The sequence below is a fragment of the Poeciliopsis prolifica genome, unplaced genomic scaffold (assembly GCF_027474105.1).
Source record: "Poeciliopsis prolifica strain line A6 unplaced genomic scaffold, Auburn_PproV2 SCAFFOLD004, whole genome shotgun sequence".
Lineage (NCBI taxonomy): Eukaryota > Metazoa > Chordata > Actinopteri > Cyprinodontiformes > Poeciliidae > Poeciliopsis > Poeciliopsis prolifica.
The window spans coordinates 18,317,310-18,385,480 of NW_026562379.1; the positions used below are offsets into that span (position 1 = coordinate 18,317,310).

The following is a 68,171-nucleotide window of genomic DNA, read 5'->3' on the forward strand; positions in this document are numbered from 1 at the left end:
GACCTGGCTTTTTTAAGTCCTTTTTCATTCCATTTGGTAGAAGAACTTTATTCCTCCTCTTTTTCCCACACAAACAGAAGAAAGCAGAAGAATTTGTTTTAAGTGTTGTTTAAAGTTTACAGTTAATTCCTTCTGCTTTTATTTTGTGATTTGTATTTAGCAACATTTCTATTTTACTTTGACACCTCTTGTTGGAAGTTCAATAGCAGGACAAGAATTTAACTTCAGTTTCACACCTGCACTTTGTTTTGTACTAAATCATTTAATGATTTTCAGTTTTAACTTTTTGTTTCACCCAGAAAAACTCCTAGTCAACCACAACCTGTCTGTTCCTGTTTGACAAATTCCCCTCGCCTCAGTGTTATCTCAGCTATAGTGATCTCATAATTAAAAACTCAAGATCAACCGGTCTGTCCAGGGATCCCGCTCAGAGAAATGTTACCTTTCGTATTCTGTCTCCTGGTTTAAGTTAATCCTCACAGAAATGTGAAAAGTCGTTTTCACCAGATTCAGTTTGTCATAACAGTGAAATTTGCATCAATCTGTTTTATGTCCCTGAAGTTTTGATTCCCACATTTTCTTCGACAGTCAGATCTCCAGCTGGCAAAAACCTGAACTAAAAAGCAAACCAAAACATTGAGACTTAAAGCTGATCTGGATTCTGATTGGTCTTAAAGATGTTGTATCCGATCAGTTTTAGATCAATATATGAACCAAAGTGCTGAAGACGTGACTCACCTGAATCAGTTCATCTTCCTTTCTTCTCTGCCATCCCATCAAAATGGAGTCGAAACAACAGAAGTGTTGTTTTTCTACCTGATTAGTGTCTCTGTGAGGCTCCGCCTCTTTTTTATTCACAGGAATCCAGAAGAGTAAGTAGCTCTCCTGTCCAAATAAGTATGTTGCGATAAAGAACAAGGGAGCTGATTTTAGAAGATGTAGAATTTATTTAGAGCAGAGTTGATTCATCATTTTACAGTTTATTTTTTAGCAACATCAGGTCATTTTATGTTTTTTGTAGCGATTTCTCTGTTATTGTGAAGAAAACAAAATATTTCACAGCACATTTAAACAGCAGTGATGCCATAACAGCTTTTCTCTAATTGCAACTCTGCTGAAACGTTTCATGGTTTGATGGTCACACAAAACTCATTACAATCACACGTGGTTCACATTTTAGAAACTGTACAGGCTGATAAACAGAACAAAAAAAATTACACTTGATGAATATGATCTCACAAATCTGAGAAATAAATAAATAAATAATAAAATCTGCTAAAATAATAACTGTATTAGGTTTAAATCTTTCTTTTGCTAAATTTTCCATGGATGGGGGAAGGGCAGCGCAGTGGAAGTCACTTTTTAATTGGTCACTAAATACTTTTTGGTAGCATCAATATAGTGTCACTATTAGTCTGAATGGCCCAATAGAGTCGGGAAAGTGGGATATTTATTTCCCATCTGTGATCCAACAGCTGGCTGTAAATCGTTTGGCTCTCAATCGTCAAACGATTACGAGTGATCATGACTGATTTAATTCACTAGTTTTCTGTTCCCATCTTCAGAATCTGCACATGTAAACAAGTGACAACATCTGATGTTTCATTGTAACATAAACTCACTAGTGTCACCCAGTACTGATTCCCTTCTTCATGACCTGAGCTAAGCTGGCAGTAATTGGGGGCTCGTCCGGTATTTGAACCCTGGTCCGACAAGTAGATTCCTCCAGGCAGGCTTCTTGCCAAAGTCTATTTTTTTCTTTTTGTTAGGATTCTTGTTTGCCTGTTGAAGTTAAAGTTGAGCTCATAAGTTTTCATACACTGACAGAATTTCAAAATTCTCAACACAACTTTTCCTGTCACTTGTGGTTCGTTGTTGGATGAAGCCTTTTATCTCTTCCATTGATCTGCTAATGTGTTAACATGGGATCAAATTGTTTTTTATTGCTTTGCTGCTTTTGCTAACTTTGAAAATATTAAGCACACTCAGCTTCCTCTAAATTCATTCAGTCAGATCAGAGTCAGGTTTAGACTACCAACTACACTGGGTTGTATTTCAAACAACTCAACTCCAAGAAAACCAGATTACAATCTGACACTGTCCATTAGCAATCAGCGTTAGCATCAGCTGCAATAACTCAGGACTCGGTTCATCCTGTAGCACCATTTCTGCTGACCTGCTAACCTTGCTTTCCACACCTGACTCTAAATCATGTTTTGTATTCACTGGTTAGAAACACAATCATTGTTATTTCTATGGATTAGTAATATTAATGTTCATTCTGAGACTTTCACTACAGAAAGCTGCTAAGAAGCGTCACTTTCCTGCTGTATGTATGAATTATCTGTTTCAGCTGTTGCAGAACCAGAACATCCCGGTCAGAATTATGGAAAATATTTCAATATTCTTTGATTTCAGACCATGTGACTTTTAATAAAACGGGAACCGAAATGTTTGCTGTCTCAGGCGGACTCTGCTGCGCTGCCCTGCGACTCACGATAGGAATCAGATTACTTTTTAATTATCTCACTAACATAGAAAAGTCTAAAAACAACACACTGATGTGCTCTGGGCTCACATGCTTCCACATCAGACCTGATCTGCTCCCAGCCCCTCAACAGGATCCACCGCAGCTCTTCTTCTCTAAGCTACGCATTAAAGACACGGTGAGCTATGTGTCAAACTGGGCAGAACCACGAGGATGCTGCGGAGGTTCTGGCAGTGTGTCGTTAAACCTCAGCGGTCCAGATTTGATTGTTGGATCCAGTTGATTCAGACTTGTAGGAGTAGATCAGGTCTGGGCTAAAAGTTTCCTGAATTTAAAATTAGTTTCAGTGTAAAATTGCTCCAAGTGTTTACTGAAACACTTTGACCCGGAAAGTGACCCGACCCAGATACTTGTCCCGCTCGTCGCTGTTGCGCAGGTTGGATCCCTCCACTTTACATTCCACCGTCTGTTCCACATTGTAGTCCTCCTTAGTTAGCAGCAGCTTGACGGCCACCAGCGGCTGGACGTAATCCGGCTGCAGACACAAGCGCAGTCAGAGGTCAACGTTTGGGCTCGGATCACACCGATCCGGCAGCACCAGCAACCTGATCATCAAAAATGGATCCGCACTATAGTTTAATCATTTCATTAAACTATAGCATAATGACATATCTTCACTGACTCAGATAAGCTTTCATCGTTGACAGTGGCGACATCATGTGGCCACTTCACGGTATTACAAGAAAGACTTTTGAACCCAATGAGATTTTATTTTCTGAAAAGTTTCAGAAAAACGGTGCAAAATAAATAATCTCATGAATTTAGATTTCTATGACCGTTTTAAGTTCCTCTGTGCCTGTGAGAAGCAAACAGCCTTTACTCACGTGGGCGATCTTGCCGTAGTACGGGAAAAACATCTTATCCAGACGACCTTCAGGCGGGAAGTAAATCATCTGCAGCGGGGTGTTTCTCTGCAGAAAACAGACGGATTCTGTTTCTGCGCTCAGTCACAACAGATACTACACATCTACACACGAAAACCTTCACAGGTGCATGATGGGATTGATGGTAGGCCGTTACCTTGGCTGTACAGTTGATGTATGGATCTCCTTCGGGTTTCAGTCCGATGACCTGCAGACACAAATGGACTTATTGCTTTTTTATTTATTAGAAATCTCCATGAAAAACTAAACAATGACGAGTTTTTTCTATTATTTTTTTCAGGTTATCAAAAAATCTACAATTTGTTTGATTTTTATGTCTTTCCTGGAGTTCAGTCCTTTTATCCCAACAGAAAAATGTAACGTTTTAAATTATGTGATAAAGTGGCTCAAAAAACAAGTAATTCAGTTTAATTACGAGAATAAATTCAGATAAATACACAAATAGTAGTAAAAATACAAGAATAAAGTTGAAATAAGTAAATAATATAGCGATAATAAAGTCACAATAAAGAATATTTGCATGAAAATAAATTCAAAGTTTCAAAAAGTCATAATAATACAAGAATAAAATCACAATGACAATAGTCATAATATTAAGAAAGTAAACTTGTTTATTACTATATTAAAATTGTAATGATACGAGAAAAAAGTTGTAATAATGCAAAATAAAGTTGTTACAATACCACAATAAAGTTGTTTTAATATTAAAATAAAGTCGTAATAATGCATAAATAAAGTTGTAATATGATTCCACTTTCTTATTTTGACTTTATTCTTTCAACACTATAACTTTATTCTATTAAAACTTTACTGGTGTAACTACTTTTTTTCTTTGCTTGGCTGTAATACTGAGTTTAACTGCAGCGCCCCCTGCTGAGAACAGATGGTATAGACTTTGTTTTTATCTTGATGATTCAGCAATAAAACTGATTTTTGTGTTCAAATCTGAGCTTTGAAATGATCTGAGTGAATTAAAGCTCCTCACCCAAATACAAGGTTTGAGCTACTCTGAGTCCATGCTGGTTCTGTACTGACCCGGTTCAGCTTGATGATGACGCAGGGCTGCCCCTCGGTGTAACCGAAGCTGGTGTCCGGCAAACCGGAGCACTGGCGCAGATTGCTGCGTTTGAACTGGCAGACCTTCTTCTTGGGCTGGTCGTCCTGCTCCGTGTATTCGCCCACCAGACACAAGTCGTTCCCCTCCTGGATGCTGTCGTTGTACTCTGCAAACAGGAAACGGGGCTTTTATTGTGAAAGCATCAGCACCGATAGAAAGCAACATCCTGGGGGGCCAAACTCATTTTCATCAAGATCATGAATGTTGATGAAAATTAAAATTCACTTTTTGTTTCTCACCATATCCATCGTACAATGTAACTTTAGACCCAGCAAGGCGAGGCAGAAGACATAGTGCCACCTGCAGGTAGGATTTAGCATCGCTTCAACTCAATGTTTGTGACCATTTTAGTCTAAACGATGGTTTGATTTGATTAAATATTTAATCTTTCAGTCATATTAAAATGACTGAAAGATTATAATCCATCAAAAGTGGATGCAACTCCATTTTTGATGGCGGTACATCATAAATGTACCTCCAGTCTTGTTTTAATTTTTTCATGAATGTTTGAGAAATTCTTCAATCTCCATGACAATCACGCAGCTGTCCAAAACGCCTGGGTGGGCCTAGCCCCGCCTTCGAGGTGCTGCTCCTCCTCCCTTAGCTCCTTCAGACTAGCCAGGAGCAATCAGCAAACACCGGGTGGAACAGCTGAGCTCTTTATGGGAGCTGCTGCTCAGAGCAGCACTGGTAGAAACGGATTAGTGGAGGAGCCATGTTGGGACAACTTCCTGAAGGCAGAGCTTCAGAAAGAGGGGAGTTTTTAAAGAGACAGGGGCCAATTTCAAGGTGTTTAATGAAGAAGCAAAATGTCTCTGAGTCGTAAAAAGCAACATTGTTACCTGGTCAATGCTGTAAAATGGTCCAATGTGCCTGGAAAATACTTAGTACTGAACTATTAGGCACACAAGTTATCTTGAATATTCTCTTTATGTGTCCCTCTGGAGGCTGAAGGGCCACGAAAAAAGGCTCTGGCGGGTCAGATTTGGCTCCCGTGCCTGGAGTTTGACACACGTGCTCTAAAACATGGAGTATCTGGGTTTGACTCACGCTGCAGAAGGTCGTGCAGCTGCTGGACGTACGGGTTGTACTTAGTTGGATCCGAGCGGTTGTAGGAAATCTCAACAGCATGAGGACGAACAACCAGACCTGAAACGAAGCAACGCATGAAGTCATGAGGCAGCGAGAACACAGCTGCAGCATCCTGCAGCATCCTGCAGCATCCTGCAGCATCCTGCAGCATCCTGCAGCATCTGACAGGGGCAGAGGGGTCACCTGGAGAGGCCAGGCGGTCCCGGTGCCGGGGAACGGCGTCATCCAGCGTCTGCAGCATCACCCATATGGTGAGGATGAACATTCCCGTCAGGACGCCATAAAAGATGAGGTAGAAGAGGAAAATGAGACCTAGAGGGGAAAAAATCAAACATTTCTTTGTTTACATCTGCAGAAACAAACAGGAAGTGAAAGTGTTAGCAGCCCCAATTTCATTGCTCCTGTATTCACTGTACAATAAAGATTTTATTTTACTTACTGAGTATTAAAGGAGCTCAAGCTTCCAGTTGATTGAGAAAAGAATCGACTCCTCAAAAAATCCCTCCCAAAAGATCAACTCTCCTGTTTCATGTTGTGATAATTAACAGGATAAATTCAAATTTTTCATCCGTCCTTTTATTTCATCCTTTTGCCTCAAATCAATACAAACCCAACGAGGTTCTTCTATGCCCCCAATGCCTGTTTATGCATTTTTAACACATTCCAAAAATCCCCTTTTGTTTCTGCTCCCATCTAGTGGCTGCAATGACACTGGATTATGGATAAATTAAATAAAATTTGGTAACTAAGTCTACACACGCAGCAGGTCTTGATGCTCAGTTTATAGTTTTTGCTGATATTTCATTCGTATCACTAATTAAATGCAATAGCAATAGACTTCAGCATTTGACAACAAGGTGCAGAAGAACATCAACGTCACTCAGCAGATTTCTGTTTACAGCAGGAACGACGAACCAGATCAGAGCAAAACGACGGAGGCTGATGAAAAGAAAGTCCAGCGAACAGCAAAGGCCTTTGCAGCTTCTGACCCGGTTCTGTCTGGATGTGGACTTGGACCAGGAGGTTGGTATGTGATGCATTCACTGACTTCTTTTATCACTTTATTATTATCATTTTCAGACATTGTTCATGTGCAAATTTACTGTTTTCTGCTGCAGAATTGTGATGCGTGTTTCATGTCAGTCATGCAAAAGATAAAATGCGACACAACGGTACAGACATTTGAAAACTATCGGCTACAAACTCATTTAATAACAAATGGAAATGGTGCAAATCGAATGTTTTCAGACTACAATAAAAAAAATCACATATGGGTATCAATAGCTCCCACTGGCACCACTTTAATCCAACTCCAGTCCACCTGCCTGGAAAGTCCGGTTCGGTTGGTGAGGTGTGAATGCTAATCGAACTCGGGCTTTTCTACAGACCTCAGTCTGGGTTCGATCGAACTTAACCCTCAACCTAACCCCTAACCCCTAACGATAACCCCTACAGCGCAGGGCATTCTGGGTAAATACAATCAAAACAAACGTGCTAGCCGAGTGGAACAAACGGTTCTCGGTCTTCAGCTAAAAACAAAAGAGAATCTGATGCAACTTCTTGTTTGTTTTCCTTTCATGAAGAACAGAGTTCATTTCAAAAGTTTGAAATAAAAAGAAAAATAACTGAATGTTTTTATATGATGTTAAATGTGTTCAGTTATGATCTGATTCAGCTTCAGTGTCTTGTTGCTTTCAGTCGTCGTCCGCTAACATTTAACTCTGGTTTACTGACAGTCGATTTGAATGATGGTGGATTTAACTGCTGACACATTAGTTAAATATCTCAGCATTAATGTCTGTTTGAATAATGCATGAAGCAGCTTAATAATGCATCTGCAGGGAGCAGTTATGCAGTAAATGTTCAGGCCACTATGAGCCTTCAAATGTGGTGTCAGTTGGTTTGATTTGAGCAAACTGGCCGTCAGACAAACAGAGGCAGCGGAAAATAATGATCTGAGGCCAATTTTAAACATTTCCGCAGAAGCAGACCATCCTCAAATCTGGTGGTGTCCAGCAGAGAGCAGATGATGAGGACCAAACACTGAAGTCTGATGGAACAAACTGATAATGATAGAGGAAGGATTTCTGTTGGCTTGAACCCAGATTCCTGATTGGAAGCAGGAACAAACTCCGTCCAGGTGAGAGTTAGGACTGTGCAGTTAATCAAATTTATCATTCAGTTTCAAGTTTGGCTCTAAATGATGAAGGTTTGGTCTTCAAAGTGATTGAACACCAATCAGTTATTGGTCTTGAACAGGCTGATGATGCTGGAAAACCTTCCAATGTGGCTGAACCAGAACCGATGGGGCCCAAACTCCAAAGGCCTCTTGTTAACGACCAGATCATCGCATATTAAACGGATCATTTTGATCATCTGTGAACTTCTTTTCACGTTAAACTTGTTTAATTGCTGCGTTTATCATTTGAATCAATTTTCCGCCAGATTGGATTCTGAACTGGATCCGGTGTGTTTTGACCTTTTACTCACTGCTGCCCCCTGGCGGTTCTTCTCACCATGTCAGCCAAATGCTGAACTCTCGGTGACCCTAAAAATGTTCCGGATCGTTCATTTATGGGGAAATTATTCTTAGGACCAAAACCTGCATAAAGAGGGTATTTGTGTTATTATTGTGATTTAGTTGCATTAATGGAGGACGGTGACAGGAAGTAGCTGCAACAAAATGAAACACGGCAGGAAAATAAATTTACTTTTTATTTCCTCTGGTAAAACGTCACAATTTTCATTGAAACAGAAAAATGTTAGTAAATTAAAGGTTATGAGGAATGAAAGCAGAGAAAAAAACTGAAAAACTTTTATTTTAGTTTATTTTGATCAAAGTTTAAAACGGTGAAACTCAGAGCTGAACTTGTTTAATAATCTGATCTGGTTTGATAATCTGATCTGGTTTGATAATCTGATCTGGTTTAATAATCTGATCTGGTTTAATATTCTGATCTGGTTTAATAATCTGATCTGGTTTAATATTCTGATCTGGTTTAATAATCTGATCTGGTTTAATAATCTGATCTGGTTTAATATTCTGATCTGGTTTAATAATCTGAACTGGTTTAATAATCTTATCTGGTTTGATAATCTGGACTGGTTTAATAATCTGATCTGATCCATTAATCTGGACTGGTCCAATAATCTGGTACCGTGAATATAATCTGCACATATTTGACATCATTAAACATTAACTCTTTATTGTCCGGATTTTGGCTCGGTTCGGTTCGGGCCGCAGCAGCAGAACCGTTGATAAATGAGGACACCATGCTGAGGTTCGGTTCGGTTGAATCGATCAGAACCGAGCCTGGTCTTACCCCAGCTGCTGGCGGTTCGGCCCAGGAACTCTCCGGTCCGCGGGTTGTAGATGAAATCCTTCCATGATTCTTTCTTCTCCTCCTTTTTATGCTCCTTCTTCTTCTTTTTCTTGTCCTTCTCCTCTTCCTCCTCTTTCTTCTTCTCCTCCGTTTTCTCCTCCTTCTCCTCCACCTTCACCTCCTCCTTCGCCGCATCCTTCTCCTCCCCCTGCGCCTCTTTCTCCTCCGGTTTCTGCTCCGCGTTCGTCTCTTTCTGCGGCTCCTGGTTCGGTTCTTGGTTCTGGGCTTCTGGGGCGGACGACATGCTGGTGCGGCGCCGGGCTGATCCGAACCGGGCTGATCCGAACCGGGCTAATTAATCTGCGCTTGCAGCGATCCGTTGGGTCTGTCAGCGATGCTCGCTCTGGAGCCCAGCACACACACACACACACACACACACACACACACACACACACACACACACTCGCGCGCGCGCACGTAGAAGAATGCGCGCTGACTCACCCACACACGGCAGCGCACGGACTGCTGCAGAACGCGGCGCATGCGCAGTACGGAGTCCTGAGTGTCTCCAGTGATGGAGTCAGAGAGAAGCTGAGAGGAGAACGTTCAGTTTGATTAATTAACTAAATTAATTACTTAGTTAATTCATTAATTAAACTCCAATAAAATCACGTGACCTTTTATGTGAGGAGGCGTTTTTACAGTCTGGTTCTCAGGATTATCACACTTCTCTTACTATAATATAATATGATATAATATAATGTAATGTAGTATAATTTAATATAATATAATATAATATGTTTGTCTCAAGTCAGAGTTAAAATGATGCAAAATCACATTAAACTGTATCTGAAGTTATATAATCACACCAGAGGTGACACTCACGTGACTACAGGAAGTCAAACTTATTGGGTCAAACCGCAGTGATGTCATTCTGACGTCACACTCACCGAAAGGTATGAAGTCACGTGACCAGCAGGGATAAATGGCAGCAGGGAAGCAGAAGGAGCAGATGTGAAGGAGTTCATCCTCAGCTGATTCATCACGGTACCAATAGAACCAACCCGACCAGAACCTCAGTTCACCTGCCCTTAATGAACCCGATCAGAACCATCTGACTGGTTCTGGGTTCAGGATCAACATTCTTCACACACAGAGGCTTTATTTATTTTCTTTTGCAACAAAAATCTGAGAGTTTGACTGAAACCCAAACGAGTCTAGTTAAAGTCCAGTTAAAGTCTAGTTAAAGTCCAGTTAAAGTCTAGTTAAAGTCCAGTTAACACCGAGCCGTGAATGAGAAACTCATGATCACATTAAACCCAAAGCAAATAAAACAATCAGTTATTATATAGATAAATCAACTCATCAGATTCAGGACAGTAAATGTTTGTTTTGGGCGACAGTGTGTAAACTATTGCTAATCTGCTAATGCGCTAACGGCAGAGCTAAGTTTTTGTTTAGCATTTTAGCTGTGAAAACGTTTAGCGCCTTTAGCTTAAATTTTCCAGGTAGATTTTAGTTCTAATTTGTCTGTTTTTAAAATTTCAGTTGAATAAAATTGGACATTCATGTTGATCGACTTGCAGTTTCATTTCCTCTCTTCATGTGTTCATTAATATTCATAATAGTTTCAAAAACCAGCTGAAGACACATTTGTTCGGTTTGGCTTTTAATCAGTTTGATCTTGTTTTTTGTCACATATTCTGTTTTATCTTCTGTGTTTTTATGTCTTATTTCTGGAAAACACTTTGCTGTTTCTGAACTGTGAAAGGCTCTACAAAAATAAAGTTACTTTTTAAATTAAGCTTATTGAACAAATGGCAAATAGGCAAACAAAACATGAGATTTACAGAAAAATACACTTACATAAACAAACAACCAGAGATGCTAATTAGACAAATATGGAAAAATTCATACCTATAAATTGTTGTGAGAACTTTAAATTGGTGTTCCTCATGCTCTCCACTGTGACGCAGTGCAGCACATTACATTTACTCTGTACCCAGAATGCATTGCACTTGAACAATATGCTGTTTAATATTTGCTGATGTCCTGAGTGCTTTCTGACCCTAAAGTCAGAATCAGTGACAGAGTTAGAAAAACTCAGACTGTAGAAGTTAAAACATAAAGTTAATAAAGATACAGGCTCATTATTACAACATTTTATTCATGTTTGTTTCGTGTTTATGATTCTCTTTCTGTCCAGATGGAACCAAATACTCTGGAATCATTTCAGGAACATGAATATGTTTGTTTTTGAGGTTTTTGAAGGTGAACTGGATCTGCACAAAAGTTACATTCATCAATAAAATATACTTTCTCAGCTACTGGTTCTGAATAAAAAAAACTCATGAAGATCTGCAGAAAAATTTCAGAAAATCAATCATTGAATGTGATTGGTCCAACTGGTCCAACTGGTCCAGCTGGTTCCCTCAGGAATCCAGACCGGAACCAGCAGACGAACCGGGATGTTTCTAAATGGTCTGATGCTGAATCTTTAAAGTTTCAGTTTCATTTATCACATCGTTTATCATTTATTCTGATAAATTTCTTGTGTTATGAGAGTTTCAGTAAATGTGAAAATTAAAAGCAGTGGTTATGTGCAGTTTAGTGGTTCTGGTTTTGGTTCTGTTGACTGGCGAAAAGTTTTATCACAAAATTTTACGGTACTTTTGTAAAAATGATGAAAGCGATGACAAGAGTTATTTATTGCTTCCTTTTAGGTAAGTACTGACAGAAACTGTATTTAATTATTTCAAATTAATTCTATATCAATGCATTTTTATTGAACAGTTTTAAAAAATAGTAAAATAATCTTGACAACAGACCATTTTATTTGGAATTTATCATATGAAAAATAAATCAAAATCTTATGGTAAGGAATTTATTACTATTAATAATAAATGATATGATAAATGTTCACTTCTACTTCACTCATCGATCCAACAGGAACCGAACCGAGTCCAGTTCCTGAATCACTGGTCAGAAAATCAGAGAGCTGTGACATCACACGGTAGTGGAGAAACACCATGTGACCTCATCACACACACACACACACACACACACACACACACACACACACACACACACACACACACACACACACACACACACACACACCGAGCCGCCGTCAGCAGGAGGAGGAGCCAGCAGGCTGAGGATGCTGTCAGGTTGCCGTGGTTTCAGCCTCCTGCTTCTTGAGCCGACCGTTGCGCGCGCGGCCAACGGCTGAGAGCCGTGAGGATTTATGACAGGACGGAGGGAAGGAGGAGAGAAGGAAAGGAGGGGAGGAGGAGGCTGTGACAGCAGGAGGTGTTGAAGGGTGGATTATCGCTGCCGCAGAAAAACATCAGAGTCATCGTTTCCTCTGAGTTCCGGCCATCAGGAAGCTCCATCACTCCATCTGAGCAGAGGGAGGACTGAAGCAGGGATGGAGGGACTGTGAGTCCTCGCTGGTCCTCAGGTAAGCCTTCACGTCTTCAACATGTCTGCCTGCTCCACTCATTTACTTCACCTTGATGTGAATAGAATCAGGTGTCAATAAAGTCTGCTCAAAACACATCCGGCTCCTTCCCACCCAGAACCATTTCCCTCCAACATGGCCGCCATCTTTCAGCAGAAAGCAGAACAAAATTAAAAATATAGAAATATAAAAAAGGTTATTATTTTGGAATGAACATGAAGAATAAATTCGGTAAATAAAAACAAACACGAAATGTCGCAGACAGGAAATGACCCAGGCATGATCCAACATGGCCGCCTGATTAGATATGATCCAATATGGCTGCCTGATCAGATGTGATGTCATATGGCTTCCTGGTCAACATTTTTAAAGCAAACCAAAAGCAGAAAGTGAAAAAACGGAAACCAGAAGATCACAGGACTGACAGCAGAACCCGTTGGGCCTGAAACCAATGGACCACCAAACCAAAACCAGAGATCAGCAGGACTAAAACCAGAGGCTTATGGGACTGAAACCTGGAAACAACAGCACAGAAACCATGGTACTACTGAACTAAAGCCAGAAATAAAACCAATGGACCACCAAACCAAAACCAGAGTCAAAAAGACTGAAACCAGAAGACCATAGAAGTGAAAATAGAGCACCAAAGAACCATTGGACTAAAACCAGAGAACAACAGGACTGAAACTAGAGGCTCATGGGAAACAACTGGTAGAAAACCAATAGACCAACAAACCAAAACCAGAGAACTAAAGGATTAAAACTCAAAGAGCAAAGAACTGAAAATAGAGAAGAACCAGGCAGAAATATGACAACTTGACCAACAGGCTGAAACCAGAGCACCTTGAGACACAAACTGGTTTAGTACCAGAATGAAACCAGAGAACCACTGGACTAAAACAAGATTTCATTGAGTGATGATTCATCCATCCAATCCAAAACAGTCTGTCCTTTCAACATAAAAACAGGTTCAGTTCATTTCCACAATGAAATCACAGCAACTCAAATTCACACCAGAACAACCCAGTTATGTAGACAGACTGTCCAATTTGACCCTGATGGACAACAAGGCGGATCGAATCAGGAAACTCCCAAAGGACGAGTCGTTCACCTGAAACCAAGCATGTCGGACGGAACGACTTCCTTTTCACAGGATGAAACCGACAACAGAACCAGAACAAGAATCATGGTGAGCAGCTGGTCATCTGAAGTGACCGACTGGGATCTGATGAGACATCCATCCGTCCATCCGTCCATCCATCCATCCGTCCATCCATCCGTCCATCCGTCCGTCCGTCCATCCGTCCATCCATCCGTCCGTCCGTCCGTCCGTCCGTCCGTCCGTCCGTCCATCCATCCATCCATCCATCCATCCATCCATCATCCATCCATCCATCCATCCATCCATCCATCCATCCATCCATCCATCCATCCATCCATCCATCCATCCATCCATCCATCCATTTGTCCGTCAGCCTGGTTTCTCTTGCTCTTGTTTTCTATTCTTGGTTTTTGTTCTAAGCTCTTTGGTTTTTGTTTTTGGGTTCGGTTCTGTTTAGGGTTCTGTTTGTCCAGACAGGAACTCGGTTTCTGAGGCTCTTTGAAGGAGTTACAGTCATTTAGAAAATTAAAACTGACATCAGTAAACCAGATCCAAACGCTATGAAACGTGATCTGGACCTATTAGCTGCTGGTTTCTTTGTTCATTTGAGTTCTTGATAACTTTCTCCAGAACCAGACAGATTCGGGTCGCAGGTGGAATCTATGCAGGACCTTTAGAAACTGACATTTAGCAGATATTTCTGCAGTTTTGCTTGCTTGTGTTTCCTGCAGCAGTTCATCTCAGGATCCTCTGCTTTGAATTTCAGATTCAGCAGATTATGTGCCTCTCAGCTCCTTAAAGCATTAGCACAGAGCCGGAAACGGCGGCAGAACCGTCGGGAAGCAGAACCCAGAGCAGAGTCGAGTTCAGGTCTCCGGGCTGCAGAAGGTGGTTGATGGAGAGACGTTACGTAAATGAATCGACTTCATGTCTGAACGTTATTGAATCAGCCGCAGACGAGGCGTCGGGCTGGAGATGCTCCGTCTCCCAAACATCGACCCGCCGCTGGGTTAGGAGGAACATCTGTCCCTCTCCTCCTCCTCCTCCTTCCATCAGCTCCCCTTCATCAGTCGCGCACAAGGAGGCATTACATCACGCTCCTCTGAGAGATGCTGCTGTTGCTAGGTTACCGCTGGCTGACTCTTCCATTTTTAGAAGGATGCTGAGAGAAGAGGGTGGGGGAGGGGAATCAGAAAGACACCAAACAGCCTGAACTGAAGGCCCTTCAGATGGTTTCATTGATCTGCACGTGTAACAGTGCATCAGTCAGTTATTTATATAACGTTAAATATCAGAGAATCAAACATTCGGAGGAATTTGGGGCATCAGAAACCAGCTTACAGTCCGACTCTGGTTCTGGCAGGAACGGGTCTGAATCAGAATCAAGCTAAAGAAGCAGGAAGTGAAGCTGTTTTCTAGGAACAAACTCTTTCTCCTGTTTTTCTGCTGCAGTTTTTATGTTTTTGGTGCTCATCTTTCCCCATGTTGGTTCTTTTATTATTTACTTTACAAACTAACCCTAAAACATAAACTTTGTGTAAACTTTTTGCATCAACTCTCTGGGAACAGGAGGATCAACAACTTTTTAAAATAATCTCTGATTTCTCTCCATAGAAAAATGGACTTGAGTTATTTGGTTTCAGAGCGACTGGCAGCTCCACTGAGTATGTAGCTCGTCTATGTTTTGCTGTTTACTCTTCTCTAAATTTAATGTTACCTTAATGGGAACAAACAGTTGAAGCTCATTTTCACACAAAACGAAAGCTTTCATAATCACCAAACTGAGAGTTAAAGAATCTAAACTTGTGATATTTGAGCTGGTTGTGGTCAAATCGACACAGCGGCCTAAAAACCACTGATGCACCAAACCACAGGCTGCGGTCTGACAGTGAATCTAATTCCAGTTGCCTCTGAAGTCAGAGCTGGACGTGACATCACAGCCGAGTTAGCAATATCCCAGTTAGCATAGCCAGAGAAGTTGGGATTCCAACATGGCGGCGCCCAGGAGCCACTGAGCTTTACTTTCCACACACAAACACAACTTGTAATTTTCTCAACTTGAAGTTACATTCACTTCATTTTGCACCAATTTTAGATGCACTGTTACAAGATAAACATGTTTTCACCACAGATTACTAACATGGATGTGAGGAGCGGCCATATTGGATCTCAAAGTCTGTGTTTCAGAAATGCTCAGACTTTCTAGCATTCTACTTGAGTTTTCCGGGTTTAGTTGAACGTCACTGGTCAGAACCAGCCACAGAACCAGACGGAGCTAAACGTCCGACCCGTCGTTGACCTTCTGTCCTCGTCCTCAGATCCGTGGGGAGTCATGACCTCTCAGGAAGAGGCGTCTTCCTTCAGGAGGTTCTTTCAGTACGTGGAGGACAGCGCCCTCCGAACATACGACGGTCTGGTGATCCAAAACGCTTCCGACATCGCCAGAGAGAGCGACCGCGTTCGGAACCAGACCAACTGGACCTACCTACAGGAGAAACACCAGAAGAAGAGACGGCAAGAAGAGACCATCAAGAGGTAAACAGGCAGTTCTGTAACTCAGACGTTTAATGTTTAAAGGTATCACTTCATCAGACTTTATTTTGAAATGCCAGGATTTTGACCATCAAGAAGAGGCAGGTTCTCTTAGCGAGTCTTAAACTGAACATCTTGATTCTCCTTAAATCTCCAGATTTTTTGATTATGACACTTAAATGATTTGACTGGCTGACTCAGGATGAAACCATGTCAGACTACAAACGATGTTGGAATCATGAAGAGGTGAAAGTTTAGCTCTGATGAATAACATGATGGCGAAGAGTTTATCTTACTAGTTTAGTGATCAATCTCAATCAACTACAGAACCTGAGCAAACTTGACGATGGTTCGACTGGAGGCCAAAATGAAAACATTTGTTTTCAGCTGCTGTGATTCTTTCTTTCTGCTCTGCGTCAGCAACAGGTTGCTCAACCCTTTGACCAACAGGTTGCTCAACCCTTTGACCAACAGGTTGCTCAACCCTTTGACCAACCTGTTCCCCTCCTCGCCTGTGGGGGCGCTGCACCAATAACCACTGAACGAAACAGCATGAAAACCTTCTCTGAAGACACTGAGCACAACTTCCTTCTTCAAGAAATGCAAACAACAACAGAGAGGCATCAGATTTTAGCGGTTGGAGGATTTCTCTTTTGTCTTCATCAAAAGACCAGCAGCCATTTCTCCCACTGGTGCTCGGCTAGCATGTTTGTTTTGATTGCATTTACCCAGGATGCCCTGCGCTGGAATCAGATTTCTGCTTTTGGAGCGGTCTCCAGTCCGCTTGGCGTTCACATATGTATTCAAACCGAACGAGAGTTCACTTCAACTCAACCCAGACCGAGGTTTGTAGGCAGACCAGAGTTAGCTTTTTTGATCAAAGTTTGATTACATATTCATTCCAAATGAACTTTCTAGACAAATTCAGAAGTTTGATTAAAGCGGTCCTAACAGGCTTGGTGTGAATGAACCCTAGGTTTATGGCTATAGTCTCCAACGCCAGCGCTAGTGGACCTGGGATCCTACAGCTTTTACACGTGTCTCTGCTTTAACACACCTTAATCAAATAAATAAGTCATAGTTTTTAGGTGCTAGTGTCCTGCACCTAAAAGCTGCAGGACACTAGCGATCAAAGACCCTTACTTTACAGGCCATTTTAATCCTCATCTCCCACCACGTTGAGACATGGATCCCTGACCTCTTGAATCAAACAAATCTCCTCGTATCTTTTCTCCTGATGCTTGACTGAATCTTTTCAGGTGATCGCACGAATCAAACATTCTCCTGGTCTTTTCCAGGATTGGAGAAGACGTTGCCACGGCCTCAGATGGAGCATACTCTGGAAAACATTTCAGGATGGGCTTCATGACGATGCCGGCGCCACAGGACCGACTGCCCACGCCGACCCAAGGCTTCACTGTGCGATCCCAGTCTCTTCACTCAGTCGGCGGTGGAGAGGAAGACTCCAACCACAGTCGCAAGCAACCTCCACCCAAACCCAAGCGAGACCCGACCACCAAACTGAGCAGCAGCTCTGAGGCGGTGGACGGAGTCTCTGGTTTCATGAAGAGAGAGTATCAAGAAGCTAAAGATGGTGCCGAACTTTCAGAAGGTGAGATTTGAGTCATCCATGTCCTGTTCCTAGGTAGCCAATCTCCCAAAGGCTTCAGATCAGTTGTGTTCAGCTTTCACAGGTTGTCGTTGATGATGCTGTTGCCAAAACTTGGTTTCTATGAACTGGGTAACTACTATAAAACTTAATGGCAAACTTGGACATTGGAGTTGGGTGATTTGGGTGAGGGAAGTATTAAAATGCAAGCATTTCTTATCAGTCCGTTTTCTTTTAAATATCCATAATACAGCCAAATGGTGATGTGACCTTCCTTTCTAATTTCCTCTTGAGTTGTTATATTCATTTTCTCCTGTAACTCCTCTCCAATCTTTTCATTTTTAAGCAGCTATTGGCCGCAGTGGCGAAACATGAAACTGCTCCTGCGTACTCAGGTGTACTGCGTGTATTCTGTGGATTGTGTACTGACTGCAGACGGTTGAGATTTTATAGTCAGTACATTTGTGTGCATAGTAGACAAATGAATATTTGGTACACATTGGTACGCATTGCAGGCAATTGATATTGATTGTCTACATGTGACTAATTCAACAAAACTTGTCAAAATTTTGTCAAATTTGTGTCCAACTTGACAACCAACTTGATTGGATATTACCATGTTTCCCAAACTATCTGAATGTATAATAGAAAGGGGTCAGTAACTCAACTACACGCCCAGTGGACGTTTGCTACGAGTTCACATCAACCTCCCGAGAGCGAGTTCGCTGGGTCAACACAAAACTGAACCAGCTACTCACCATGTTGTTGCTAGGAAAGTGAGTGAGATTGTTGATGCCATCACCCGAGCTAGGCTAGCTTAGCTGTGAGACGTTGAGCTGCTAAAGCCTTTCCTTTGCCTACATCTCCCAGAATGCTACATGGTTCTTGATTGGAGTTCAATGAAATTATCAACATTTCATCTGACTTGTTTTTTATTGCTATTAATCAAGTACCTGTCACAATAGCTATCATTATTGTGTTATCGTCCAGCCCAATTAGATTATAGATTTACTTGAATCAGATGAGATCGGGAGACAAATACGACTCTGTAAGTCACTGAGCATTACGCATGAATGAGAAGTAAGGATTTCTTTGGGTTTTCTGTTTCTGTTTGCCTGCAGCTCGATACCATCACCACAGTGAAGAATCCAGGAAGATGCCTCCACCCAAACCCAAGAGAGACCCAAACACTCAGCTTAGCTCCTCTTTTGATGAGTCCTACGTCCGTAACCACTGCAGCAAGAAGTCTTCCCTCCATGGCGACAAATCCTCGTCTCAGAGTCACAGCCCGGCGTCCAGAGACACAGACGACGAAGAGCCGGTTTACATCGAGATGGTCGGAAACATCCTGCGTGAGCTGAAAGGTCAGGAAGCCGTGGACGACGAGCAAAGCGAGTCTGTGTACGAGGAGATGAAGTATCCGATGCTGGAGGACTTTCTGCAGGATGTGCAGTCCACCATCATCGACAGTGAGGCGTGGTCTTCCCGCGGTTCGTTCTGTGACATTCCTCCACCCTTCCCAAACCTCCTGACTCACCGCCCTCCGCTGCTCGTCTTCCCGCCCGCCCCGGTCCAATGCTCCCCCAACTCCGACGAGTCCCCTCTCACCCCGCTTGATGTCACTCGTCTGCCTGTGCTAGAAAATGTTAGCTTGAGTAAATCGGGTGGAGCAGAGCAGCCACAGGGCTCTGGTCACCACCGTAAAGATCGGGACCGGGATCGGGACCGGGACCGGGATCGGGATCGGGATCGGGACGCGTCCCACACTCACACAGTCACATCCTCTGGTCGCTCATCAGCCCCTCCCCTGGCCTCCAGTTTTTACAAGTCATCAAGCTCCGCCCACAGTGGTCACGGCTACCCCCGCAGCCAATCAGCATGTCCATCTCCGGTCAGCATGGGGCGCGCTCTGACTCCTCTGAGTTTGAAGAGGCCGCCCCCTTATGACACTCTGATAGCAGGAGGAAGCATACCCCGCTCCTCTTCCTCCTCCTCCTCATCCTCACAGAGGGCAGGAGAGGGCGGAGCTAAACTCAGTAACTCGTCCTCCGCCCACGGCTCCATGCACAACGTCTCGGCGCGCTGCCAGACTCCCACCAGCCCGCTGGACGAACTCAACAACCTGTTTGCGTCAGGCAGGCAGGTGATGAAGAGGAGCTCGGCAGGGAGGAAGGGCAGAGAGGGTGAAGGTAAGAATATCACAGAAATGTGACGAGCAAGAACAGAATCAGGTTATCATAATTAACTAAGACTAACGAAATAACAATATTAAAATTGAGAAATCGTTTTCATCACCTGAAATAAAAAAAAACAATAATTAATGGAGGAAACTGTAAACCTAAAACATACTGATCTGACTCTTTGTTTTTGTGTTTATGAATCTATTTATTGGCCTTCCATGAAATTATAGCCTGGTGGCTAATTTCATCTCTAGTCAAACTGACAGATAATGCGAAAAAATTAATATATAAAACAACATCGAAGGGGCAGTATTATGTAAAATCTACTTTGTCATTCTGTTTGTCCTTCATCAACCTGGTTGCTTTGATTCTTTCATCTTTGAGAAATCCTTTAATGTCCATGGCAACTATTCAGTCATACAAAACGCCTGGATGGACCAAGCCCCGCCTCTGAGACACAGCTCCTCCCCCACTCAGCTCCTTCAGACTAGCCAGAAGTAATTAGCAAACTCCTGGTAGAACTGCAGAGCTCATCATAGAAGCTGCTGCTCAGTAAAACTGTTGCTAAAGGGATAATGGAGGAGCCATGATGGGATGACTTCCTGAAGGCGGAGTATTTATTTTAGGTCATATTTGATATAACTCAACGTTGATGATCGTCTCTTTTATCCGAAACCTTCAAAGGTTTTATTTAAATCATTTCAACTGGTTTGAGAATTATTTTACATTTGCATTGTTTGATTTCTGCAGGAGACTCCAAGTCTCTGCCAAGACACGACAGCAAAGACAGAGACGGACAATCCAGTCCTGTTTCCAGCAGGATGGGGAGATCGTCTGTGAGCCCCACCATGATGCTGACGGGAGGAGGAGGAGCAGGAGGAGGAGGAGGAGGAGCAGGAGGAGGAGGAGCAGGAGGAGGAGCAGGAGGAGGAGGTGAGATCCTGTAATCCTCTAAAAATTCAATGTGTTGAATTTCTTCTTGTTTTGTGAGAAGAGGCGACTGAACTTCTTTCCTCCGGTGAGAAGTCGACGTTGGGTCGCGGTGCGACTCCCTCTCCGTTTCGCTCTCTAAGTGCTGAACGATTCCCCAGACAGTTGGAGAGCAGCAGCCATTGAAAGCTCACTCAGCGCTGATTAAACCGCTCTGTCTCATCTCCTGCTAATTTTATTGCGCTGCTGCATCATCAGATTGTATTGGATTGCTTGTTGATGTAACCTCTGGGCTAATCGCACTTTAAGTTCTGTGTCTTATTGCTACAGTAACGTCACGCTTCCCTAAAAAAATGTGTTGTTTTTTTCTTATTTTGAGTATTTTAGCTGTTTCTAAGGTTTGCATAACTAATGCACTGCAAAAATCTGACCAAGTATTGTTTCTAGTTTATTGAGGAAATTCGCTTTAGATACAACAAAACTAACTTACTGTCATGACATGCGGACGCAGAGAGGCAGACGCAGAGGACCCAGGTTGGTGTGAAGAACAATGATGGTTTTAATCAATATTGAGAAATTATTCACTTTTTAAAACTCCTACATCTTGATGAAAAGTTACTTGTAAACTAGTTTTGTCGTAATTCAAGTTTAATAAGAAATTTGCCCTAGAAACTGGACCAAACTTTCTTGGTATGATTTTGTGTTTTTACAGTGTAACATTGGATTCATCTGATCTGTACTCTATGGCTTCTTAGCTCTAGGATGAATCATTTTCTGAAGCTCAGGTGAGCAGCTGATACCTGTCAGGTGACTGATGTCTGGTTCTGCAGAATCAAAGACTGTGGGTAAACTGGGCCGGTCCGCATCAACGTCAGGGGTTCCCTCTCCAGGCGGAACGCCGCAGCGCCACCTCTATGACGCCCACCACCCGGTCCTCAGCCAGGTAAGCCGCCCCGCCCGCCCCGCCCCCTCTCACCTGATTGCTCTTGTCTGTGTCACCTGTCCTGACCATATGTTTGAAATGTTCACACAGGACTGAGCTTTGGTGAACAAACAGAGAGCAGGAGCTTCACATCGTCTCCTGAACTTAGTCTCACTCTGAATTTTAAACACTAACAGCCTGCAGCAGCTGAACATAACTGGCTCAGTAACACTTGATTACTAACATGCTGAAGTTTCTAACAGCAGCACTAATACCGCACTGACGCTCCACTAACAGTGAGTCATTCTGAGACACTTCAACACAATAAAACTTTAAAAACTCCACAGTCATAAGATCATAAACTCAAAAGTCACATTCCTATAGTTACTGACCCCGCCCCTATCGATACTGACTCCGCCCTTATCGATACTGACCCCGCCCTTATTGATACTGACCCCGCCCCTATCGATACTGACCCCGCCCCTATCGACTCCGCCCCAACTTTCCACGCCCCATTTTAAATTCATGCTGACCACGCCCATTCCTGATGCAAATTGCTCACGCTGTGACTCATGCTGACCCTGCACCTTTATGTTGCATGCTGATTCTTGTGGCGTGACCTTTGACCCTGCCCTGACCCAACTGGACCTACTTTTCCACCCTGTTGTTAAGTATTCTGATGCACACCCTGGCAGGGTTTCAGTCCGGTTTGAAGTTCAGACTTGCCCCCATTTTTTATACATATTGATGAACTCTGACACATGACACCTACAGGTCATCCCCAATGTTTGGAGTGCGCTCCATTTTAATACTTACCAACCATGTTCCATATTTAATACATACTGACCAGACGTTATTACCACACAATCTGTCCCAGAAGCCCGATCCGAACCTTCTGCTCATGTGAATCTACTTCTTAAAATTATTAGTTTTAGCATTGTTTTCAAATGACCAAAGTGATTTATATTTTGTTTTTTTAACCATCTGGAAGTATTTCCTGTAGCGCCTGTGCTAACGCCGGGACGTCGTTGCAATTCGTTCTTCCTGGACAGATTCTGTCATGACGCATCATTCTTTACATAATGACCCTGCCCCTTTCTGATGCAACTTCCCACGCTGTGACCCCTGCTGACCCTGCACCTTTCTGTTGCATGCTGATTCTTATGGTATGACCTCTGACCCTGCCCTGTCCCAACCGGATCTACAGGTCTGCCCTGTTGTTATGCGTTCTGACGGCCCAGTTTTAGTCCAGTTTTTACAGTCATCCTTCATGTAACGCAGGAGTAACGATGATTTTCATTCATTTACACAGAGTTAATGAAGCATAACATAATCAATCCTGTTTTTCACCATTATTTCCTTTAATTGGAGATCATTACTGAAGCAACACAGAGGCTCCCAGTGCTAACTGGAAGAACTGGGCTGAAACTGAGTCGATCCTCACCTGACATCCATCACCTTCCCCTGTGGTTGTGTTTCTGTGCCAAACTTTTTCAAATAAAAACCAAAATGTCTGGTGTGGTGTTTGTTCTGTCTCAGTCTGCAGTGTTGTTTTTTATTTAAATCATTTTTGGGGATCGCTGTAGTGTGTGTTCACTGGTTTCTGGTTTCCAACTGATTTAACTGAACTGAATTATTAAGGGTCCAGTCCATAATGTCGGATTTGACTCTCATTATCTTTTTAATTAAAACGCTTAAAAATCTGCATATTGATTGTAATTATTAACATTTGTTTAAATTTGTTTTCATTCAGACAAATTCATAATAAAGCTGCTTTTATTCGTACACTGCAAAAACAAAGTAATTTAGGTCTAGTTTCTTGTTTAAATATCTTGGTTCACGTTAAATAGGATAAAACTAACTTAGCAACTTTACAGAGATATTGGAGTTTGTTTAATAATAACCCAGTGAATAACCTGATTCTTTGGGCTGAGTTTCTTGGCCCACGTCAATTTACTGTCGAATCGATATGTTAGACACAGTGAAATGCTTTCCATTAACGGAGAGAACTGGGAACAGCAGGGAACCAAAATGACTCCAACAGGCATCATCGGTTCATCCAGGAGCTCACAGAAAAATCTAGATAACGACTAAAGTTCTGCAAACCAGTGAAGGTCAGAGGTCATAATTCAACCATATGACAGAGGCTGAGGGAAATTACATTAGAGTTCCAAAGCCAGAACCACAGCTGACCCACATGAACACAAAGTCCATCTCAGTTCTACCAAAAACACTTTCATGATGTTTGATCTCAACAATGCTCTGTCAGAAAACCCTGAATAACGAACCGCTGTCGGGTTTGACCTCAACGCTTTGGCTATGCTGCAGAACAGTAAACACATCTGCAAGCTCAGTACATCACCGAATGGCTCAGAAAATGTGGTTAGCATGAAACCATTTAGCAACATTCCTTTACAGTAAAATAGACGGTTTCCATTGTTGGTGTAATTAAACCAATCAGAAGCATTTTTCATATTCCTTTAACTGTGGAGGTCATTGCTAACTAAAATGCTAGCTGCACCAAAGCATAATCATAAACATTAGCTCTGCTAATCAACACAGTATTTAGCAGAAGCTAATGCTACAGCATGTGCTACAACACAACACGTCTCTACAGGGTCATATTTTTATGGAAGTGATTCTTTCAGTCATAATGTCAGTTTTATAGTAGTTATCTTTACTGTAGAACTACAGCAAAGCATTATGGGTACAGAATGAACATCATTTGCTGCATCTGTGAACAACACTTTAGCAAAAGCGCTAAAGTGCTTCCAAAACGTTAGCTCTGCTATTAGCATATTAGCATATTGTATCCACCACGGAACTTTAATAAATAGGCCAATGGATCCATCCACAGGCTGACGTTAGAGCTGAATGTGACCCAGAATCCCCTCAGTGAGGCTCAGTGTCAGGCAGGACCACAGCGTGTGAACGATGCTGACGAGCTGTTCTTCATCACCAGATGCCGTGGCTCTGCGGCGACGCCACCATGATGGAGATGATCGAGAAGAAGAGAGTTTTGTGCCGAGAGATCAAAGCCCGTCAGCGGCCGGAGAAGAACCTGTGCAAGCAGGACAGCATGCCCAACCTGCCCAGCTGGAGGAGGAAGCAGCCGCCGCCATACTCGGCCCCGCCCACCGCCACCGGTCACGCCACCACCGTGTTCTGGGACACCGCCATCTGAGATCCACCCAGAGGGGACAACACTCTCCACTGAGACAGAGAGAAACGATGAGGATGATGAGAGTGATGATGATGTCATGTTGATGATGATGATGTCATGTTGATGATGATGGTAACCATCGTGGTGATGGTCATGATGATGATGATCATGATGGTGATGAAGATCATAATTATTAATAATGATCTTCATCACTGTTATTGGTAATGATGATGCTGCTGCTGATGATGATGATGATAACCACAGTGGTGACAAGAGGTGGTCATGAGGAAGGTGATGGGAATGAAGATAATTATTATCATGATGATGATGATGGTCATGATAATGACAGGACGATGATGAAGATGATATCTCATCATCATCATCATCTTCCTCCGGAGCTGCTGGCCGGTTGAATTTGCTGCCAGCTGATTGGTTGATGAGTTGAACTTTCCAGTCATTCTTTTTGTTTTGAACAGTCATTTGATTCACTTTGCGGACTCACCTGCTTTGATGTCTCCACTTCCTGTCACGTGACGCAGTTTGAGTTGACTTCATCTTCATCTGAACCTCGTTAATGTTCCAATTAATGTGCGTCAGTAAACAAGCATCGATCAGATCAACGCCGCTGCTTCTGTTCGTCCTCCCCAATGAGGACACTCACTTTACAAGATGCATTTTGAGGGTCAGACCCGGTTCTGACCTGGTTCCGGTCCAAACGGACAGCCTTTCCGCCAGGTTTTATCTCATCAAGGCAAAGGTTCAACCAGGTGTCCTGCTGTCCAATCAGAGCGCAGAGCGGCGCGCAGGGGGCGTGGCTGTTCAGGTGTAGCAGAGATTCCCGTCTTCTTTCTAGTTCTTATTTTTTTATCTGTAAAATATTCAGATGGTTGTTTCTTTTTAAGTCGTGTAGCAGAAAATATGAACTCCTCTATGTTTGAAAAGAAGACGCGGCGCATCTCTGCGATGTGTTTTTATATTTCTGGAAGAAAAGATGGTGACGTCTGTGCGTGGAGTGTAGTCGGAATGTGAACATGTTTTTATAAAATATTTTAAAACTGAAAATATTTTGGCAGGCTGGTTGTTGGTTTGTGTTCATTTGCAAGTGGTGAATTTTCAATCCAGCCTGACTCCAGTTTGTTCCCAGTTTGATTCCAGTTTGATTCCAGTTTCACTGCAATTTAAAACTCAGATTGTAGTTTTAGTCTCAAGTTTAACTCTTGTTGGTTTTCAGACTAATTTCAGTCTAGTCTACATGGCTCTGGTATAACTCCAGACTGTCACCAGTTTGACTCCAGTTTAACTCCAGTGTGAATCCAGTTTGACGGCAGCAGAACTCTGCAGCAAACTAAAGTAACTAGTCTGAGTTTGAACTAGAACTTGAGTTAACTAACCCAGGTAAACTGGGTTCAGTTTGATCCAAACCTTACCACAGTGTGAACACAGATTCAATCCAGTTTGGCTTCATAAATGTAGCCAACAACGATTTGTCCTGTTGGATAACAGCCATTTCCACACCACAGTGTGAATCACACTCAAACAGTTTATCAGGACCTTCACTTGACCTTTGACCTGGAGGTCAGGTGGCTGTTGATCTGCAGATGCCTGCTGGTCTTGATGAACCAGGAGAAACAAAACTTCTTTCTGTGATCAACGCGAAACGACTTGAAGCCAAGCGCCGGATTCAGGGTGAAATATGCACATGGATTAAATATAAAATATTTATCTGCTCACAAACTTCTTTTGCACAAAATGTTTGTCATCATTAAACGAAGTGCACTTCCTGAGTTTGTAAAAGTTTCATCAAACACAATTTATTTGTAGTTATTTACAGGAAATGAATATTATATCAGCCTATATTGATGTTTCATGCAGTTTCTTTAGGAAACGATTAAAATTGAGCTGAAATGCTGAAGAGAAGCAGATTGAGTTCTGATTGGTCCAAAGATCAGCTAACGAGAGGAAGGTTGGAGATGCAGCAATCTGATTGGTTGATGGAAGCATTTAAACATTGTGTGACAGGAAGCTGGTTCAGATTATTCATGACTTGTTCTTCGTGCACTGTGAGAATCTGATGGACGCTGCGGTTTCCTGCTCTGAGATTATTGCACTCATTTATTTTTATTGAAACTGTGAGAAAGAAAAAAACTTATGTATTTGATTATGTTTTCATCAGTGAAGATGAAATATGAATAAAGTTGATTTTTCTGATCCAGCCTCTTCTCTTGTTTGTGATTTAAGACTCGACTGGTTGGCAAAATGAGAACAGCAGCACGGAATACAGCCATAAAAGAATCACCTGAATAACATCTATAAAACAAGATTAACTACAAATCCTGTTCACTGATAAGATGTCTGCTGATATTATTTAATATTAAAATAAAATGATTTTTTTATCACTCAGAACTGAGCTTATTCTACACACCCCGTTTTTACTGAACAGAACTTTATTAAAGGTATTTTTAATGTGATCCGGTCTAAAATAGTGCATGTGTAATGTAGCTTCTAGATTGGACCCATGAACACACCTACACCCTGTTTCTCCACCTCCCATGATCCTCTTGCTGCAAGGCAACATACTACCAACTCTACAACTTTATGACTTGCATATTATTTTTTTCTCGTTTAATCCATTTTTTCCATTTTTTTTTGTATTTACGTAATTATTGGGTTTTTAATTTTATTTATGCTTGACTGAAGAAGATGCAAACCTGTCTAAGCTGAACATGACTCCTGGTTTACATTCTGGGCCTGTTTCTGAAATAGCAGGTCTCAGCCGCCAGAGGCCAGCAACGCGCCTCCACCAACCTCCGGCCAACCGGAATGAAACGAAGAAGAAGAACAAGTACCCGCGATGTCAACAAAGAATGAGTCGCCATGTTGGACTGATGGGAAGCAGATATTTCGCTTAGGTTGGTTCAGAACAGACTTTTTTAGCGCAATTTGTTGTCTGAACAGAATCTAGGTTCTGGTTCTGGTTCGCCATGCAGCATATCGGAACCGTAGAGGAAACTTTTGGCCGTCAGACCGAACTGGTTCTCCAGCTGCTGCTGGAGGCTGCTGTGGAAGTTCTACTGGGACAACGGGAACCAGTAACTGAGGAGGTTCTACTGGAGGAGGAACCAGTAACGGCGGTGGTGGGTCAGGAACCTGCTGCTGAGGAGGTTCTGCTGGAGAAACAGGAACCAGAAGAGAAGCGGAATCAGGTGAGAGCTGGACGTGATGCGGGTTCGGTTCTGTCAGCTGAGTGTTTCCTGAAAAGAACGTTCTGCAGGTTTGAATCAGCTGTTGCGTTTAAAGTTCAGATTCTGGGCTCGTTTCTGTTCCCCAGGTAACAATGTCAAATTGATCTGATCCAAAATCACCAGAACCGCTTCTTTCCTAGAACTACTTTACACGTGACAGAACCGTCCAATAGGCAAACTTTAATGGATGAAATTCTGCCTTTTCATTGGTCAGAATAACTTTCAATGAAAGCTTCAGTATGTAACGTTTATAAAAATGTTTTTTTAACATATTTATTAAAGTTGTCACCGTGTTATGATAGTTTGCTGTCAGTAAATTGGTGGATCTCCTCCTTGAGCTACTATTGCTGTCTGGAAAAATGCACAAAACAACCAATCAGAGCCAAGAGGCGTGTCTTAGCGCTGTCAATCATCCTTGTGTACAAGCTTTTAAATGTGTTAATGTTGGAGAAACAGCTTACCTAAAGGAAAACTAGTTATTCATTGTTATGGTGGCCATGCTAACTAGCATTAGTTACAGTTACATACTGCAGCTTTGATGGTAACAGAACTTTATTGGTCCCAAACGTTTGGTTCCTTCCTGAAGAATCAGTCATGGACACACAGAAACACACCCATGTGTATTATTATTATTTGTTTTAAATCAGAAAAATTTTCAAAAGTTCTGGTGGAATTTGGATCCTGATCAGACCAGAAGGTTCTGGTTCTGCTTACTCTGCTCTATGCCCAGGTAACCTTTGACTTTCCTTCGTCCTGCAGCTGAACAGTGTTCTGGTTCTGATGTCCAGAGAGGCTGTCCGTAAGATCCGCTGCATCTTTAGAGAACTTTACCTGACCGTTCTGACGGAGAACGAAGCTCTGAAGGACAAAGTGAAGCAACTGGAGGGGGAAGAACCACAGAAACCAAAACCCGCCGCTGCAGTGAAGAACCACAAGGCTCCCAAAATTCGGTCGTCAGGTGAGGATTTAAAGCTGCAGTATGAAACAGATAGTCTGTGAAAAATCAAGTTCCTCTGCCTTCTTTCAGTGCTAACAAGAAACAACCAGTCAGAGCCAGGAGGCGTGTCTTAGCGCTGTCAATCATGCCCATGAAGTCACAGCACCCCCCTGCTCTCTGCTAAACTACACTGGTCACTTTTTTCTCACTTGTTTTTCCACCATTAGCACATTTAGCAGCTTGTTCATGATGTTGGTTGACAGCGGTAAGACCCGCCTCCTGACTCTGATTGGTTGGTTTTGGTTGGGAGTGGTGCATTTCTTTAGCTGATCTTTTCACAGATTATCTGTCTCATATCCGTCACATCATGGTGACGGTTTTAACAAATATATAGAAACATTTTTATTTCATTTATAAAAGTGACGTACTGCAGCTTTAAGGAGGAAACTGTAACTCTGCTCTAGAGTGAGAACCTTTTTGACCAGGAAGTTGTTTATTTTTAATGTGGAAGTTTTGTGATGCCTTCGCTGTCTCTCTGTGTGTCTGTAGTTTTGGACCCATCAATCAGGTTGGGTGAAGTCCAGGTGGTCTCGGTTCGGTCCACCTGCAGCGACCCGGTTCCACCGATCTTCACCCACCTTTCTGCCCAACAGCCAATTGAGCAACAGAGCAGCTGCTGCGTTCAAGTGCCGCAGGAAAAGGCGGATCTGGTTGCTCCAGGATTACCACAGGTTGAGGCTGAGGTGGTTTTAGAGACGACTCAGATCTCCACAGAAGCTGAGACCAAAGACGGACTGGCCAATGGGCTTCCAGGAGGCGACCCGGTCCAACTTGAGGAAGAGGCAACCGTGGTGAGTTCAGGAGTGCCCTGGAGAATCAGAACATTCAGTTCTACCTCAGCTGCTCAGAGTGTTCAACTCTTTGATGGTGTCTTCAGGGATCAGAAACAACAGAAGAACCAGACCCTGGTTCTGAGGGTCCGACGGGCCTCAAGAGTCCAACAGGTAAAGTTCTGATTTATATTGAACAAAATAAATCAAACCTTTGCTGTCAGAATGGACAGAACTGGGTCGGAATAGACTGGACAGAATTGGGTTAGAATTGATGGAACCGCCTGGCAGGAAAACGGGTTTCCTGCCAGGCGGTTCTGGATGATCCGTTTACCAAGTTTTTTTCTAAGGTATTGCAATAAATTTAACATTATTTTTGTGATTGAACCCACTGACCCTCTGTCAGTATTCTGCTGCGGTTTGATCCAGGAGCTGGTACCGCCCTCAGAACCGGTCTCAGAACCTGTGTGTGTGTGTGTGTGTGTATGTGTGTGTGTGTGCCTGCATGCGTGCGTGTGTGAGCAGCTCCGAGTGCGGAGCAGCAGAAGGAGCAGGAGCGCTGGCGGCGGCGGGAGCTCTACAAGGAGAAACGCTTCTTCTGCGAACTGTGCAACAAAGGCTTCCACCAGAACCACCAGCTGACCAAACACATGGCCAGCCACCGCAAGCCCTACCCCTGCGACGCCTGCGACAAAGGCTTCTACAAGGCGCACATGCTGCTCAAACACCAGCTGAGCCACCAGCTGCGGGAGGCGCAGGAGCGCGACCCGGACAAGCTGCTGCAATGCGACCAGTGCAGCAAGAAGTTCCGCCTCCTGCGACAGCTGCGGGTTCACCAAGCGTCGCATCGACTGGAGAAGACGCCGCTGGAGTGCCGTGCCTGCGACCGCACCTTCACCTCTGCTGCAGCCCTGCGGTCCCACGAGGTGTCACACGCCAAGGTGAAACCATTTATGTGCGATGTCTGTGGGAAGAGTTTCACCAGGAAGAAGAGCCTGCAGGAGCACCAGAGGGTCCACACAGGGGCGCGGCCATACCCCTGCCAGACTTGTGGCAAAAGGTTCTCCACCAGCGGCAACCTGCGCGTCCACAAGAGGTCGCACTCTGACGAGCGGCCATACAAGTGCAGCGAGTGCGACAAGGCTTTTAAATGCAGGATGGGGCTGATGCAGCACCGAGTGGTCCACTCCGGAGAGAAACCCTTCACTTGCCATACCTGTGGGCTGAGCTTCGGCCTCAAGTACAACCTGCAGCGACACCTGCATCTCCACAACGGAGAGAAACCCCACCGGTAGGCAGACCCCAGACATTTCCATCTAGACTCAGACCCCAGAGGCAGCAGTGGGAGGCCTAACTTCAGTGTAGCATTTTTGCTAACTTTGAAAACTTTTAGTGCACATACATTTTTCCAAAGGTGCTAATTAACTTGGCTATTTTTTAAGCTTTTAGTTGAATAAATTTTAACATCTATGTTGAAGTTTTGGTTATTGATCACATGACATTTATTTCCATTCTCTTTTTTCTTTAATGGGCTGAAGACTGTTTACATAGCAGTTCCATTTCCTCTCCTCGTGTTCTCTGTTTTTTTTCACCAGTAACTTTATGTCAAACAACAAAAGTTCTGGAACAAACTGAAGCAGACCGTACAGAACAAGGTGTAGACATAAATACAATATCTAAAGGCATGATGGAACATGCAAATTCATCCTGCTGTGCTTCCCTCTGTTCTCCACCAGGTGTCATCAGTGTGGTGAAGGTTTCTCAGGAACCTGGGCTCTGAAAACTCACATGCTGGTTCACGGTGTGGAGAAGCCCTTCATGTGTGACTGCTGCGGAAAAACCTTTTTCTACAACTGCCAGCTGCAGAAACACCAGCAGTTGGTTCACGGTGACCTGGAGGGCCGGCTTCCCGGCGCCGCGCGCCGCAGGTCCACCGGAGTCAAACCGTTCAACTGCAAAATGTGCCTGAAGAGTTTCAGCAGCAGCAGCACGCTCCGGATGCACGAGAAGAGCCACCAGCAGACTAAGGAGTTCGCCTGCAACACCTGCGGGAAGACCTTCCACCTGCGGCACATGCTGCACTACCACCAGCGGCAGCACACTGGCGACCGGCCGCACGTCTGCACCTTCTGCAGCAAAGGCTTCCTGCAGGCGTCGCAGCTGAAGCAGCACGAACTGCTGCACACTGGGGTGAAGCCGCACCGCTGTGACCATTGCGGCAAAGAGTTCAGGACGCCTCAGAACTACCACCGCCACCTGCTGGTGCACACCGGAGAGAAGCCGTACCAGTGCAGCGTGTGCAGCCGGCGGTTCCGGCAATCCAACCAGCTCAAGTCCCACATGCAGATTCACACAGGCATCAAGCTGTACTCCTGCGACCGCTGCCACCTGGGCTTCTCCGACTCCCGGCAGCTAAAGAAGCACCGCTGTGGAGATGAGTCGCAGGACACGCTGGAGTCTGGCAGCAAAGGCAGGAGACAACGGGAAGTCTTCGCCTGGACGCCTAACTTCAACAGCTAGACGCTTCAGACTCAACCGGAACAACGATGGAAAGCAAACCATGACTCTACAACCTGGAGGCCAACAGTTAAAGTCAAGTAGATGTGGTCAGCTGTGTTCTCCTTCACAAATGGACATTCTGGTGTTCCTTACCTTCGTTCTGCAGACAAACATTGTTTTTAAAACTCAGGGATTCAGCAATATGGAAGACCCAAATGCATCCAAACACTGATTGGTCCATCAGTCGAGACATGCATCCATTTTGTTCCAAACCTTATGGTCCATGTTCCTGTCAGACAGCAGAGAGAAACTAACCAAGTTTAAACATTTTTAAATTTAAATTTGTTCTGACAAAATCCTGAACTCAGCTTTCAATTTGTAGAAAATAATAAAGTTTGCACTTGGAGGAATTTGCTTAGTGTTTGTCCAGTCTGTAATCTAGAATATTTCATGGGTTTCTGGAAAAAAATTATCGATAAAATGTAATAAGAGTCCCATAGAGACTGAGCGTTCTTGTAATAGTAAACATGAACTAAAGCAGGAGTCGGCAACCTTTACCATCCTGCCTCAGCAATAAACCTAAATAAAACTAAACAGTTTTGAAATGTGTTTAATTTTTGGTTGTATAATAAAAACAAATTATTTTCTTCAATGAAAAGAAATAATTTACAAACAAGACAAATAGATTACTTCATAAGAGATTATTTGTATTATTTTATTATACTATTGCTGTTTTTACATGTAGAAATATTATGTGGTTTTGAAAAAATGTGTGGAACTAAAGGAAAATGAGAGAATTTTAGTCGCTTTCCAAATAAAATGGAAACGCATTAATTTATTTTCTAAAGTAATAACCACTTCAAGTTGCAGAAAGTTTGATATGTTACAAACTCATGAACAGTAGGTGGCGGTATGCGCTTTTAAAATGCAAGACATCCTTCATTATAAAAAAGAAGAAGAGAGTGACCCGAGGACGCATGCGCACAGTCCCAACAACAGTCAGTTCAGGCGGGTTCAATCCACAAGCTAACGTCCAAAGAATATCAAAAACGGTCAAAAGCCACCGACGTTTGACTCCTGGTACCTAATTTACTAAAACAACATGACGCCACGCGGGCTGCCAAGCTGGAGCGGCTCGTATCCGGTAACCGTTGGCAAGTAAACTTTGGACCGGCTAACTACCGTTAGCTTCAGTTGGAGCTAAAGCAGGTGAGGCGGGGCTGGTTCTGGTGGACCCTGGGCGGGCGGTGGTTCGGAGGCAGTCGGGGGGGTTCTGTTGGGACGCTTTCTGGCAGCAGGACGAGATGTTTGGTCCGCATTTTCAGCTGGAGAACCTGCCGGTGTCGGAGAGCCGTTAGTCTGGGGAACACAGGGCGGTTTAACGGATGTTTTAGCTTAACGAAACTTAAAGAAAAGCGTTGAAGTTGATTGAATTCGTAATTCCACTCCAGTATTTAGGAGAACAAGAGTTTTTATTATTTACGTACAATAGAAAATAATATAGCATTAGAAAAGTGCATCAGTCTGTGTTCCCTTCTTGTAAACATCATTTATTATTATAGCTACGTCTGTAACTGTAATCTACCTAAACCTAAATATGGATTATTTATTTTTTCAGTAGTTAATATTCAGCCATATTCATATTTCATGTTAGCGGTATTCATTTTATATAAGTATATTTAAGTTTCAGTGGGGATTTTTTTTCAACATAATGACAAAACTAGGAAGTAAACAGATTATATTTGAATGAAAACAGGCATTTTGAGTTAAAACATTACAAATATATGAATCCTGCTCTCAAAATAAAAATGAAAGCTCTTGGTATTAATTCCTGCATATGTGCTGATGGAACTGAGAGGAAATTGTAGTAATTTGCTGATATGTGGAAGAGAAAATTAAAAATATCGATCTGGTACCAATTCTTGGTACTGATAGTATTGATAACTGGTCAATTCGCCCAGCCTTGGTCGAAGGCTGGGCATATCGACCAGGTCCAGTTTGTACTGGAACTGGAAATCCAGTTAGCATAAAATGATGTGGTTCAACAGAACATATTTAGTTTCATGTTGAAACACAAATAAGGTGCAAAACTAAGAATCCTGTTTTTAATATGAAATGAAATCCATCCATCCATTTTCTAACACTCTTGTCCCCACTGGGGTCAGGAGCTGCTGCTGCCTCTCCAGGTAACGGTCCAGGTGACAGGCGGGGTCACCTGGACAGGTCGCCAGTCTGTCGCAGGGCAACACAGAAACAGACAAAACAACAAAAACATGCACTCACACCTAGGGAGAATTTAGAGACCTATTAACCTAACAATCATGTTTTTGGACTGTGGGAGGAAGATGGAGAACCGGACAGAACCCACCATGCACAGGGAGAACATGCAGAACGAGCCTGGGCAGGAATGAAGTCTTCATTTTAAAAAATGTCACATTAAAAAAAAACATCTGCTTACTTCCTAATGACCAGGAACTGAACTGTCATTTTCATTTCTTCCATCTGTAACGACTGTCAGTGTTTTGACTTTTAGCTTTCATCTTCCTCCTGCTCCTCTTCCTCAGGTGTTTTCTGTTCTCCGTCTCAGCCTGACCCAGATCCTTCTGTCCTCTTTCTGCTCAGACTTCAGGTTTCCTCTTTACTCACAGCAGGTTTACTAATATTTCAAGAAGTTAACTATAATTCTCCTAATTGAGTTCAACTTCTGATGGAATATTGGGTCTTAATATGATGTAAAGACCAGGGGGCGCTGTTTGTGATCAGGAAACACACACCACTACAGCTGAGGATGATGATGGTTTTTGCTTCAACAGTGTTCACTTGTTCCTCAACTGACAAAAAGGACGAAGATGTCTCCGGTGTCTGAGGTGGAGGAAGGAGGCAGGCAGGAGCTGGCTCTGACCTGGGAAGACTGTCTGTGTCCGGTCTGTCTGGACATCTTCATAGAGCCCGTCACCCTGCCCTGCACACACTCCTTCTGCAAGGTACCGCTCACGCACACACACACACACATACACACACACACATACACACATACACACAGACACACACTCACATACACACATACACACACACAGACACACACACACACACAGACACACACTCACATACACACACACACACATACACACACACACACACACACACACACACAGACACACACTCACATACACACAGACGCACACTCACATACACACACATACACACACACACACATACACACACATACACACACACACACACACACACACACATACACACACACACACACACCATAATCATGACCCAATACTTTGACCTTTTTGACTTCTGCTCCTGAAAATGAATCAAACTCTGTAAAACTAAACCTGCTGCCATAACTAATAAAAACTAACCTGAAACTGTAACACCTGCTGCTGTAAAGTCAGAGCGGGAGTGAAGCTGTAGTTTCCATGGTAACAGAGAGGCGATGCTTGAGCTGGAGTCACCATGGTAACTGAAACGACTAGTGATGCTGGGGTCTGAAAAGACCAAACTTGTCGGTCTGTTTCCGTAGAAACGGCCATCAGATGCTGCTGCTGTTCAACCTAAATCACAACAGAAGCTGCCCAGCAGGTGGCGCTCTGCCTCCACCACTCATCCCAGTGTGTGTGTTCCAGGGCTGCTTCCTGGAGTCGGTGGACAAGGCGACGCTGTGCTGCCCCATGTGCAGGAAGCGGGTCTCCAGCTGGGCCCGCCGCAACAACAAGAAGAACACACTGGTGAACCTGGAGCTGTGGAACCGGATCCAGACCCTCTTCCCTCTGCAGTGTCAGCGCCGCCTGAACGGCCAGGACGCTGAGGACGACCGCACAGGTACGCCGGAGGACAACCGCACAGGTACGCCGCAGACACACACAGGTACGCCGCAGACACACACAGGTACGCCGCAGACACACACAGGTACGCCGCAGACACACACAGGTACGCCGCAGACACACACAGGTACGCCGCAGACACACACAGGTACGCCGCAGACACACAGTTGCATCACAGGCACACCAGGCCACACCGGCCAATCAGAGGCAGGGTAATCACACACAGGTACACCTGACAAAGCATGTTTCTGTTTTCACAGGGACTCTGAACTCAGTTCACATCTTAATCCGAAACTCGACCCAAAGCCCAGAAACAGAACTGCTCCTGATCCACAACTAGGGCAGAAACCATTAATTGATTCTTGAAATCATTGACCAGAATATACAAATACAAAATGTCAGTTTGCTGAATGATCAAGACGAAGAGCTGTAATGAGTTGGGTCTCACATAAAATAAAAACAGAACCAAATTTGGGTTTTTAAATCTCTGACCTGAGGAACAGCAGCTGTCATATGAGCTTTGCATCACTAACATGATCGTGTGTGTGTGTGTGTGTGTGTGTGTGTGTGTGTGTGTGTGTGTGTGTGTGTGTGTGTGTGTGTGTGTGTGTGTGTGTGTGTGTGCGTGCGCGCGCGCGCTCAGTTCCCAGAGTGATTCCCAGGGTCTGCCATCCTGGAGAGCTGCGGCAGGAGTACGAGGATCAGGTGACCAAGGTCAGGGTGTTCTTAGTTTGATTTGCTAATTTTGTTTATTTCAAATTAAAATAACTGAAAAAGACACTAAACGGGCATGTTGGCATGGTGATGGTGTGACATCACTGTGATGTCATCAAGGTGTGAGCCTGCTGTGATCTCTGAAGCTTTACTTCTGTCTCTGTAAACGTTGCTTCTTTAAGTAAAGCTCAATCTTAATGAGGATGGTGGCGGTTGTGATGGTGAGGTCACGCAATGAGGTCACGCAATGAGGTCACATGACGGTGTGTGTTTGCAGCTGATGGAGGAGCGGAGGGCTCAGGACGAGGAGGAGAGCAAAGCAAGCGAGGAGCTGATCCAGAAGCTGCTGGCTGAGGAGCAGCAGCAGCTGCAGGAGGAGATGAGGAGGAAGGAGGAAGACGAGCGTCTGGCCAAGCTGCTGAGCAACCAGCTGGTCCGTGAGGTCGCTTAGAGGTCACGGAGAGGTCACCATGTACTGTGGGTCACGCTAAGCTGCTTTCCTCCCACAGAACTCCCAGGAGAACCTTCGTGTTCCCGACGTCGCTCCGGTCAAGAAGAAGAAGGAGGTCGTAATAGGACACATGGACAGGTGAGTCGCACCTGATTCAGCTCCACCTAATTAGCATCTGTTAGCATGGAGAGCCGCTCCGGGGGTTCCTGGTCACATGGTGTGTTGACAGGAAGTGACACGTTTCATCTGTTTGTTTCAGGTTCCTGTGTCCCTGCCCTCCTCCAGGCTCCGCCCCCAGCTTCATAACCAATAAGGTCAGTTTGAGCGTCGCCTGATCCTCTTTGCAGCCCAAGCATAGTGATGACATCACATGCTTCAACTTCCTGTTTCAGGAGAACATCATCCTGATGGAGACAGAGCTTCTCCCAGAGCAGCCCCTCCCACCGATATCATCGAAGAGGAAGAGCTCAGAGCTGGACCCAGTGGAGGAGGAAGTGACCTCCAAGCGAGTCCAGGTGTGCTCCCCGCCTGAAGAGGAGCGGCCGCTGCCGGACTGGGAGGCGGAGCTTCGGGTGAGGCAGCAGCAGGAGGAGGACGACCTCCACCTGGCTCTGCTGCTCCAGAGGGAGGTGGACCAGGAGGAGCGACGGAGAGCCACGGACCGGAGCAAGGGCTCCGCTGACCCCTACCTGCTGCGCCCCCAGAGAGGTGACACGGAGGAGGCGGGGCCGTCACGCATACCTGCAGTAGGAAGAATACGCCGGATGCGCGGCCGCTCCGTCAGTAACTCCACCAGCATCTCCGCCAGCAGCTCTGTCAGCAACTCCATCAGCTTCCCGTTCCTGCGCTCGGCCTCCTCTGTCTCGGTGTTGAGCAGAGGAAACAAACAGGCCACTCTGACCGAGATGTTTACTCTTCCTCGCTCCTGCTCTTCTGCCTCAGCTACCACAAGAAACCCAAAATAAAGGCATTTTATTTCGTAACCTCCACTTCCTGCTGATCGGTGATCACTTTCTCTTCACGGTTTGTTTCCTGATTTTTCTGTGATCATGTGACGCTGTGACTCAACGGCTCCCCCTGGTGGTCACATCACAGGACTGATGGGCCGAATCTGCTAACATTAACTACAACTTAAACACTTTAACAGTTATTGATCTGATTGGTCAGATCAGTGAATGACGGCAAGGGATGCGCAGAAGCTCCTCCCCCTTTAGTAGCTGGCGCATCAACTGTTATGATACACTATCATGGTTGGATCCTGCAGGGGGCGCTGTGAACTGTTCCCACAGGATTCAGACAGTTATCAAAACTGTTTTTTTTTTTTTTCTCAAATTTTAGTTTAAATACAAAAATGTCTGATTAGAAATAAAAGTTCTGCTAAGGTTCTCCTGCTTTGATTCTTTAAATTCGTCCTGATGATCCAAACGACCAGTCAGAACCAGACTTGAGTCGATGTTCTGGCCCATACGGACCTGGTTCCAGTGCAGCTGGATGGTGTCTGGTTTCCCTTTTAAAGAATCTTTTTTTATTTTACAAGCTAGGATTCTTTGGTATCAGTCAGAAGGTTCGGATTGTGTTCTGTCATCTGGACTCCGATACGATGGAAAATGTTTGAACCACTAGGGGGCGACACTGAGACATGACAAATATGTAAATATTTAATTCAAAGAACTGATAAATAAACTCTAATCAAAAGCAATAAAAGTGAAACAATGTGATTTTCAAATAAAAGGTTCAGTACTAATATAAAGATTAGCTAAATGACATCAGGTCTCCTGCAGAAAGTCTGTTCCAAATGGGAATTGTTTGTGAATTTAGTCAAAAATTTACAGCAGTTATTTAGTCAGTCACAAGTTAAAACTAAACCTTCAGTTGGTAACCTAATTTAGCTTCAAGCTAATATATTTAATTAGTAAGCTAGGTTTTTAACTGCAAACTAAATATACTGCTAAAAAAAATAAAGGGAACACTCAACACAATATAACTCCAAGTAAATCAAACTTCTGTGAACTCAAACTGTCCACTCAGAAAGCAACATTGATGACAATCAATATCACCTGCTGTTGTGCAAATGGAATAGACAACAGGTGGAAATTATTTTCATATTTCATTCATTCATTCATTCAGATCTAGGATGTGTTATTTGAGTGTTCCCTTTATTTTTTTGAGCAGTGTAGTTAGCAAGCATACTATTTCCAAATATTCAGCTAATATGAAGCGGAAGTGGATTATCAAAATAAAAGCTGGTCTTGAGAACTTCAGTTTCTCTGAACGTCTGCTGTCTTTAAGACGAAATAACACGACGCCATTAGAAAGAAGAAGTTTACAAAAAGATGAGAAACTAAATATTTATTCTGCTGAACATGCAGTTTTAATTTAAATATTAAGCTGATTAACTAGATATTTAGTTTGTTTTTGATAGTTTTTCATTTTATATTTTCAGAATCGCTCCATAAAACAGCAGAACTCTTAATGTTTCAAAATGTCAGAAGTCATTAAAAGCTTAAAAATCTCATTTAAACCACCTGTGGCTGTTAAACTTTCAAATTTGACAAATGAAAGCTTCTCTGCATCAGCTGCAGGAACTGAGCTGCTCAGAAAGCATCGAACATAAATACACCGTAAATATTTAGCAACATAATATTTGACTTTAGTCTCATGATGATGGTTATATTCGAGGTGAAAGACAAGCTGAGCTTAAAACCTCAAATAACTGAACATGTTGCTCTCATTTCGACCAGAACAAATCCGCATCATGGTGCCGTTTCGTCACCATAATGCGGTTCCCGTTGCTTCACCCGCGGCGGGTCACGTGACCTGGTGAGTCACGCACTGATGTCAGAGCCGAGCAGTACTCGAGGACCTCAGGTGTTCTGGTTCAACTCATGTCTGCGGGGTTTTGGGTCGAGTCACGAACGGTTCTGGTGTTGCAGTTTGAGCCGCGGTTTGTGAACAACACTAAAAAATGAACAACAATCTGTTTCATAACAAGAAATTTGTGTTTTAGAAACCAACGAGTTAGCTCGATAGCAAGCTAGTTAGCTGGCTAATCACTTAGCTTCGTCACAAAAATCACTTTTGCCAATAAATGACTTAGGTAATTATATTAGGAATGTGACAATATTTAAAGTAGCTAAATATTTATTACAGAAACTAAATATTAAGCTGGCTAACTAAATATTTAGCTCTGAGTTAGCAAAATATTCAGTTAGCTCTGAGAAAGCTAAAAATTTAGTTTACAAGCCAGTTATTAGTTGGTTACTTAGATTTGGTTTGTTTACATGTTTATCTGATTAAAGATTGAGTTTGAAAGTGACATTAATAACTATAAAATATGGCTGAACATGAACAGAACTGGACCCTCACACCTGAGGAGGGTTGTTCTGCCTGAACCCTGGACCAGGATCCGGACCTGCAGCCGGTCCCACGGAGGCGAACCTGATGATGTCAGCGATGAGACATGAACACGTTTCCCATGAGTCTTTGCTGCCCTGCAGTGAATCACAGGAGCAAAAATAAGTGGTTCTGCTTTCAAAGAACTGAAAAAAAGAAAGAAGAAGTGACGACAGCGGCTGGTTCTTCCAGAAACGGATCAAAGTTCTGTCCACCGGACCCCGGATCAGACCAGAAGAACCGTGACAGACCTCCAGAAACGAGATGTTTTTAATTGAGTCACAAAAGGTCCAGGATTTCCATTGGTTTATGCTGGTTTTATATTTGAGATTTCCATCATATTATTCTCTCATCAAAAACATACCTGGAGCATTGCTTTGATTTAACCCTTTGACCCTTTCGATCTCCATGGCAACCATTCAGTCGAGCAAAGCGATTGGGTGGATCGAGCCCTGCCTTCCAGGCTCAGGCTCTCAGCTCCTTCAGACGGATCAATGAGCCTCTCAGCAGCCTGGGATGGAGAACAGTTTCACTGAAGCTTCAGACAAACCTCTTGTAACGGGTGATATGAGAAATTGAACCACATCGTTCTGAAGAGAACAGCTGCTACAACAGCAAACCACAGTGGATCGATACAGTGGATCGGTGCAGTGGATCGGTACAGTGGATCGATACAGTGGATCGGTGCAGTGGATCGATACAGTGGATCGGTGCAGTGGATCGGTACAGTGGATCGGTGCAGTGGATCGGTGCAGTGGATTGGTGCAGTGGATTGGTGCAGTGGATCGGTACAGTGGATCGGTACAGTGGATCGGTACAGTGGATCGGTGCAGTGGATCGGTACAGTGGATCGATACAGTGGATCGGTACAGTGGATCGGTACAGTGGATCGATACAGTGGATCGGTACAGTGGATCGATACAGTGGATCGGTACAGTGGATCGGTACAGTGGATCGGTACAGTGGATCGGTGCAGTGGATCGGTACAGTGGATCGATACAGTGGATCGGTACAGTGGATCGGTACAGTGGATCGGTACAGTGGATCGGCTGAACGCGTAATTGGTACAAAGAATACATTTCCAAATCTTTCTTAACTATAAAAGTCATAATCATATCCCATCATTTGCTCAAATAAGCAACTTCAATCTTAGAAATGGACAGTGGAAGGCAATATGACATGTGTATTTGAAAAATAAATGTTTAGTTTGGAACTGAATGTGTAGTTTGCAACTACATATTTAGCTTACTAACAAAATGTAAAATGTGACATTTTCAAATGAATTGTTTACATTTCAAATTAAATAATGAATTCTATTATACATATTTATGTTCATAAATATGCAATATAAACATAAATTTCTGTTTTAAAAATGCAATTTGAAAAATAAATATTTAGTTTGTGAACTTAATATTTACATTTCAACTTAAATATTTAGTTCTGATCTTTTTACATTTATGAACGTATGAATGAAATGGTGAAAATATGACTGAAGATTGATCCCTCCGGTTTTCTCAACAAACCAAATTATTTCTGCTGTTATTGTTTTCCTGTCATTTTAGAAAAGACGCCCAATAATAAATGATGATATGGAATAAAACTCATCGGTTGCTGATTGGCTGTTGACTCAACAGGTAGAAACCGGACTCGCTGTTGGGCTTAAGATGCGCGGGATGGATCACCATGGCAACGTAAACGCGGCTGCTTTTGAAACCGAACCGAGGTTCGGTTAAACCAGGAGACCCGGAAAATCCCGTTCAGCCCGCAGCGCTGAGTTCATGTAAGATCCAGAACCTGCTGCGGCTTCCTGTCCCGGTCAGCAGGCGTGTCCTGCCGCCCAGATTATAAATGAGTCCGCTGGTTCCGCTCAGGGTCTAAACCGGGCCGACGGACTTCACGGTGAGTTCTGCTTTTTTTCCCTCTGTGACTCCATGTGATGCTGATTCAGTTTGAAACATCTGCAGCAGCAAAAGACATTTTTACAGACACGTTTCAGCTTCCAGTAACTAAACATTATCAGATTTCTGATCACTTTCCAGCTTCTTCATGAAATAATTTGTGTCAAAAAAGTAAAAATTGCAAATGATGTTAATCATCAGTTATGTTTTGCTGCTGTTTAGCAAAAACAATAATCATTTTTTCTGATCTGGAACTTAAAAACATAAATGCTTCTGAAAGTTCAATAAAAATGAACATTTGAAGAAGAATTTGATGAGGAAACTTTTATAAATCAGTGGAAAATCAAAACATTTTCCAACTTCATTGTAAAAGAATTTGTGTCAAGATGCTAAAACATACCAAAAGTGTTAATAGTTCTGTGTTTCAATTAATTGTTTTTTTCTGATCTGAAACTTTTGTTAAATTGTGTTTTAAAGTTTAATAATAATAGACATTTTAGACAAAAGAAGAAGAATTTGCATTGAGGCTTCAAAGTGGGAGCTTCTGTGATTGGCTGCTTAGTTGTGACATCACAGAGGTAAAAAACAAACAGTTCAACCTGCTGTGTGACGTCAGAGCCCGTGTTCTTCAGACCAGGGTCGGTTCTGATCCATCGGCACTGATTGTTTTTAACCCTGTGTTGACAGATGTGCGTGTCACGGTACCTGCTCTATGTGGGCCACGCTCTGGTTCCCATGGCGGTCATCTGCATCGTGTCCAACATCCTGCTGCTGTTTCCAGAGATGACGTACCACTTCCTGTTGGATGGCCATGTGACCAGAGAGGCCACCTGGGCCACGGGTCTGTGGGCGTCCGGCTTCCTGGTGAGGTCGTGTGTGAAAGGTCGTTTGTGGAAGGTCGTGTGTGAAGGGTCGTGTGAAAGGTCATGTGTGAAAGGTCATGTGAAAGGTCGTGTGTGAAAGGTCGTGTGTGGAAGGTCGTGTGTGTATCTCATAGCGGTTTGGTTTCAGGTATTACTTGGAGCGGACGCCTTCCTCAAGCGCAGCAGAACCAGAGGCTTCATTGCTGCCCGCACTCAGGTGAGCTCCACCGCTGCAGCTCACTGACCCGCTAACATCTGGCCCGCTTCACCTCGGAACCAGGTGGAACCCGGGCCCAACATCTGCTCTCAGGTTTCACAGATCCAGTCCAAACCGCAAAAGGAACTACATCCAAAAAACAACCTGTTGTTACAGATGTGTGCTTTTGTTTCCAGATGTTTCCCAGCTGCAACAGATGTTTTTATGTTCTTCCAGATGTTCGGTCTGGTCATGTACTCCTGCCTGGGGCTGCTGGCTGCCTCCGTCTGCTGTGTGGTCAGCGCCACCGGTCTGGTCCAGGGTCCTCTGTGTCTCTACAACTCGTCCTCCGGTCTCACCTGGGGTGTCCCCCTGAAACCCGTCCCCGACAGGTGAGAGAGACCCGTCAGGTCCAGATGTTGTGGTTTCAGTCCAGATGTTTTAGTCTCAGTCCAGACGTTGTGGTCTGGGCCTCTGACCCTGTGTGACCCGGTTTTGCTGCAGTCACGCCGGGTACCTGTACAACCAGTCGATGTGGTCGGGGATCTGCTTGAAGCCGAAGTCGGTGGTGGAGTGGAATGTGGTTCTGTTCAGCATGATGGGGCTCTGCAGCGCCGCACAGGCCGTCCTCTGCGGGCTGAACATCCTGAACTCCCTGGCCGGGTTGGTTGTGGGCCAGGGGATCCGCCCACGACCAGGTGAGTGGGTGTGGCCAGACCTGAAGGCGACACCATCTTGGATTTCTGAACTGCCGATCCTCACCTGTAACTTCACCTTCCTGTGTTTTTGGTTTCAGCTCGCTCCGGATTCTGAATGAGGAAGTCAAGATTTTCACAGCAGACAACCTCAAACCCTTCAAAATAAAAGCACAGATGCACTTTACTCTCTGGCAATTCCAGAGAGTAAAACCTATTTATGTCTATCAGAAATGTAACATAAGTCAGATTGACAGAGTTCGCCAGCAGCCTGAAGATCAGAACGATTTAGATTTATGAAGGTTTTATTTATTCCTGTATTTAATAAAGCAAAAGACTCTGAATGCATGAACAACAAGTCAAAAGAAATAAGACAGTTTGGAAAAGTTTTTGAGTTTTCTTTCTTTTATCCGTCTTTATACATAAAAGTCCTGTTGCAATAAGCAATAAATTAATCACATGATAAAATAAAATGAATTCCTTGATTTCCATTTGCATAATTTATCATTTTTCTTTTTTCTGTCTTTCATTCTTTCTTTCTACCAAAACCAGGATGACAGACGTCTTCAGTTTGGTGCTGTGGTCTCAAACAGCCTTTTCTTCAAGGATAGTTTTTCTTCTATTGTTATGTTTATTCATGTGGACATTCATTATCCATTAGAATTTGAAGTTTATTCATCTTTCAGAATGTGGTCTTGCTTTATTACTATGCCATTGCCATTATATTACTCAAAAATGGTTTTGAAACAAGAGCTTATTACAATAACTTTTAAGATAATTTATTTGTCCAGACCTAATATGAAAAAAATATTTGACCACAGGAACAAGAGAAGATGTGTCGGATGTTTTTATGTCACATTACAGTAACATTATTTCAGCAAGATGTTGGGAGCAACAATGAGATTTTGTCACGCAGATGCAGCAGCCGATCAGAGAGCTCGTGGATAACAGGAAATTACATCACATTAAAAATAACCTCTACCCACCAATCAATGAACAGCTGGCAGATTTGACTCTGGCTTTAGTGAAGAACTTATTTATTTACCTTGCAGTGAATCCACACAGAGAGCTGAAAGGTTTCAGTCTGGACCACAACTGGACCCACCAGTTGGCACATTTCAAAAATCATGTCATAAAACTGATAACTCTTCATTTGAAACATACAATTGAAATTAAAGTTTAAAGCCCTAAGTCTTAAAAGCTTAAAGGAATTGTTAAAAAAAAAATTATATAAAGATGTACACATCTTAGAAAGGTAACAGCCAATAGAATAAGCGGCTTTAGTCAATGTCAGCCAATCACCTTGATTGTCCCGCCCTTATTTGCGTTTTGCCTCATTAGCTAGTTTGGTTAACGAGACCCGCTTGCTGACCTCTGGTAAGGTTCCGACTAAATTAATGGCACTACCTTTAATTATTCGATACTATATGATATTAATTGTTTGTTGTACTAAAAGCTTGAGGTAAACCTTGTGTGAAGTCTGGTGAAGCAGCCGAGCAGAGGACCGACGGCTGTTTTATGGTGAGTTCACATCGACCTCCCGGTCTGTTAGCCGCTATGCGAGCCGTAGCATCGCGTAGCTATTGTAAAGCTAGCTACGCTTTGCTATTGTAAACGTCAGACATTGTGCTTAAAATTGCTAGCATGCTGCCTCCAAGAGTTTCAGAACCAAAATAAAACAGGTAAAATACATATTTTCAGAATTGTAATTGTTTTTATCTACAAAGCTAACAAATTGTTTTAAACAGCTCTTTGTTACCTTAAAATACATATAATTTTTTAAGGTATGTATTGTGTTTTTTACCATACATGTATATTTTATTTGAGCTGTCGGATGAGAATAATGCTGTGTTCAGGACAAACATCGGTATTAAAATCTTGCCGTGTGAAGTATGCATTAGAGAAAAAGTGAGGAGCTCTGTCATCTGCTGTCTCCACATTGAGTCAGTTCAAGATGGCTCCTTGGTGTCTCCCTTTGCCCCACTCAGAGGAGACGTCAGGAAAATAAAAACTTCTTGCAGGGATCTTCCTGGGATGCCTTGGAATCCCCCAGTTTGAGCTAGAGGATGTTCAGCATGATGGGGCTATCATAGTCTGGATCAGTGAGGATGGATGGATTTCTTAACAACTTCTCAAGAATTGCCTTCATAATAGGAAAAATATACATCTTGGTATGGTCTCCTTTGCAGTTTTCATCAACCTGGAATAGTTTTTTTTAACAAGTGGGCCTGAGATTTCTCCTGAAAGACAGTCAGCCTGGTTTATGCAGATGCATTGCTGTCTAGTTGTATCCTCAGGCTACTGAAAGCTGTAGGTTTGATCTCGAGGAGGAAGACCCCAAGGAAGTGGAGGAAGAAAAGAAAAACTGGAAAGTGAACAGGAAGATTGCAATTCCTTTAATTACAAGGTCGATGAAAACAAACTAAGAAAAACAATGTTACATATATACCAAAACATAATAAGCTTAAGCTGTGGTCATTTTCAAGGCTAAAAATTATACACATTTTAATGGGTTTGCCATCAGTTTTCTGAGTGTGAACCCTCTGGTCTTTAACACGCTAAACCTCACCAGTTGACCGTGATGTTGTGCTGGGCGTCACGGCCTTGTTGAGGTTAATGCTCCTTAGCTGCTCCTCGTTGCTCCTCCTGGCCTCATTCTCCTCCTGATGGGCAACTCTGAGCCTCAGCCTCAGATGAACCCGAAAATCCTTGCAGAAGATGAAGTAAACAAGCGGATCCAGGCAGACATTAAGGATTGAAACAATGGTGGTGAACTCCATGAGGTAATGAAACACCCGATCCGAGGAGTACAGCTGGTGCAGAAACGTATACAGGAGTCGGATCAGGTGGTAAGGAACGAAGCAAATGCAGAAGATGCAGATGAGAACCAACATTTTCCTCCTGGACCTCTGAAGCTTCCTGGAGCCGAAGGAGGCGGACTGACTCTGCTGAGCCTGCAACACCCTGCGGGAGGCACTGTAGTAACTGAAAACCATTGAGAAGGACACCAACAGAAAGATGACGAAAGCACCGATGTGAAAAGTTCTATAGATCAGTTTGACGGAATCGCTGTGCAGGTCCTCACAGCTTTTTTCACAAGACCAGTCAGGTTTCCGGGATTTTAGCAGCACGGTGGAGTACACTGTCATCGGAGTCAGGAGAAAGACCCATGTGGTCAAGCAGGTGATGCATGCAGCTCGTTTGGTCAGCAGGAAGAAGGCTCCAAAAGGATGGACCACCTTAAAATACCTAAAGAGACAGAGAGGGGCGCTAAAGAGGTTCCTTTCTAAAATAAATCACCAGTTTCACAAAGAACTAAAGCTACTCTAATCACCACAACTATCTAAGTACTTAAGCAAGAACACAGAGGTGCAGCGGTCATGTAGTCTGCAGTAGAAACTCTAGTACCTGTTCAAAGCGATGTAGCCCATGAACAGGATGCTGGCGTACATGTTGAGGAACAGTATGGAGGCTCCAAAGCTGCAGTAGAGCAGGTGGATGGTGACAGATCTGGTTGCGTAGTGGATGATGCGAAGCGGCAGGCTGAGGCAGAGAAGAAAGTCAGCTGCTGTCAAGTTCTTCATGTAGATCATGAAGCTTTTCGAGGCGTTTCTTTGAGGTTGGCAGCAGTGAATCCACAAGGTGAAGCTGTTGAGTACCAAGGCCACCTGGTGAGAAAAACATTAGAAACTCTGGTTTGGACTGGACCGTATCTTTGAAGGCAGTGAGAAGACGAGGCGCTCACCAAAAAGAGCACACTGTAGACTAGGATGAAGACGAGATCAGTTGATCTGTCATCATGTTCACAGCAGACTGGATTGGTCGTGCTCTGGTTGGGAAGTGAGGCGTTACTGACTCCTGTGGTCACAGACCCTGGTGCAGACATGTTTCTGTAAGGAAGATGTTTTCTTAAAACCTCAGCAACTTACTTACTTACTTAGAAAGTCAATGGTTTTGTTCATTGAAAGAAGCACAGCCAAACCCTCTACAGCTCCCCCATCAATATTTCTAATTATGTTATACAAAACATGCAAACATATGTAGATCCTGGTGTGTGGATCTTTCCTTGGCCAGAGATTCTGCTGAAGGATTGGAGACGCCACACCTGCCTACAATCATCTCATGGTCTGCTGAGGATTTCAGGAGATTTGAGACGACTTGTCTGATTAGTCTGATCAGCCTCTCTAATATAGTCAAACCCATGTGTCGTTTTGCTTCAAGCCCTTTTACCTTTTTTTGTAAAACAGCTATCCTTTTCAGTTTGCTCCAGTTCAGACTTTATGCTTTCTGAAGCCGCCCAGTTTTAAGTCACCTTATTGGTTTCCACACCAACTCTGGATTCTTCTACCAAACCTTACATGACAGGGGTGAGCCAAGATTCGTGAGTTCGAATCTTGGCTCAATGACTCTTCTCCCTCTCTCACAACCCGCTTTTCTGTCTGACTACTGTCAAGTAAAGGCGACTAGAGCTGACAAAACCTTTTCCTTGCAGGTATAAAAAGCCTCTCTCCATATTGGATCTCCTTCCACCTCTACAGTCTTCAGTTGCTGCTCACTCACCAAATCCAGGGTTTCCCACAGTGTATCATAAACTTGCCAGGCTCGTTTTAAGAGCCACTGGCTGATTACTTCATTAGGATTTAACTGAAGTGCAAAAAAATGATCATAATTTGAATTGTTTTTCTTTTCTTTAGCTTTTTTCAGACTGTATAGTTGGTGTTTAAGTATTGTCATTAATATCTTTCAATAACACATAATTACCTTGTCCTGCTGGTGGACTGCCATCGCACCCTGCCACTGGGCTTAGCTAGTTTTCTGGGGAAAACCCTGAACTCTTTAACCTTGTTCAGGAACCATCTGTCTGGAACACAAACCGCCACCGAACAACCATTTCAACCACTTCTCAACACCTGCTTGGATTCTTTCATGGATGTTTGGAAATTTTATGGGTGTGTAGTTTCCCATGGCAGCTGTTTGGGTTTGTGAAACGGCTGCTTTCCACATGCAGCTCCTTCAAACTAGCAGCAGCAGAAATTAGCAAACACCTGGTGGAACTGTGCATCTCCTGATGCACTCGTGAAACTACTAGTCAGTCCAGCTCTCCGAATGCTTGTAGATACTTAATAGAGGAATGTTAATGTGATGAAAGTAGCTTGTTGGGAAGAGTGGAAGACTCTTAAAGACACAGAGGCCCACCTTCAGGGCTCTAAGTTGCGAACTGAAGTTTCTTGTAAGTGATGTTTGATATGCAGACTATTTTAACCTAAACCTAACGGCTTGATTGTGGCTGGAAAACACAATATACTGGTCCTTTAATGGCGGTAGCTCTTGCTTTATGTCAGACGCAACATGAAGCCACATGTATGCATGTTGAGTTTACCAGCCGTCATTCACCACCCAATGATTACTGTGAAATAAGACAAAAAATAAACCCACAGCTTTTCTTTGTGGTTTAGAAGCTGCAAGATCAAGTGATCAAGAACAATATGTGAAAAGTCATCTTAATACCTTCATCACTTATTGTAAAAATCTGTAAAAAAAAAAATTAAAGCACAAAAAAATAATTCAAATTCAACTGGACTGATATTTATCTTAAAGATTAACTTCACCTTTATATTTCTCTTTAATGAAGAATTGTTTTAGTTGAAATGCTGCAACAGAAACCAACCTGGGTTCCAAACTAGCAGAAAAAAATAAACTTCAACTGAAAGGCAGTTGAGACCAAAAAGACTGAATCCTATAGCTGGTCTTTATGGCTCCAGGTAGTTACAGGTCCGTTTGTTCTTCCTTTTCCCCGCTTCAGAACCGGGTACTTCCTGTGATATCTGCTCAGCATCTGCTTCGTTTCTGCTCAGAAAACTGAAAGTCTACCTGGAGAAGCTGATACTCTGATTCCTTAAGGTTCAGATCCTGTTGAAGTGCCTCAGCAAACGCCTGCCATGTTCCGATTGGTTGAGATAAGTTAGCGGCTGTTAGCTGTTACCCTGCAGTCCTGTGGGCTTCTTGGGATGTAGCAGAACAGAAACTTCTGACTTATGCTTCCTGTTTGTGACATGGCGTCTCACACCATTACACAGCAACAACAGATTTGCATGCCACTCTCAAATACCACATGTTGCAGTTATTTTTTTACAATATCTGTGTTTTGTAAACAGATTTTTTACCCAGACAGACTCTTCTGCAGAAAAGAGGAACGTTTTACTGCAATTAGTTAAAATAACTTTGTATGTTACAGAAAAATTGAAGTTCTCAGTCTCTGGGGTTTTTAAGGTAAATGAATGAATTAGAAACCATTGTTGGTTTCCTCTGGGATGAATTGACCATATAAACCACTTCATCATTAAAACCACCTGACACCAACACAGAGCATTTCCTCTAAGAGACGGGAGCATTTCCACAGTTTGACTCAACGCAGATGAGCTTTTGATTATATATTTACAATAAATAGATGATTGTTGAACTGGTAAAGGTCACAGTCTTGGACCAGGTTCTGATGTTTCACTCATCCGAACAGAAGTTACATGATCTGACCTGAAGACATTAGGACTTTCTAAGTCCTCTGAACTGGAATCCTAATATTTTATATGGTTTCTTTGGGTATGGAGATGGTAATTTTATGAGTACAAGGAGACAGAAGCAGAGACAGAAGTACCGGTGATTCTGAGGAATCTGCTTTGAGGAAGTTAACAGCCGTCAAACCTGAAGTGCCTCCACTCACCCGATTATCCACAACAAGCTTCCACATTTACTGTCAGTCTGACAAACTCCACCCCACCACACCAGACGACCCGCCTGCCTCCACCTCTCCATCCAGCTCTGCATAGAGGAGCATAAGCTCTTCTCAGGTGTTCCCACCTTCGAAGGAATGTTTAGCCTGGTTCCTGGAACCACAGCAGAGTGGATGTTGAGGGCAGTCTCTTCTGAGCTTCTTGGAAATATGAAGTTAAAAGGCTTAAATGAAGCCCAGACTCCCACTTTCAGGGGCTTAAAGATGGAATATCCTGCAGCGTCTCTGTCCAGAGATCATAACTGAAACAACATCAACTGATTTTAAAGCTGCACTATGTAACTTTTACAAAAATAAATGTTTTTTATTAGTTAAAACTGTCACAATGTCGTGACAATTTGATACAACACAGATAGTCTGTGAAAAGATCAATATCCTCCACCTCTCCTCTGAGCTATTATTGCCGTTTGAAGAAATGCTCCACTGGTAACCAAAAGCAGCCAATCAGAGGAGTGTCTGATTTGCTGTCAGAAAACCTATTTTCTTCTTCTCCGCAATTAGCAAAATGTGCTAACAGAGAGAAACAACCTAATGTACCAGGAAGACTGTCTATCCGCCATCATCGGTGGTCATGCTAACGAACCCGAGCGTTCACAACATGCTCTGCTGACAGGGACAAGATCTATCAAAACAGAAAGCAAGGGAGAGACTGAAAGCAGCATGTACATGAGAATGATTGACAGCGGTAAGACTCTCTTCCTGGCTCTTATTTGTTGTTTCTGACCGACCTGTGTATCTCTGCAGTTAGATCTCGGAGAAAGCAGAGGAGCTTAATTAAAGTATGTAAAACATGTTTTTTAAAATAATCTACATACCCAGCTTTCAGGACGCATTCACACCAGGCTTGTTCACTTCGCTTTAATTCAACTTCTGTCCGTCTGTCTGGAAAGTCCAGTTTGTTTAGAAAGATGTGATTGGGTAAATTTATTTAAACACCAAACTGTAGTTCGCCTAAAAACGTTGGGTTGACGTGAAACCGCTCTAAAAACAGGAAGCGGAATGCTCCTGTTACCCACAATGCCCAGGGCATTGTGGGTAATGCTCTGGGCATTACCCACAATGCCCAGGGCATTGTGGGTAAACACAACCAAAGCAAACACGTCAGCCTATCAGTAGTGGTAGAAATGGTAGTGGTCTTTAGCCAAAGACAAAATAGATATCGTACAACCGCTATAATCTGCCTCTTCCTCCCCCTCGGCTTTTAAACCAGACACTCAGAAATGTAGTTAAGGTCTGTGGATGTTAGAGAAAGAGTCATAATATGATTCATGTAGTTTTTGACGTTAAAAATAGTGTTTGTTTCACTCCACCGCTCGGCAGTACTGTGCTCTCTCGTGGGTTATATTTGTCCTTTATTGCAATGAATTATATCGTAACATCTTTTGTCTTGAAACATAAACTCTGAACACTTGAGATGACTTTCTTATTTCTCATTAAAATTACTGCAAAAATATGTCGTGCCTAAGGAAAGTACAACCTTTTCTCATTACTTAAGTTCTTTGATGCAACGACGCTGATGCAAGAAACATTTCTAATTGTCTGCTCAGCTATTGGAGCTGAAACCATCAGACCTGCATTAGGATTTTATTTATTATGGCTCCTGATTAATTAAAATAAACTTTTATATTTTCTCACAAGTCCCATGAACCAAACACAAACAGAAGGAATAAAATATCACTTTATTGTATTACTATTGGGTTGAAGTTTAATAGGAATATTCAGTTTCAACAAAAGTAATGATAGAAAATCTTGAAAATAAGAATAAACTTTACAGAAATTGCAAATTTACATCACAGGAAAAAAACAACAATTCATAGTTATTAAAAGTAGCAAACTCAGATTATAAGACATGATTACCTTATTTTAGAAGTAGAATGCGCCCCCCTGTGGACCATTGTTGCAATATCACTCCAAACTGTTTCTGATCTTGCATGGCTGTTGATCCCACTGCTACATTTTCCATGCATACTAAAGATCCCATTAGATCCCATTAGAGGCTCTTTGCCACCATAGAGCAGCAAGAGTTACATCCACTTAAGCTTAATATGAGAAATCTGAACAGAAACTACTAGACTTACAGAACGTTAGGGATATTTGGCCTTTGGGTGAAATCTGTGGTAAATGTAAGAACAATAATCTAATGTGAAAGTAGGCGCTTAAGTCAAAGTATGCAATGGTGATTGCTTCATTGCAGAAATGAAGCAATCACCATTGCAAAACGATACTGTTTCATGTGAACTTAGCCATCAATTACAATGGCAATGACATCTCGTGCTGTTGACAAGTAAACTTATCGTCTGCTGAGGCGTGATATACCTTCAAGTCATCATTTGAGCATTAGTGTCCCTCAGAATGAGTCTGACCTGCTGTTTGTGCAGAGACACAGTGACTGGGTTAAGGATGTTTTTCCATTCACTGTAGCAGGTCGTAACAGACCACACTGGAGTAAACTGATTCAAATGGCCTGACGTAACACTTCTCTCTGCACCTGGAGGTTAGTGCTAATCATCATCCATTTTTCAGGGCATTGCTCACAATGAAGCAGTAATCAACTTGGAATATGAACAAAGCATGTTCGCCTTGATGTCATCTTCCGACTTTCCCAGCATCTCTGTATCTATGCTGAGTACCATACTAATATTGTATGAAAATGTTTAATCAGAAACAAGTTGGACTGATGATTCCCGTTCTGTCCTCACTGAGCCCGGGGTGTTATACTGGTATTGATGGTGTTCATCTGACTCTCACTGTCTCCTGCCTCCGAACTGGAGGTGTTTCTGTTGCCTTTCATGCAGAATATTCGTTTCAGGTTAAGCTGAGCCCTGAACTCCTTACAAAGAAAAACATAAATTAGAGGATCCAGAATGATATTAAAAACTGACATTAAGACGGCCATCTCTTTGAGGTAGTACAACACGACTGAACACTGTCCTTTAAGTATGATGTATGGAATTCGAACAAAGTAATAAGGAACAAAGCAAAAGCAGAACACACTGACCAACAACAACATGTTCCTGCGAGATTTCATAAGCTTCTTGGAGCTGGAGGAGGTCAGTTGGATCTGCTGGATCTGCAGCACCCTGCGGGATGCGCTGTAGTAGAAGAAAACCAGAGAGAAGAGTCCTGACAAAAAGATGATGAAAGAAACAACATGACTTGCTGTGTAAAGTGGTCTTATGAGTTCTTTGAGTAGATGATCACAGGTGCCATGATCAGACTGTTGAGATGTGTGGTTGATTAGCACCAGGATGGAGTATGGTGTTATCATGGTCAAGAGAAAAACCCAGGAGGTCATCGAGATGATGTGGCTGGCTTTGGAAGACATCAGGAAGTGAGTTCCTGAGGAATAAAAAATCTTCATATACCTGTGGAGAAGGACAAGATAATGCTTCCTCAGGAGGATGAATCTAAGGAAAGACAGACAGTTGATCTTTTTTCCGAAGACGTTATGGTACTGCAGTTTGTGATAGTAAAGCAGGAGCTGAGGTAAAACTGGAGCTCTAGGCTGCATTCATACTGCCACTTGAAGTGACCCAAATAAAAAATTTTCTTGAAATGGGATTTTTTTGGCCCGATTGAACACACTTCAAAATACATGTGACTTATCTGCAACCTCTTGTGTGAACTGAAAACCACTTGAAACTTTCCCGCTTGCACAGTAGAAGGAGCTATAACATCACACGTAGTGTGGTTATGGTTGTTGTTTTGGCAACCAACATAAAAGAGGAAGTCGTTCTCAGTGTTTGCAGATGTGGACGCTCTGCACAAACAAGCACCGACCCTCATTGTGGTTCACATATCTGGGCGTTAATAGTGACGTTTGTCGAGTGATGCTATGCTGCTTTGACTGGGACAAATGGCTGATGCATCGTTAGAACTGATCTGTGAACTACACTACCACAAAATCTGATTTACGTCTCTGTGATGTATTTATTAATTTAGCTCACTTGCCAGCATTGATAGCTCATAAGAACATAAAATAGGACATATTTGACCCCTGCTTTAAATCTGCTCTTCATTAATTGCTTCGGTGGTAATTGAGTAAGATTGAGTAAGAGGTGCGGTACCTGTTAGCTGCTATATAGCTCATGAACAGGATGCTGGCAGCCATGTTGAGAAACAGCAGAGGGGCTCCAATGCTGCAGTAGAGCAGGTGAATAGTGAATGAGCTTCTGGCATAGTGAATAATGCGCAGAGGGAGGCTGACACAGAGCAGAGAGTCAGCCGCTGTCAGATGTTTCAGGTAGATCATCCAGCTCTTGGACGTTTGGCCATGAGCTCCACGGCAGTGAAACCACAAGGTGAAGCTGTTGAGGCTAAAGCCCACCTACAGACAAAATGATTGAGTTGATGGTGAAACCAAAACTTTAACTCATTTTTTCTTTAAATTGGATTGGTATAAGCTGAAGACCTGACCCTCACCAGAAACAGCAGACAGTAGATTAGTATTAGGAAAGGGTGGTATGATGTTTCCACTGAATCACACGTTTTGTTCTGCCCAGTGCCTGAGGAATTCGCTCCTTCCAGGTCTGCCATGGTTCTGCAGGTTTATGATGAGGAGTAAAACTCAGAGACTGTCTGCAAACATTCATTACCTCAGTTGTTTTAAGACCTGTCACCCTAACCTCTGTGGTCATGAAAGTCTGTCACCAAATATTGATGAAGCGTCCGAAGACCATCACAGAACTAACTGCTGGCAACCTTCAGTTTGTTTACGAGGAAAACAGATGACAGTCATCCTGAGACTTCACTTCATCCCGCACCACACTGACCACCCAACGGCGTATGTCAGGATCTGTTCGGGATTGAACCATCAACCCACCAGAAGCTCACAGTGCCAAACACCTCTGTTAACGGTTCACATGCTTTCTGACTTACTGGCACCAGTGAGGTGAAACTGAGGAGCATCTTTTGTAAAAGTTCTGACCTGGCTTTACGGAGACTCTATATATAGCAGCTTAATAACAATAAAAACATTAAATATATGTAAAAGAAATGTAACGAAACAAAATGGATCCCAAAGCTGTAAAAACCTGGAGCAAGCTGGATTTGGATACTTACAGCTGATTTTATCCGATCTTAGTCTGAGCACCAGAAGCTGAATCTTCAGAGCTTTTCCTGTCAGCATGAAGTCTCCTCAGAATTGAGGAAACTGTTGATCAACTGATTTTCACACTGAAAAAACTCTGTAATTTCCTTGTTTTAAATACTAGTTATACAAACTTATTCACAAGCTTCCTGGTTGGTTTACTTTCTTGTGAAGTAAATAGTTCAACTCTGACACTGAGTAACAGCCTACTTCCTATTCAGACCTCATAAACTTGTGAAGTAAATAGTTCAACTCTGACACGACTTCCTATTCAGACCTCATAAACTGAAACCAGACAAGTATTAATTTTTACATCACATGTGATCATGTGAAGTAAAACACATGTCAAGGAATTGCTTAGTTTTGCATTTATGGTGTTAATTTTCAGTTTAGAGAATCCCCTTTTGATTTGTTGTGACGTTTTAAATCATTAACTGCTGGTTTCAGATCAGATTGCTGGTCTGTATTTGGTGGCCTGATTACTGTTCTAGATTGTGTCTCCCTGCTTCTTCAGTGTCTCAATGGAGGGAAAAAAAAACACCAAAGTGAATGCATAGCACAGCATTTTTCTCATGTTTTGAAAAGGAGTCATAGAACAAGAAGACATGATCACAAAATCCCCTTTAGACAGTCACTAATGTCAGCTAACGCTAGTCATGAACCTCATCCGCTTAGCGACATGAGGTCTCTCAGTGGGAGAATATGTTAACCTAAAGACCTGATCTTTATTACGTCATGATGGGTAAGAAACTGTTTATATGTCTATCCATTTTTTATACCCAAGTACAATGAAATAAAGGTGAAGTTCTAAGTTGCAATGCAGACATAGAGATCAATTTTATCTCTTTAATTTTTATGTACTTTTTTGTATAATCTAGTGTTTAGCAAAACTGAAAGGATCAGACAAGATGAACATTTATATTACCCTCAAGTTTACTGTGAAATGAAATGTTAAACAAAAGCATGCTGAATAAAACAACCCTGCTTTAAGCTGTAACTGATCGCAGGACTAACATGGATACACTTAGGAAGCAATATGGAAATGCCAGATGAAGATTTCCTCAGGTGTTTAGTGAATAATGATTACAGATAGCCGTATTATGTGTATTTATAATCGGCATTTAGCTGCAAAGTACAATTTGCAGCCATTCAGAGTGATCATTGAATCACAGTAGTTACACAAAAAGTTGAATTGTGACTTTAAGAATGTGAGCGATGAATAATTTCTGAGAGCTACAACATTGTCGTCTTGCTGTTTTCTCGTTTCTCCTGTTTCAACAGGTCAGTGGATCCTCGCCTGGAACCTGCAGCAGATTCACGGCGACTCTTCTGCGATTGGCGCCACTGCTTTAGATGCACCGTTTGCTGGTCCGGCGCCTGCCCACAGAGTCAGTCATGTAACTAATGTAAGACTTCATTACATATTTGGTCCCATGATGCCTGGTTGAAATGTTAATAGAAACTCTGTATTTGATATAGCTGGTGATTTTTCCTGCTCTTATTAAATGGTAAAGTTTTTTGTTTTGGACCCCAGAAACTCTGCTGAGAGTGGCGAGCTGGAAGAACGAACATTTATCTCTGGATTTTGAACCCTTTGAGTTCCCATTTTGATTTTTGATTTTTTGAACCAAAAAAAGGCTGGGTTATTGAAAAAGTTCAAATGACAAATGACATTGAAAATCAACATTTTTTGGCCACAGATGTGATAGCAAAGTTAACATTATCTGTCAACTTTGTGCCGTCCTGTCGCATGTCTACCTCTACCAGCTCAAAATTTCACATGCACAAATTTCCATGGTTGCTTGGCAGGAGGAGAGAAAGCGATTGTCATTTAATCTTGCATCGTCCCATAGCAGGGACTCAATTAATAAGCTTGTGTTCAGAAATTATCCAGTTATGCTTTATATCACTTATTTCCACCCTCAATACCTCCACACCAACATACATACATGTAGCACATGCCATTTGTAAATGAACAGTGAGACACTCTGACCAGTGCCAGTCTTATTGCTCTCTTTGACCCTGGAGCTCTGACATGGTGTTGACGACATTCAGCTGATCTCCACTGCTACTTGCCTCCAAACTGGACGTGTTTCTCTTCCGTTTTGTACGGAATATTTTTTTCAGGTTAAGCTGAGCCCTGAACTCCTTACAAAGAAAGACGTAAATAAGCGGATCCAGACAGATGTTACAAACTGATAGTAAAACGGCAAACTCCTTGATGTAGTACAACTCTACCCAACAGTTTTTCTCAAGTATGATGTATGGAAGTCGAACAAAGTGATAAGGAACAAAGCAAAAGCAGAACACACTGACCAACACCAACATGTTCCTGCGAGACCTCGTAAGCTTCTTGGAGTTGGGGGAGGCCAGTTGGGCCTTCTCTATCTGCAGCACCCTGCGGGAGGTGCTGTAGTAGAAAAACACCAGAGAGATGAGTCCTGACAGGAAGACGATGAAAGTAAAAGCATGAATCGCTGTGTGCAGTGGTTTGACAGGTTCACTGATCAGATGGTCACACATAGTGTGTTCATCATCATGATGTTTCTCGTTGACCAGCATCATGATGGCGTAAGGTGTTGTTATGGCCAGGAGAACAACCCAGGTGGTTGTTGAGATGATGCGGCTGGCTTTGGCGCTCATCAGGATGTGACTTCCCGGGGAATAAAGTATCTTCAAGTATCTGTGGAGAAGAACAAAGATTCATTTGATTTGCTGGAGCTTGTAGCAACCTGAATTTCTGCAGGATGAAATACAAAAGTAAAGAAAAATTCATTGTAGATAGATGCTGAGCTTGTTTCTGGCTTACAGTTAAAATAACAAAATTTCTTTGTAATGTCGCCACATTCTTGCTCAGAAGGAGGATGAAGATAGAGATAGATGGACAGTTTGAATCTTTGTAACGTTGGCAATACCAATTTATGGTGGTAAAGATGGAGCTGCCAATTGTTATGAAGCAATTGGCTCTGATTTGCCTATCAATCGGTATAATAAAAGCTAAAAATGCAGTGTGAACATTTTTGTTGAAAATTGCAAAAGCACTTTAAGTCAACCGCCAAAGACTTTCATAAATGTATGAAATGGCCAGAAGCGGTACAATAAAGTAAAAGCCTGCAAAACATGAAAACAAAAACTGCTGTTGAGTAAAATCTTTCACTCTGTGTGAGAATTGTACCTGAAGATTAATAGAATTTGCTGCAGATGACAAAGCTAAACTGCAAAGTCACAGCAGCGTATAAGGTAGTGTTTCTCAATTCCAGTCCTCACACCCCTGGTGTTGCATGTTTCCTTTTGCCACATACCTGGATTGAATCTGTGGGTGATTAACAGCCTTCTGCAATACTTGATGACAGCAAAAGATGACATTCCATAATTTCCAATAGCTATTTTGCAATAGAGGCACATCTAAAACACGCAGACAAGGGTGGCATGAAGACTGGAATTGAGAATTACTGGTATAAGACAAGATGAGCTGAAAAGCTAAAGCTAGCTGAAATACTAATAAGATTTGGGCTATCACCAGCATGTTGACCTACAGTAACATATTTCATGCAGTCTGAAAACAACTAAGAGTTAAAATTACACATAAAGCTAAAGTACCCAAAATGCTAACATTTAGGCTAGCATTAGCCTATATTATCTATATAGAGATGATGCGGCTGGCTTTGGCGCACATTTTTAGCCGTCTATCCAAGTTAATTACTCTGACTGCAAATTATGTGGGACCTATGCTTTAAACAATAGTCAAAATTAATAATCTGGTTGGTAGTTGAGGTGCGGTACCTGTTAGCTGCTATATAGCTCATGAACAGGATGCTAGCAGCCATATTGAGGAACAGGAGCGGGGCTCCAATGCTGCAGTAGAACAGGTGAATGGTGAATGAGCTTCTGACATAGTGAATAATGCGCAGAGGGATGGTGACACAGAGCAGTAAATCAGCCGCTGTCAGATGTTTCAGGTAGATCATCCAGCTCTTGGACACTTGGCCATGAACTCCACGGCAGTGAAACCACAAGGTGAAGCTGTTGAGGCTAAAGCCCACCCTGTAGAGAAAATCATCAAATGATAAGTTGGTGAAACCAAAACCTTGAATGATTTTGCCTGATTTGGATTGGTGCAGCCCAAAGACATGATACTCACCAGGAACAGCAGGCTGTAGACCACTACCAGGAAAGAGTTGCATAATTTCACATCTAAATCACATGTCATATTCTGGACTGAGATGTTATGGATGGATGAAGTTGTTGCATTCATGATCCTGAAGTTGCAAAACACAACTGTAAAAGAAATCAGATGTTAGGATGGATGGATGGATGGATGGATGGATGATGGATGGATGGATGGATGGATGGATGGATGAATAATGGATGGATGGATAATGGATGGATGATGGATGGATAATGGATGGATGGATAATGGATGGATAATGGATGATGGATGGATGGATGGATGATGGATGGATGGATAATGGATGGATGATGGATGGATAATGGATGGATAATGGATGGATGATGGATGGATAATGGATGGATGGATGGATGGATGGATGGATGGATAATGGATGGATGGATAATGGATGGATAATGGATGGATAATGGATGATGGATGGATGGTAATGGATGGATGGATGATGGATGGATGGATGGATGGATGATGGATGGATGGATAATGGATGGATAATGGATGGATGGATGGATAATGGATGGATGGATGGATGGATAATGGATGGATGGATGGATGATGGATGGATGGATAATGGATGGATAATGGATGGATGGATGGATGATGGATGGATAATGGATGGATGGATGGATGATGGATGGATGGATGGATGGATGATGGATGGATGGATAATGGATGGATGGATGGATGGATGATGGATGGATGGATAATGGATGGATAATGGATGGATGGATGGATGATGGATGGATAATGGATGGATGGATGGATGATGGATGGATGGATGGATGGATAATGGATGGATGGATGGATTATGGATGGATGATGGATGGATGGATGATGGATGGATGGATGGATGGATGGATTATGGATGGATGATGGATGGATGGATAATGGATGGATGATGGATGGATAATGGATGGATAATGGATGGATGATGGATGGATGGATGGATTATGGATGGATTATGGATGGATGGTATCTGCCCTTTTTCATTTTCCAGTCTCGTCATAGAGCCTCAGTTATTTACAGGTCTGGGCTTTGAGGGCCATTTCAACACATGAATGTGTTTAATCTAAACTCTGGGTGTCAAACTTATTTTAATTTCAGGCCCCACCAACATCATGAATGTCCCCAAAGGATTGGTTGTAGAATAAAGAATGTGCTGCAATGTAATGTCCAAATTTCAACATCAATATTGTTCTGGCATTAAAAGTAGCGTACTTTGATCCAAAAGAATGTGGAGCTGAGTACGTCCATTTTAAATTGTACAAAATGGGCATGTATTTTTGCACACAGTTACTTGTGGGATTCCTCAAGGATCAGTCCTGGCACCCACTATTTTCATCCTCTACATGTTTCCCCTTGGCAAAATTATCTCCTGTTTTGGTGAAGCATTTCATTTCTATGCAGATGACACACAACTTTATATTGAAGCAGATGCTCACTGATCTTCTGTCTCTTCATCCGCTTCACCTCCATCATCACGCTCTACACTCTCTGACTGGAGGAGATAAAGACTGAAATGCCCAGAATCTCCTTTAATGATCCAAAACAGGAGTTTTGTGGTGGCCTCTAAACATCAGTTATCCACCATGACCTTATGGTCAGAACATTGCTCTCCTCTTCGGTTCCCATTCTTGGTGCACACTTTGACTGACCTCTAATTTGACGCCAGTGTAAAATACATCTGCAATACTTTGTTCTTTCATCAGGAAAATATAAAAAATCAACATTCATCTTTTACTCATCTGGCTGCTGAAAAACTATCCATGCACTAATCCTTTCGAGGCTGGATTATTGCAGTTCCTTGCTATTTGGAATTTCAAATATAATAATATTATATAGTACATAGTCACAGTTAAATAGGAAGCGTGTGAGATGTGTGTGAGATGAGCAACCCGGATGTCTGAAGTCCCAGAAAACAGAAATACTCCAGCTAAAGTTCTCAGAATGAAATGGGGAGAGGAGACCCTTTCAAGAAGCTTAAAAAAAGAGAGCATTTATTTTCTTATGTTGACCGACAGAAAGTACTTTAAAATTGTTTTTGTTGTCTTTGAAGATTTTCTTCAGTATTTTTGTTCACTGTTCACATACGTGGATTTTCCACCCATACTTGTCCCTCCCTTCCTGTCTCGTCCATGTGTAAAATATTCTAGCTCAGCGATAAAAGCAGCTCCTCAATGGTCTTGGATAAAATTAATAATCATTACAACATCAAATGTACATAAAATAAATGTAGTAAAATGGAAACATCAAAATTCTACAAAGACAATCCCAAAGCTGAAAAAATCTGTCTGAAAGTACTTACAGCGGCGTTTGTTCTTCGTCTCTCAGCTTCAGTCTGGAGAGACGAGCTACAAGAGGCAGTTTCCTGATTTTGGCAGAGATGAATGCTATCTGCTAGAACTCTTCTCAGCTACCACATATAATCTATTCTTATTGATTAAAATAACAGGAAACAAATTAACTTGTAAACTTCCTGAATGCTTAGTGGTTTATCTTGGGCTGTATGAGTCATCTGAGGTTTTACTGAGTGACCTATTTATTGAATGTGGATTATTTTACACAAGGTGTGAAATTCATCTGTACCGTCATTCTGCATCTAGCATCAAATATTGTTTCTTTGGATCTATTGGCCTTTATTTATAATTATCTTTACTCTGTATTAGATGCGCATGCTTTACCACTGCACTGCCATATATATATATATATATATATATATATATATATATATATATATATATATATATATATATATATATATATATATACACTCGGGTATATATATACCCAAGTATATATATATATTCTGGACTGAGATGTCTGATGTTGTTCCTGGGATCTGTTGTAGCCACTGCTCCAGTTTGGGGGTTACTGCCCCGAGGGCCCCGATGACCACAGGCACCACTGTGGTCTTCACCTTCCAGGCCCTCTCCAGTTCTTCCCTGAGGCCCTGGTATTTCTCAAGTTTCTCCTTTTTCCTGATGTTGCAATCACTTGGTATTGCTACATCTACCACAACGGCTTTCCTCTGTTGTTTATCCACTACGACAATGTCTGGTTGGTTCGCCATTACCATTCTGTCTGTCTGGATCTGGAAGTCCCACAGGATCTTAGCTCTGGTGTTCTCTACCACCTTTGGGGGTGTTTCCCACTTTGATCTCGGGGTTTCCAGTCCATATTCTGCACAGATGTTTCTGTACACTATGCCTGCCACTTGGTTATGTCGCTCCATGTACGCTTTCCCTGCCAGTATCTTGCACCCTGCTGTGATGTGCTGGACTGTCTCAGGGGCCTCCTTGCACAACCTACACCTTGGGTCTTGTCTGGTGTGGTAGATCTGGGCCTCTATTGCTCTGGTGTTTAGGGCCTGTTCCTGGGCGGCCAGGATGAGGGCCTCTGTGCTGTCCTTGAGTCCAGCTTTTTCCAGCCATTGGTAGGATTTACTGATATCAGCCACTTGGGTTATTTGCTGGTGGTACATCCCATGTAGGGGCTTGTCCTCCCATGATGGTATCTCTGGCACCTCAACCTCCGTTCCCTGTTGTCTGAGACATTCACTGAGCACATTGTCTGTTGAGGCTTTGTCACTGATGTATTTATGGATCTTAGTTGTTTCGTCCTGGACAGTGGTTCTCACACTCACTAGTCCTCTGCCTCCTTCCTTGCGGCTCGTGTACAGTCTCAGGGTGCTGGATTTGGGATGGAACCCTCCATGCATGGTTAGTAGCTTTCTAGTCTTAATATCTGTGGCTTTTATCTCCTCTGATTACTGGCAGGGCATAGCTGTTTATCGCACTGATTTTGTTCTTGCCATTGAGCTGGCTTCTCAGGACTTGCCTTATTCGTTGGAGGTATTTAGCTGTGGCTCCTTTCCTTGTGGCCTCATCGAGGTTGCCATTTGCTTGTGGTATACCTAGGTACTTGTAGCTGTCCTCTATTTCTGCTATTGTTCCTTGTGGGAGTGAGACTCCTTCTGTGCGGATCACCTTCCCCCTCTTTGTGATCAGCCGACCACACTTCTCTAGTCCGAATGACATTCCAATGTCAGTGCTGTAGATCCTGGTGGTATGGATCAGTGAGTCGATGTCTCGCTCACTCTTGGCGTACAGCTTGATGTCATCCATGTAGAGGAGGTGACTGATGTTGGCCCCATTTTTGAGTCGGTATCCGTAGCCAGTCTTGTTGATAATTTGGCTGAGGGGGTTCTGCATAGGCCTGAACCCCCTCAGCCAAATATATAATATATATATATATATATATATATATATATATATATATATATATATGTATGTACACGTCTCTAGAAACAATTTAAACCTTTTAAAATTGATCACTTTCTGTAATTTCCAACTTCCCCTTTATCAGCAAAGTTAATGAAAAAGCTGTGTGTAAATGGTTAAATGGCTTTCTAACGATAACCAATCGCTTTGACTCCTTCCAGTCTGGTTCTCTAATGACTGGGATGAACATGTTTCCGTCTTGAAAACTGTGTTACATGGAGCATCTCCAATGCTTAACCTTGCAAAATGCGAATTTGGAAAAGCCATGTTTACTTGGCCGGTAGGTTGGCCTTGGAGGCTCAGGTTGATCCGACTCTCACATATCCTGTTCCCTCTAACAAAACGTGATTTCAATCATTTTCTAGGAATGTTTGGTTACTATGGCAGTAGATACTTTCCCTTTGCTGACAGTTTATTTTCTCACGTCATTTTGTCTTTACTGAAGCAGACTTCAGAGATTGGAAACATCATATATTTTCTCACTATATTCTCTCAGGTGACCCATGAAACCAACAGCACAGGTTAGTCATTTATTGTCCACAGCAGGAAATTCATCTGTTCCAGCTGAAAGTTGGAGGTAAATGGAAGCAGAGAGGTTCAATTAATAAGCTTGTGTTCAGAAATTATCCAGTTATGCTTTATATCACTTAAGTACATTCTTAATACCTCCACACCAACATACATACATGTAGCACATGCCATTTGTAAATGAACAGTGAGACACTCTGACCAGTGCCAGTCTTATTGCTCTCTTTGACCCTGGAGCTCTGACATGGTGTTGACGACATTCAGCTGATCTCCACTGCTACTTGCCTCCAAACTGGACGTGTTTCTCTTCCGTTTTGTACGGAATATTTTTTTCAGGTTAAGCTGAGCCCTGAACTCCTTACAAAGAAAGACGTAAATAAGCGGATCCAGACAGATGTTACAAATTGATAGTAAAACGGCAAACTCCTTGATGTAGTACAACTCTACCCAACAGTTTTTCTCAAGTATGATGTATGGAATTTGAACAATGTGATAAGGAACAAAGCAAAAGCAGAACACACTGACCAACACCAACATGTTCCTGCGAGACCTCATAAGCTTCTTGGAGTTGGGGGAGGCCAGTTGGGCCTTCTCTATCTGCAGCACCCTGCGGGAGGTGCTGTAGTAGAAAAAGACCAGAGAGACGAATCCTGACAGGAAGATGACTAAAGCAACACCATGACTCAGTACGTGCAGTGGTTTGACAGGTTCACTGATCAGATGGTCACACATAGTGTGTTCATCATCATGATGTTTCTCGTTGACCAGCATCATGATGGCGTAAGGTGTTGTTATGGCCAGGAGAACAACCCAGGTGGTTGTTGAGATGATGCGGCTGGCTTTGGCGCTCATCAGGATGTGACTTCCCGGGGAATAAAGTATCTTCAAGTACCTGTGGAGAAGAACAAAGATTCATTTGATATGCTGGACCTTGTAGCAACCTGAATTTCTGCAGGATGAAACACAAAAGTGAATGCAGTCCTTTATAAAATCATTGTAGATGGATGCTGAGCTTGGTTCTGGCTCTACTGCATGTTTCTTACAGTTAAAATAATGACATTTCTTTGTAATGTCGCCACATTCTTGCTCAGAAGGAGGATGAAGCTAAGGACCGATAATTTATTGTCTATCCCTAATTTATGGTTGTAGAGATGGAGCAATTATGTAACAATTGGATCTGGTTAGGCTATGAATAGCTACATATTTGACATGGAGCGTTTCTATTTTGTTCAATATAGATATAAAGCTAAAGTAGCCATAGTACTAATGCTAACATTTAGGCTTAGCATTAGCCACCTCAGATTATCCGTCTATCCAAGTTAATTACTCTAACTGCAAAGCGTGTGGGACCTATGCTTTAAACAATAGTCTAAATTAATAATCAGGTTGGTAGTTGAGGTGAGGTACCTGTTAGATGCTATATATGCCATAAACAGGATGCTAGCAGCCCAATTCACGAACAATAGAGTGGCTCCAATGCTGCAGTAGAGCAGGTGGACGATGAATGAGCTTCTGGAGTAGTAAACGATGCGCAGGGGGAGGGTGATGCAGAGCAGAAAGTCAGCCGCTGTCAGATGTTTCAGGTAGATCATCCAGCTCTTGGACATTTGGCCATGAGCTCCACGGCAGTGAAACCACAAGGTGAAGCTGTTGAGGCAAAAGCCCACCTGTTGAAAAACCCATCAATCATTTGAATGATTTTTGCCTATATTGGTTTGGTGCAGCCCAAAGACACGATACTCACTATGAACAGTAGGCTGTAGACCACTACTAGGAAAGAGTGGTATGATTGTACATCTAAATCACATGTGATGTTGTGGAAACCATGTGGTTCATGGTTGTGGACGTGTGATTCATGGGTGGATGCAGCCATGGTTCTGAAGCCGTGTCATTAGCAGCAAAACCGAACTGTCAAAGAAATCACACGGTAATAAGGATGAATGCATGGAGAGCATCTGCTTTTATTCATTTTCTAGTCATTATCAGCTCTATTAAAGACACAACTAGGTCCATATGAGAAAAAAAGAAAATAGAGACAATTTTAAAAAATTAAATCACATAAAAAAATTGAAATCAGAAATTCACTGTCACTGATTTATAGGGAGGCTAAATCGCCAGTTGCTCCACATTTTGGACTTAAACCTAACTGAGCATTGTGCTACATCCGTTGGTATCAGGATGATATTTGTAGAAACACGTAATCTAGACATAAATCTGTACATAAGGTTTTGTAATACAGCATGAAATATGGGGACACCACCAAATAACGCATCCTCACTAGCATCCTCACTAGCATCCTCACTAGCATCCTCACTAGCATCCTCACTAGCATCCTCACTAGCATCCTCACTAGCATCCTCACTAGCATCCTGACTAGCATCCTCACTAGCATCCTCACTAGCATCCTGACTAGCATCCTCACTAGCATCCTGACGAGCATCCTCACTAGCATCCTGACTAGCGTCCTCACTAGCATCCTCACTCCACCATTGCAAGCCACTGAGTTTCTGTAAACTGTTTTGCTGGTACTTTCTCCATAAGTGAGCAGCACAACAGAGCACACAATGCTTTAAAGAGCCACGTTAACTGAGACATCCTGAATTGGCGTACCGGCATGTTGGCTTGTGCAGACATTAAATGACGTCTATAAACGTCCTGATCATCAGTCAGATCATCAGTTATATTATGTCCCAGGTATTTAGCAGCAGCACACACTTTAACAACAATGCCAGAATATAAGAAGCCAGGAAGTACAAACTTCTGATCTTCCTTGTTCTTATGATCACAATGTTGCTCTTCAATGCATTAGTCTTGCCATACATCCTCAGTTGTTCATTGGTCTGGCCTTTGAGTGCCATAAATTGCTCAAAATGTGCATGTTT

General features: G+C 42.7%; 9 protein-coding genes across 12 annotated transcripts in view; 4 read left to right on the forward strand and 5 right to left on the reverse strand.

Annotated features, from left to right (window-relative positions):
* Nucleotides 1–924: 924 nt before the first annotated feature.
* Nucleotides 925–9,440, reverse strand: LOC129359325 (sodium/potassium-transporting ATPase subunit beta-3-like). Its single transcript, XM_055028875.1, has 7 exons — nt 8,965–9,440; nt 5,825–5,953; nt 5,600–5,698; nt 4,468–4,655; nt 3,569–3,619; nt 3,373–3,459; nt 925–3,023 (listed from the first exon to the last, which is right to left on the reverse strand). Exons 1-7 carry the CDS (start codon nt 9,266–9,268, stop codon nt 2,856–2,858), a joined length of 1,026 nt encoding a protein of 341 aa, XP_054884850.1. The 5' UTR covers nt 9,269–9,440; the 3' UTR covers nt 925–2,855.
* Nucleotides 9,441–12,135: 2,695 nt separating this feature from the next.
* Nucleotides 12,136–27,073, forward strand: nyap2a (neuronal tyrosine-phosphorylated phosphoinositide-3-kinase adaptor 2a). 2 transcript variants are annotated; one of them, XM_055028431.1, is made up of 7 exons: nt 12,136–12,427; nt 15,848–16,064; nt 17,360–17,673; nt 18,792–19,859; nt 20,601–20,783; nt 21,611–21,723; nt 24,665–27,073. In XM_055028431.1, the coding sequence occupies exons 2-7, from the start codon at nt 15,862–15,864 to the stop codon at nt 24,884–24,886; spliced, it is 2,103 nt and encodes a 700-aa protein (XP_054884406.1). In that variant the 5' UTR covers nt 12,136–12,427; nt 15,848–15,861; the 3' UTR covers nt 24,887–27,073. The 2 variants fall into 2 exon arrangements, with proteins under 2 accessions (XP_054884406.1, XP_054884407.1); XM_055028432.1 differs by having other exon boundaries at nt 21,814–24,778.
* A 633-nt stretch (nt 27,074–27,706) lies between these two features.
* LOC129359061 (zinc finger protein 345-like) lies at nt 27,707–32,921 on the forward strand. The gene is made up of 6 exons (XM_055028434.1): nt 27,707–28,068; nt 28,867–29,065; nt 29,594–29,895; nt 29,982–30,048; nt 30,400–31,165; nt 31,611–32,921. The coding sequence occupies exons 1-6, from the start codon at nt 27,847–27,849 to the stop codon at nt 32,392–32,394; spliced, it is 2,340 nt and encodes a 779-aa protein (XP_054884409.1). The 5' UTR covers nt 27,707–27,846; the 3' UTR covers nt 32,395–32,921.
* Nucleotides 32,922–33,325: 404 nt separating this feature from the next.
* rnf168 (ring finger protein 168) lies at nt 33,326–38,363 on the forward strand. Of its 2 annotated transcripts, none has more exons than XM_055028951.1 (8): nt 33,326–33,582; nt 35,187–35,357; nt 36,012–36,231; nt 36,853–36,923; nt 37,201–37,356; nt 37,433–37,512; nt 37,634–37,688; nt 37,767–38,363. In XM_055028951.1, exons 2-8 carry the CDS (start codon nt 35,223–35,225, stop codon nt 38,337–38,339), a joined length of 1,290 nt encoding a protein of 429 aa, XP_054884926.1. In that variant the 5' UTR covers nt 33,326–33,582; nt 35,187–35,222; the 3' UTR covers nt 38,340–38,363. The 2 variants fall into 2 exon arrangements, with proteins under 2 accessions (XP_054884926.1, XP_054884928.1); XM_055028953.1 differs by having other exon boundaries at nt 36,012–36,207.
* A 3,336-nt stretch (nt 38,364–41,699) lies between these two features.
* On the forward strand, nt 41,700–44,886 carry LOC129359186 (transmembrane 4 L6 family member 5-like). The gene is made up of 7 exons (XM_055028637.1): nt 41,700–41,831; nt 42,402–42,666; nt 43,353–43,529; nt 43,677–43,745; nt 43,962–44,116; nt 44,229–44,422; nt 44,521–44,886. Exons 3-7 carry the CDS (start codon nt 43,353–43,355, stop codon nt 44,535–44,537), a joined length of 612 nt encoding a protein of 203 aa, XP_054884612.1. The 5' UTR covers nt 41,700–41,831; nt 42,402–42,666; the 3' UTR covers nt 44,538–44,886.
* A 1,986-nt stretch (nt 44,887–46,872) lies between these two features.
* On the reverse strand, nt 46,873–48,305 carry LOC129358978 (P2Y purinoceptor 14-like). Its single transcript, XM_055028276.1, has 3 exons — nt 48,165–48,305; nt 47,828–48,087; nt 46,873–47,668 (listed from the first exon to the last, which is right to left on the reverse strand). The coding sequence occupies exons 1-3, from the start codon at nt 48,303–48,305 to the stop codon at nt 46,978–46,980; spliced, it is 1,092 nt and encodes a 363-aa protein (XP_054884251.1). The 3' UTR covers nt 46,873–46,977.
* Nucleotides 48,306–53,901: 5,596 nt separating this feature from the next.
* LOC129358980 (P2Y purinoceptor 14-like) lies at nt 53,902–56,336 on the reverse strand. The gene is made up of 4 exons (XM_055028279.1): nt 56,268–56,336; nt 55,629–55,746; nt 55,274–55,533; nt 53,902–54,571 (listed from the first exon to the last, which is right to left on the reverse strand). The coding sequence occupies exons 2-4, from the start codon at nt 55,740–55,742 to the stop codon at nt 53,902–53,904; spliced, it is 1,044 nt and encodes a 347-aa protein (XP_054884254.1). The 5' UTR covers nt 55,743–55,746; nt 56,268–56,336.
* A 1,891-nt stretch (nt 56,337–58,227) lies between these two features.
* Nucleotides 58,228–60,505, reverse strand: LOC129358888 (G-protein coupled receptor 87-like). Its single transcript, XM_055028116.1, has 3 exons — nt 60,426–60,505; nt 60,079–60,339; nt 58,228–58,978 (listed from the first exon to the last, which is right to left on the reverse strand). Exons 1-3 carry the CDS (start codon nt 60,503–60,505, stop codon nt 58,300–58,302), a joined length of 1,020 nt encoding a protein of 339 aa, XP_054884091.1. The 3' UTR covers nt 58,228–58,299.
* Nucleotides 60,506–65,269: 4,764 nt separating this feature from the next.
* The window catches only part of LOC129358979 (P2Y purinoceptor 14-like), a 5,307-nt gene continuing 2,405 nt past the window's right edge, over nt 65,270–68,171 (reverse strand). The window contains exons 1-3 of one of the 2 annotated variants that reach the window (XM_055028278.1): nt 67,034–67,122; nt 66,693–66,936; nt 65,270–66,177 (exon numbers count right to left, since the gene is read on the reverse strand). In XM_055028278.1, coding sequence (XP_054884253.1) covers nt 65,503–66,177; nt 66,693–66,896 — 879 coding nt within the window. In that variant the 5' untranslated portion in view covers nt 66,897–66,936; nt 67,034–67,122 and the 3' untranslated portion in view covers nt 65,270–65,502. Of the gene's footprint in view, nt 66,178–66,692; nt 66,957–67,033; nt 67,198–68,171 lie in introns of those variants that run through there. The other variant, XM_055028277.1, reaches the window with a different exon arrangement.

Excerpts from the sequence above, each read along its gene's own strand:
- LOC129359325 (XM_055028875.1), bottom strand. The coding sequence starts at position 9,268 with ATGTCGTCCGCCCCAGAAGCCCAGAACCAAGAACCGAACCAGGAGCCG. Across the intron at positions 3,620-4,467 it reads TCATCATCAAGCTGAACCGG|GTCATCGGACTGAAACCCGA; the intron begins GTCAGTACAGAA and ends TTGTGTCTGCAG. Across the intron at positions 3,460-3,568 it reads ACATCAACTGTACAGCCAAG|AGAAACACCCCGCTGCAGAT; the intron begins GTAACGGCCTAC and ends TGTTTTCTGCAG.
- nyap2a (XM_055028431.1), top strand. The coding sequence starts at position 15,862 with ATGACCTCTCAGGAAGAGGCGTCTTCCTTCAGGAGGTTCTTTCAGTAC. Across the intron at positions 16,065-17,359 it reads CAAGAAGAGACCATCAAGAG|GATTGGAGAAGACGTTGCCA; the intron begins GTAAACAGGCAG and ends GGTCTTTTCCAG. Across the intron at positions 17,674-18,791 it reads TGGTGCCGAACTTTCAGAAG|CTCGATACCATCACCACAGT; the intron begins GTGAGATTTGAG and ends GTTTGCCTGCAG.
- LOC129359061 (XM_055028434.1), top strand. The coding sequence starts at position 27,847 with ATGCAGCATATCGGAACCGTAGAGGAAACTTTTGGCCGTCAGACCGAA. Across the intron at positions 29,066-29,593 it reads TCCCAAAATTCGGTCGTCAG|TTTTGGACCCATCAATCAGG; the intron begins GTGAGGATTTAA and ends GTGTGTCTGTAG. Across the intron at positions 29,896-29,981 it reads TTGAGGAAGAGGCAACCGTG|GGATCAGAAACAACAGAAGA; the intron begins GTGAGTTCAGGA and ends TGGTGTCTTCAG.
- rnf168 (XM_055028951.1), top strand. The coding sequence starts at position 35,223 with ATGTCTCCGGTGTCTGAGGTGGAGGAAGGAGGCAGGCAGGAGCTGGCT. Across the intron at positions 36,232-36,852 it reads GCCGGAGGACAACCGCACAG|TTCCCAGAGTGATTCCCAGG; the intron begins GTACGCCGCAGA and ends GCGCGCGCTCAG. Across the intron at positions 37,689-37,766 it reads CCAGCTTCATAACCAATAAG|GAGAACATCATCCTGATGGA; the intron begins GTCAGTTTGAGC and ends TTCCTGTTTCAG.
- LOC129359186 (XM_055028637.1), top strand. The coding sequence starts at position 43,353 with ATGTGCGTGTCACGGTACCTGCTCTATGTGGGCCACGCTCTGGTTCCC. Across the intron at positions 43,746-43,961 it reads TCATTGCTGCCCGCACTCAG|ATGTTCGGTCTGGTCATGTA; the intron begins GTGAGCTCCACC and ends ATGTTCTTCCAG. Across the intron at positions 44,117-44,228 it reads CTGAAACCCGTCCCCGACAG|TCACGCCGGGTACCTGTACA; the intron begins GTGAGAGAGACC and ends GTTTTGCTGCAG.
- LOC129358978 (XM_055028276.1), bottom strand. The coding sequence starts at position 48,305 with ATGTCTGCACCAGGGTCTGTGACCACAGGAGTCAGTAACGCCTCACTT. Across the intron at positions 48,088-48,164 it reads TCTACAGTGTGCTCTTTTTG|GTGGCCTTGGTACTCAACAG; the intron begins GTGAGCGCCTCG and ends TTTTCTCACCAG. Across the intron at positions 47,669-47,827 it reads GGCTACATCGCTTTGAACAG|GTATTTTAAGGTGGTCCATC; the intron begins GTACTAGAGTTT and ends CTGTCTCTTTAG.
- LOC129358980 (XM_055028279.1), bottom strand. The coding sequence starts at position 55,742 with ATGGCAGACCTGGAAGGAGCGAATTCCTCAGGCACTGGGCAGAACAAA. Across the intron at positions 55,534-55,628 it reads TCTACTGTCTGCTGTTTCTG|GTGGGCTTTAGCCTCAACAG; the intron begins GTGAGGGTCAGG and ends TTTTGTCTGTAG. Across the intron at positions 54,572-55,273 it reads AGCTATATAGCAGCTAACAG|GTATATGAAGATTTTTTATT; the intron begins GTACCGCACCTC and ends CCTTCTCCACAG.
- LOC129358888 (XM_055028116.1), bottom strand. The coding sequence starts at position 60,505 with ATGACATGTGATTTAGATGTGAAATTATGCAACTCTTTCCTGGTAGTG. Across the intron at positions 60,340-60,425 it reads CTGTTCCTGGTGAGTATCAT|GGTGGGCTTTAGCCTCAACA; the intron begins GTCTTTGGGCTG and ends TTTTCTCTACAG. Across the intron at positions 58,979-60,078 it reads AGCTATATAGCAGCTAACAG|ATACTTGAAGATACTTTATT; the intron begins GTACCGCACCTC and ends TCTTCTCCACAG.